Raw genomic sequence first — 72,089 nt, forward strand, 5'->3', positions numbered from 1 at the left:
TAAATCATTAAAATATTTATTTTATATTAATTATTACTAGCTATTAACAAATAAAAAATATATATATTATGAGAAATTTATTAATTTACAAGTATATATAGATGACTCTAATAATTAATTAGTATTTGAAGATTTTGATTCCAATCTTTATTTGCAAATATATATATATACATATATTCTGCAAAATAATAAATCCTTAACTGATTTAAAAAAGTAAAAATAAAAACATAATAACTTATTAATTTATTTTGGTATATCAACTTATTTATTTATATTGATGAGTAACAACTATATATATATATATATCAAGCCTGAAGAATTTAAAATAGATGAAAAAGACAAATAAGTTCATCAAGAATTAATATATCAATATACTGTAAGATCTGGATATATTTAATTATACATGATGATGATGATGATCATGTCTGAAACTAATTAACACAGTAATAACAATTACAGTGCATATTATATAAAGAAAAACATTATATCATTAGAACATATCCTCTCTAGCTAGCTATATATATATATATTCAAACATTAAATCCTCAAGTAAAATATCATATAATATCATGAAATGAAACACGTACCCAGATTGAACTTAAAACACACTAAAAAACGAACAAATTAAGCACAAGACACACAGAATATTACTTGTTAATAACAAAAGTACTAGTAGATATATATATATATATATATGTATAATATCAAACTTACTAAACCATGCATGGCCCTATATATATATATATATATAGTAATTAAGGCATCTTCTTCTTCCCAAGTGCTTTGTCATCTGTAAACAACAGTGCTGATTCATACCAATATGTGTCTTGATCATTCTCCTCATCATCATCATCCTCCTCCTCATCATCATCATCCTCTTGAAAATTACTCCGACTAGTAGAAGCTCCTTGAGACGTAGATGCAACTACCAGCTGCTGATTCTCATGATTGATCTCTTCTTCTTCTTCTTCTTCTTCTTCTTCTTCTTCTTCTTCTTCTTCTATCTGCAGACTTGAAGATCCATTATTATTATTATTAGTAGTTGCAACCACCACAGAATAAGATCCACTTGCAAATCCATCGCTAACAAGTACAATATCATTATCTTGACCATGGAGATTGATCCAGTTGAAGAGCATAGGTCCCCTATCAGTTACAATTACCCTCTCATTATTCATCGCCCTGATGAAGAGGACACCAGGGAATAACTTGAGGATGATACAGAACTCCAAGAAGCTGCCGACGTGAGATCCGCAGTTTGGACAAGTGACTCTCCCATTAGCGAAGTCAAACGAATGAATCAAACACCTAAGGTGGGGGATACGTTTGCAACAAGGCAACAAATTAACCATATCATCAGGAAAGATCAATTCAGTGCACACGAAACAAGTATCCTCAAGTGGTTGTGGGGGTGTAGAAACATTCATAAAAGTTGAACTCCCCTCCTCAATCACCTGAAGAACATAGTTTCTGAAGGAGGGAACTCTCCGGTAAAGCAACCTTCTCACTCTCCCCCTAACAAACTCCAGAAAAAACTTTAGAATAGGCATCGCCAAGCAAATGGCTAACAATAATATGACTAAAGTATACAACATTCTCTTCTGCTTTTCTGCTGCTGCTTTTTTTTAATTAATGGACTATGGATCAGAGACAGAGGCAGAGACACTACTCTCCTCTCGCCACCACTCCTATATATATAGTCCTATATATATGATAATAATAATAATAATAATATTCAAGCACAATTAAGCACCATGATTGAACACAGCGGCCTCGCCTCGCGTACGTACATACCGTTTAGTCCTAGTAATAGGCCTAGCTATAGTCCTACAAACCGTTTACAAATCATATAAATATATATATATATGATTTGAAAATATAAGTTAATCTCTTTTTCGACATTTTTTTTTCTTTTATTTTATTTTATACATTTTGTCAGATGAAATTATGTGTCTCAAAAAGTTAATAAAAGTATTCCACTCAACTTGGCATTTTAAAAATTCAGCTCATATAATCTCGCATTACTAATTCCTTTGAAAAGTTCTACATGTATATGTATATATATAATAAAATAAACCACAAAATTAATAGACATTGCAAGTCTATCAACTAGAATATCTGTGATATATATATATATACAAAATATCTAATTTTATGTACAGTAATTAAGCAATTAATTCGTTTATAGTCTTTATAGTAGTTATTATTTATATGATAAAGGAAGAACGAGAGCATAATATACGAATGTTGTTATTTGACATTTTAAGGTGTCTAATACCATACATGAGGTATCATTTTATGGTTGAATTCTTATTAAATTAAAATATGTAAGACTCAATATTAGATTGTATCAATAGTTGTATGTCACATTCTTGTAATGTTGTGCACCCGAGCAATTCTCTCTCTCTATAAATATATATAGTGAAAAAATACAAAAGAGGAAACGGGAAACTTGTAATAATAATTTAAAACAAAATCAACAAAATTATCCTTTCAAAAAGAAAAAAAGAAAAAAAAACCCTCTCACTCAATTTTGTTTCTCCTAATAATAATTTAAAACATAATCACTCTCTACAAAATTAGTAAATCCAATCACAGACATCGCAGGACATACATAAACAAGAGTGTTTGTGTTCAAATCACACCAATACAAACCAAAAAAATAAGAATAGAGGAGTACATAACCATTGTAGCCGAGAGCAACCGGATGAAAATACTGAATATTAAACCATGAAAAAACTTGCATGAGAAAAGGTGGTCGTCTATTATTACTAGCAGTTTCTATAGAGCATTTAGACAAGTCAAGGTTGACTTGTTTGACCCAAGAATCTTCCACACCATACTCCTTCATTGCCCAAATCTAAATTAATCCTGGTGTCCCATGAGTCATGGATGCAAGGTTTTCACATAATGTACCTATAACTTGCCTAGATTCAAGACTTGTAACACGATCTTCTTGTTGGGGTGATTTTATGAGCTTGAAAGTCTCTTTGTTTAAATCAAATGCAACTACCCCAAACTTGCAATGCTCCATGTCCGGATCTAGATAAGTCAAGCTCCAATGAATGCAACCATTCAAGAGAATGGAACAATCGTAGTTCTTGTAAATTAAAGAAGAGTAAGGAAACAACCTAGGCAATGGAATTAAAGAAGAGTAAGGAAACAACCTAGGCAATTTATTTCCTCTTATATATATATATATATATATAATGGTGTTGAGCATGGTAGTGTTTAAATAATTTGTTGAGAAAAAAAACTATCAAGGAATTAATAATTGAAGACAAATCAATTCTTAATTAGGGATACGATGATGCGCTAGCTAATACAATAATATATATATATAAGAGGAAATAAATTGATTACTGAAATTAAAGACGCAATCAATCTAGAGAATATATTATAGAGATAAGAACCTTCCAGGGTATTTGCAAAAAAAACCTTTTACAAAAATAACGCCCAATCAAAAATTAATTGTAATGGGATAGCTATATTTATATATACATATATATTCTAATTTTTGTTTTTTGTTTTTTGTTTTTAAATGAAAGAATTGGTAAGAAAATATATAAAGGAAACATATTTAAGATTATGACTCGTGCAAACACTAATTTTGCATACTTTATGAAATATTTAACATTAATTATAACATTTTTTTGTGTATATATATAGATTATTATGTGGGGGAATTCATAATTAATACTAAAAGGAAATAATTTAATGATAAATTATTCTACAATAATATATATAACTAATATATTTATGCATATGTATGATCATGTGTATTTATGTGTATGCATACATATATCAATATTTATATATAAAAATAATTAAAGAGAAAATGGGTAACGGACGCCCACCAGCTAAGGACCTAGCCTAGCTAGCTTTATAGGTCCTAGTTTATCTATATAAATAAATATATATTATTTATTAGCAAAATAATTTATTTTTTTCAATGGAAAAATAAAATACATGTAGTTTTCTATAAATTTGTAATTATGTCCACTTTAGATGGACAATACCGGAAATTCATCTCAAAACTTGATTTGTAATGGGAAATTTTATGCATAATAATTTACTGAAATTTTTTAATATATCATTATAACTTACTATCCCAAATATATGACAATTTCAATTTTTTAGACAAAAATACCCCTAACATTCAAATACTCATTTTCTCTCCCAATCTAAACTTTCTCTCTCTAACATCTCTTATTCTCTCACTCTCTCTAACATTCTAATCTTGTAGATCTCGAAAAAATACCAAAATTAAAAAAAAAAATCATCTGAAACCGACATTTGAGTGAAAAAATACGAATCTCCAAAGTTTTTGTCAAATTTCAGTACAGAGCATCGAAATTGCATCGAAAAAGCATCGTTTGAGATAATAATCAAGTTTTCATGATTGCATTGAAATATCATCGATGTACCATCGATTTTGCATCGAAGTACTATCGATTTGGCATCGAAGCACCATCGATTTTCCACATTTCCATATAAGCGACCATCACCCATACGAAAAGACATATCTAAACGTGATACCAACAAGTTTTTTCGGTTTCACAATGTTTACGGTCATGAAACTAATGAGTGTAATCAATTGAAAGATGAAATGGAATTTTTGATACGACAAGGCCACCTAAGGCGGTACGTGTGAGCAAGAGTTGACCCCTAACCAGTGGCAGCTGGAGGCAATGAGCAACCACAGGCACGACAACAATCACCCCCGTTGCAACCTGCCCTAGTCACGAGTATACTACTCACCATATGTGGGAGACCACACTTGTAAAGAGACAGTGGGAAATCCGGAGAGAGATATGTAGGAACGTTACGGCACGAGCTGGGTAGTGACATGTCAACAATCAAAGAGTACAATCCTAAAAGAGCATGAACAGAGAACGACGTAATTACTTTCTCAGATAGTGACTACCAACTTGTCAGGTACCCACATGTCGATTCGTTAGTTGTGGATGTTCAAATAGCAAACATGATGGTCAAAAAGGTACTGATCGACACAGGAAGTTCAGTAAATATCTGGTACAAGTCATTGTTGGACAGAATGAAGTTGTCATAAAGTGACTTGGAGCCGTGCAGCCAAACTATCTATGGCTTTACGAGGGAAGGACTTGCATCAGTAAGATCCATAAGGTTACCGATGACGGCAGGTACAGCACCAATCAATAGAATTATCTTGGCAACCTTCATAGTGGTCGATTGTTCTTCGACTTATGATGCATACATGGGAAGGCCAATCTTGGTAGACTTACGAGCAGTGATATCAACATGGCATAATTAGGTGAATAATTTATATATTACAAGTACTTAATATATATCGATATATATTATGAGTAGTATAATTTATAACTTATTAACATGAAGTAAAAACTTTTTACAATTCATTTTTATCTTCTCATATATAACCATGTGTGAATAATTTGTATTAATTTTGGGTGTATTATTGGAATGTATAGAATTTATAGAAAATAGATCAAACTTAGTACAAACTTCATGGGCTATGATGGCATTGATTCATTCCGGACAAGCAGAAAGAGACCCAACACCTCTTCATTGAGCTGGAAGCTCATTATCAATTCTCAAATGGAAAACGTTGATGATTTTCCAGAACATGTATTTTTTTTTTTCTTTAGCATTACTTTTAATGCAAAAATTAATATCACAATCGAGTTCTATTGCCATGCAAAGAACAAGTAGGAGATCGAGGCACTTGATTAATAATAATGTATGGTTCAAACTAATAAAAAGAGTTGAGGTAATTAATCTCTAGCTTGTAGTACTTTTGGTGTGTAGTTATGATTTATGCTGAAGTATAAGAAATTATTATGAGAACAAATATCCATTGTAAGAAGTCTTTTATTATAATTTAGAATGTCTTTGAAGCTTGATGTTCACTTTCTCTATTTGAATAATTTGAGGAAATGTTAATTATGTCTATTAATTATGAAATAAAGATTGCTCTCATATTATTGGTACACTTTTATTTATTGGTAGATATTATTGGTGGGTTAACATTTTGTTAATATTATAATATTTTAGATATATTACTTTTTATCTATAGAATTGGTAGGCATAGAATACTTTTACTTGCACTTATAATAGATAAAGTAAAGTCTCATTTTCTTATAGGGCCAGGACAGTTTCTAATAGATAAAAACAAAATGAACAAACCAATCTAGCTAGCTACATTTATCATAATATTATTACTTAATAGTATCCTCAAACTTAGGAAAACTAAAGATTCAACCATCAGTTTGGAAAGTAGATTATTAACGAAACCTTCTTCTAGAAATGGCTTTGGAATTAGAGCATGACTTCGTACAATTATTCAAGATAATTAACTTCAAAATTTTTATTTTTAGAACATCACCTCTGTTAGATTATCAATACACTAGAGTACATAAATTAGGGTTGAAATAATTTATCTTCAATCATTTAAAAAGTGCATGATTGAATCCAAGTAAATATGAAACCCAAGCTAATAGCTAGGTTAGCCAACATTGGAATATTCAGTTTCTGTATACAAGTGCAAAATTACAAGATTAGTTCCAATATATACACAAAAGGTAGATGTATTAGTTGTCTATATATCATTAGGGTTTGATGCCCAATCACCATTAAGTTATCATCATATGTATGTAATCGTTGAAAAATATATGGCTAAAAGTATTAATAAAAAAAAATCACAATTAGAAGTGACTTAATGTGTTTTTATTCATAAATAAATTTTATCCTTGTGTATAATAGATTTGACTAAAACTACATTAGTAATACACCTTGTGACAAAATAATTTCATTTTTAGTTAGAAGTAGTTTTTTGTTATGACTAAAAGTGACAGTTAATTGCAAAAAATTGATGTTACGACGTCTAAACATTGTAACTAAAGGTTACCTTTTTTGGTAGTGTCTAGTGATCAAGATATTATCACCATAGACCAAAATATCAATACAAATGATATATATTCTATGGAACAAATATAGTTTAGTCTAACCTGGTGAGCATTCTTGGAAAGAAAAAAAACTCTTCCCAGCTTCTCAAGCCAACATGAGATGCTTGTTTAAGCCAACTAACTAAGGATTGTCGGGATCTTTAAACCCCTAGTAATTGTACCATTGATGAGTGTTCTTCCTTGGATCATCATTAAGAAAATTGTTGTTAACATCCACTCGAAGAGGCCCCAAAAGAGAACTGGAGATTTAGAGCATCATTCATGTATGCACTATCACTCCATGGTACCATTATGCAACAAGCCATTGACAAAACTTAAATTTGGAAAGACAAAAATATATGGTAACATGTTACTAGTAATTGTCAAAGTAACCAGTTACCATTTTAATTAGTTTTAGATAGCATTATTTTATATATGTAGGTAAAAAAAAACAGTAGCTATGCGTTTTTGTTTTTTTTTCTTTAATCAATAAATATTTATATGGTAACATATTTTTATAAATGTAGGCAATTAAAAAAAAATCATTTATTTTGGTTATGTGTCTTTAGCTCCTTAATAAATGGCATATATTTTTGTGCAAGTAAATATCTTTTTTGTAAAAAAAAAAATTTCAAATGGGAACAATTGAATTAATTTTTGAAGATTGATTGAATTAAAATTAATTGTGATTGATTGATTTCATGAAATTGAGATTGATTCATTTTTTTAACTATTCATTTATTTTGGTAATATATGTGTACGCATAAATTAGCAACATGGCATATAAATTGTATGCTAGAACCATCCAATTAATTAACATGTCATGCGTCATTATAATTGTCGTTTTTGTAAATTTGTGCTTAGACGATGGGCTTATAGTGATATCTTATTATTTTAGATAATAGGAAAAAGATAACGTGTCATAATATTGATAGGTTTTATTTGGGCTCAATTAAACATGTAAAGTTTAAATTCCTCTTGTGGATGGTTACACTTGTGAAGACTTATTTACTTTGCATTACTAGATTAGACCTAACAAATTGAATAAGGATCAATAAAACGAAGGTTTAAACATGTCTTTTGCGTTATGTATGGAAGTTAGGGGGCCTTGTAGTGGGAACGACATACTGGACCCAGCTCTTCTCCATGCAAGCCCAAATTATTAAGGCTCATTTACCTAAGTTGGACTTGATTGTATTAGGTTAATTCTAGTTGAACCTAAATTAATTGATTAGTAGCACAGTAATTCAAAAGATTTAAAGTGAATTTAAATGGATATTTTAGAATTAGAAGAAATTTATAGTAAGGTTTATTAATTATTTTAAATAATATAAAAAACCTAGTTTTATAAATTTCACAGGGAAAATACTAAATTAAAATAATGCGCTTAAATTTTTGAAATTCAGTCTCCACCGTTAATTTAACAAGGTTAGAGTTTAGTGGGGCCTTATGGCGCTTTGATTACTTCTCCCTACGGATGGTGTTGACTGGACTTTTAGCAAGGTTACATTTCTTAAGATAGATAGTTATAGATCAAACCCTTATAGACTCATCCCTACGGTGACTATCGTTGGCAATTGTGCCCTGAAAGCATATGTAGTAGACATTGTAATAAGAAATAAATAAATAAATTGAATTTGTTATGCATATATTTTATGGACTATGTTATTCTATGATAATATTAAGTAAATATCAGAAAAAAAATCATAAGTTCATTTATGTGATCTCAATTACGTATTGGTACGGGAGGATTGTGTTTGAGATAAATGAACTTGAAAATTCTACAGTAAAATAAAGTTATTGAATCTTTAGATTAATTACTGCAAGTACGGTCCACTAATATTATGAATACATGTGATCTAGATCCAGATCACTAGTGTAGTAGGACACTTTAGTGGAGATTCTTTATATATTAGAGAATATATAGAATTGGACCATATATGTTTATTAATACTTAATTAAACATCGTTTCGAAGTATTAATTAAATATATCAACTGATGATCATATACAAATATATCTTAATCCTGAAGTTACTATGAACTCCTGTTTATGTTATATGAGTTCTTTGATTCACTCGTTAAGGTTTGCCAGAATGATCATGCTAGAAACTTTTGTTTTGGGAACTCATTAATGTAAATGGCTGAGGACATAGTATACAGATATGGAATCTATACCTTCTAGCAAGAGATTGAATAATGGTTCTCTTAATGGTTGACTTTTGGGACTGAAAATGTTATTGTGCTCAAATTCATAATTTAGTTATGAATTAACATTCACTAGTAAAGTCAATAGTACTTAAGGAAACAATATATAATTAAAAGGGTAAAACGGTAATTTTATTCCCAGTTTATTATGAACCATTATTAGATGGTTAATTTGTATGTAATGATTTTATCAATGGACGCTTTATTTTTATAAAGTACTCAGTAAATGAAATTTCTATAATTACAAGAATGCAGTCTTATATTTATAGTGGAGAATCATGAGAATAATAAATTAAGATTATTTAATTAAAAATTTTAATTAATAATCACAAATTTATTGGAGCTTGGAATTATAGGTCCCCACGGCAGCTCTATCAACATTATTTAAGGCAAGAGTTGATATAAATGTTAAAATGGTGAAAAGACATATTTAAGAATAAATTTGTTTTTCGGGCCAAATATACAATTATGTGATAGTAGTGATTAATTAATTAATCAAAAATTAGTTGTAATTATCAAAATTAATCAAAAATTAATTATTATGTAATTTTTGAAATTATACAAATAATTAATTTATTATAATTTTTGAAATTATAATAAAATTAATATTTAATTTTCGAAATTAGTATTAATTAAAATTAGTTTTAATTAATTGGTAGAATTAATTAAATATCTTTATTTGAGTGGGAGATAATAATCTGATAAGTTCAAATTGGATTTGAATTTAAAAGATTGATATTTATTTAAATAATTAATTATATGTGATAATTAGTCAAAAAGATAATAAATTCAAATTTGAATTAATTATCTGGTTGTTGGATTTTATCTAATAAGGTAATTTGAATATATAATTAAATAATTGTGGAAAAATCTCATATCCTTAATTTATGAGGAGCTACACGACACACACTGTAATGCCCAAAATTCCTAATGATGTTTAATGGTTGGATTAGAATGCTGGGAGGGCCATAATTGATTTATTATGCCATTAAATGATTATGTGCATGTTTATGTGAATTATATTATAATATGATGTTAAATGCATGCATGTAAGTCCACATTTCATTATAGGGGTATTGTTGTAATTTGTCCCGTTGAGGGCGTAATTGTGTATTTTCATGCATGTTGGTGAGCTATTGTTGAAGCCACATTATAATGTGGATTTGTTCGAGCCATTCGGCATGAGACGATCTTTGAGTGCAAGTTAGCGGTTTGGTCATAGCAGGATTAAGTTCGGGGCTCGGGGTGAGTCTTGGGGTAATTTGATGATTAGAACATTAGTGGGAACAAAAGGGTAATGGGTTATGATTAATTGGTGTTTGAGAATATTGGGAAATAATGGGAATTGGAGAGCATTAATTATGATTAACGAAATAGGCGGGAAAGGACGGTTTTACCCTTGGGAGCCTTTGAAAGACCTTAAGTGACCTAGGGGCAAAAAGGTCTTTTCTCCCTAAGACATATATTAGCCATTGAAGGCTGTAGAAACTTAAGTAAACAAAGCAAGTTCTTCTTCTCTTGTGCATCATTTTTCTTCCTTTTTCCTCTGGATTTTTTAGCTTAATTTGGGGAACCAAGCAAGGGAAGTGGACCTTGAGGGCTTAGAGATGTGTTCCACCATTGAAGAGAATCCTATATTGAGCTTGAGGTAAGGTTCTAGCCATTAAAACTCTGGATATGATCTGTTTTTCTATTGGATTTCTAGCTTAGATAATTGGAATTCATGGGAGTTTTTGGCTAGGGTTACTTGGGTTATGATGCCTAGGACATGTGAAGATGGTTTTTGGGTTCATTTGGAAGTTTAGGTGAAGATTGGAAGCTAGTTTTTCAGGTTGGAAATGGTGGTGTCGAAGGAGGGAAAAACCAGGGTTGAAAACCCTGGTTGTAGTGCTACAGCACCCATCATTGGGCGCTACAGCGCTAGCTAGGGGCATTTTGCTCTGCCAATAGTGCTGGGGTGCTAGGGGGGTAGCGCTGTAGCGCTACCCTGCTTTTTCAAATTCCCGTTTTAGGTATTTTTGAGGATTTTTGGCTCGGGGTTTCAATTCCTAAGGCTCGGGATCAAATCTACTCACCGTTTTGGTACAATTTGGGGTCCCGGGAGTGAGGTTTTGGTCAAGACCTATGTATGGTTGATTTTCATTAATGAAGGTTATAATTGGTTATGACTAGTGACCGCTAAGGAATCAAAAGGTCGATTATTCTCAAGGGTCGTTCTTTTACTATTTCTCGCTCGAACCATGTTGCGAAAATTCAACACGCAAGTATACATATCGTTTCCCAAGTTATAACTCACGTGAGTGAGATCGTTCCCACAAGGACTGTAGCTAATTACCAATTAAATTGAATCTATAGTTTTATTTGTCAAATAAATATTTGTTTTGAGACTAATTTAATTAAGCAAGGAAATAAAACTAGACAAATAACAATATTCAATCAAGAGATGAAAATTAGGGGAAAATAATTTCAATTGCTTCAATTATCTATTTCAATAATGCAAAATAATTTTCCTTCTTCTTCTAATGTGATGGCAGATTAGAAAATTACCAATATTCCTATTAAGAGATAAATGTACTAAATTGCAAGGTAAAATACTACATCTCTGAGATAAATTGCACAAGCAATCAGCATTAAGCAATAATCTAAAGCCACACAAGCTACACAAATACTTTTGTTTTGCATCAAAACTTATGTTTATTCAATTAGAGCATTCCTAATATTCACTTTTCAAATTTCATATTAGAATCATAGATCATGTAAAAGATGGCCAATCTAAAACATGTATTGAACATAAATTTGAATAAATCACATATCAATAGAAGAAAGAAAAAAAAAAACAAATATCATTAATCCATAGATAATCTCAGACAATCTCCATTAAAATCCCTAAATTTGAGTTTAGTTCATAATCTCCATTAACATGTTCTTAACTAATTCACATACAAACATAATCAAAAGCAGAAAAATAAAAAGAGAAGAGGAGAAACTAGTTTGGGATTGTCACGATCCGCCCACGCATGCTCAAATCTCCTTTTTCTAGGGTTAGAAAAGTTTGAATAACTCCAAATCGTGACTCTTCTCATTAAAAACGAAAACCTCCTCCTTTTCTCCAAAAAATGACGAAATTAACCTTAAAAATTCTGACACGTATGGACAGCAGCGCTGCAAGGCCAATTCCTGCGTCGTGGCGCTATATCACGATTGAAGAATTTCGAACTTTCTGTAAAGGGGCTCACCGCGGTTGTAATACACCTTAGCGCCGCGACCCTACTTCCTCCTGGGATCTCGACTTACAATTTGGAATTTTGACCTCACCACGGATGTAATGGATACCAGCGCCACGACACCATCAGTAGCGCCGCGACCCTAATTTGAAATTCAGGTTAACATGCTTTCGACTCCGGTTTAGCACTAAATCTCCACTTTTCACTCCAATTGGCCAATTACAATGTATAAACCTGAAATCAAGAAAAACAAGCATAAATCCTCTCCAAAATCATGCAAACCAAAGAAGAAAACAATGATCGAAACACTTAAAAAAGTAGGCTAAAACTTGCATAACAAACCAGAGGTAAGAAAATTGCACCCCTTATGTGACATGCATGGTTATAAATGAGGCATGTTGAATGATGTATATGTGGACATTGATTGTATATTAAATGCTTACACTACAAGAAATCTGACATTTACCTACCAATTTCTTACCTACATATATATATATTGGTAGGTAAAGTTACTTTTACCTACAAAAAATTTAATTGTCCGCACTATTGGTAGGTAAATATTGGTAATTATTAAAATTTTCTAGAATTATATTTTTTGTACCAATAATATTGGTAGGTAACAAGTTTTTCCTACGAATATAATGGAGGGGAAATTTTTAGATTTTGGAGCTTATTTTTCCAACCAATTTTATTTAAAATTTTCTTTTTTTTAATTAAAATTAATGATGATGTGGAGAACATTAACATTATAATACTCAATATCTTTTCATAAAAATATAGTCATATACATTTATATATAAAAAAACATACATTTATATAGTCAAAATTAGAGATATCCTAATCACAAATTTTCCAAATTTACTCCTTCAATTTCTACACAAACATAATATACATAGTTATCAAAAATAATATAAATAAATAATTGACCTATAAATATATATAAATATACATACACGCACCATGACACACATTATATATATATATATTTATAAAATAAATAAATAATAAACTATATAAATGTATATAAATATATAAACATAGACACACATTATATATATTTATAAAATAAACACATAAATAAATTAAAAAACTATAAATATATTATACACACACTGGCACATTATATATATATATATAATACATAAATAAATAAACTAATTTATATATATATACATATATATATATACTTACATAGGTGCACTGTGAGGCGGTGGTGGAGGCGTTGGTGGAGGCGGCTCTGTGTGGCGGTAGTCTCGCAGCAGCTCCGTGAGGCGGTGGTGGAGGCGGCTCTGAGGCGGTTCCGATGGAGTAGAAGATGGAGCCGAGAGAAAGAGAGGGAACAGAGCCGAGAGAGAGAGGGAGATAGAGCCGAGATCGAGGAGACGGAGAGGGAAGAGTGAGGGAGTGAGGGAGAGATCGGGGGAAGAGAGAAGGAGTGAGAGAGAGATCTAGTAACAAGCAGTTACAGGTCAGATTCATATCCTCGATAGTATATGTTCTAGTATCGCTTGATTTGGGAGCAATATACTCGTATATCTCGTTAGGAATGATAGAGAAATTAGACAAACCTTGTAGAACTAGGTTTGTGACATAGTTGCCTTCGGGTGAAGTAGTCCTATCATCACAGATAGTACGAGGCATACCGATCAAAATTGAGGACGTAGAACTAGAAGGAGACCTGATAGAACTGGAGATTAAAGATTTCGACATGATATTAGGAATGGACTGGCTAGCAAGGCATGGCATAACCATCGATAGAAGACATAAGCAAGTGATGTTCGAGACTCCTGACGATCAGAAACGATGCTATATGGGAAAAGTTTTAGGACTACATACGCCGCTTATTTCATCTCTCAAAGCTCAGAGGATGATAGAAAAAGGATGTCACGCATTCTTAGCTAGCGTTACGCATGTGGTAAAGGGAACACCACTAAAGGTCAGAGATGTAGATATTGTAAGGGAATTTCCAGAGGTATTTCCTAACGACTTGCCAAGATTGCTGCCGACGTGGGAAATTGACTTCACAATCAAGTTAGTATCAGGCATCGAGCCTACTTCCAAGGCACCATACCGGATGGCTGCTATCGAACTCAAGGAATTAAAGATGTAGTTAGAAGAACTCTTAGACTTGGGTTTCATTAGAACGAATCATTCGCTATGGGGAGCACCGGTGCTATTTGTGAAGAAGAAGGATGGAAGCACGCAGATGTGTATAGATTATCGCGAGCTAAATAAGGTGACAAATAAGAATAAGTACTATCTACCCCAAATTAACGACTTGTTTGATCAACTCCGAGGGGCAACCATTTTTTTAGATTGATCTACGCTCCGGGAATCACCAGCTCAAGGTACGGGAAGAGGATATTCCCAAGACGTCTTTTAGAACTCGTTATAGACATTACGAGTTTCTAGTTATGTCTTTGGTCTTACCAACACTCCAGCCGCGTTTATGGATTTAATGAATATGGTCTTTATGGATTATTTGGATAAATTCGTCGTAGTATTCATTGACGATATCTTGGTGTACTCAAAAGATAAAGTCGAGCATGAGAAACATTTAAGGTTATTCTTGCTACACTGAAGGAGCATCAGCTTTACGCAAGTTCAAGAAATGCGAATTTTGGCTTTCACAAGTAGCATTTCTCGGCCACATAGTATCCAAGGACGGGATTGCGATAGACCCAACTAAGGTAAAGGCTGTAAAGATTGGCCAAGACCAAAGAACGTGTCTAAGGTAAGAAGTTTTCTGGGACTAGCAGGCTATTGCCGGAGGTTTGTAGAAGGCTTTTCTAAGATAGCCACTCCACTTACCAACCTAACCCAGAAGCAGCAAAGGTTCGACTGGACGGATAAGTGTGAAGAGAGTTTCCAGTTGCTTAAGGATATGCTCAGCACCAGTACTTTGTGTACCGAAACCCAATGATAAGTTTGTAGTCTATTGCAATGCGTCGAAGTAAGGATTGGGTTGTGTGCTGATGCAGAATGATAAGGTGATAGCCTACACCTCAAGGAAAATGTAGTTGTTGATGTGCTAAGTAGGAAGAATTATGGAAGTCTAGCAGCGTTAGCTATAATAGAAAAGCCGCTACAGTAGGAGCTGATCAATGCTGGAATAGAAGTAGTCATTGGTAAACTGGCTAACTTGTACATTTAATCAAGTCTATTAGAAGATATACAGAATGGGCAAGTGCATGATGACACGTTAGTAACACATATAGATGCAGTTAGAGAAGGGAAGGCCATAGATTTCTCAATATCAAGTCAAGGGTTATTAAGATATAATGATGAGATATGCGTGCCAAACGATCAAGGGATTAAGGTGAAGATTCTAGAAGAAGCGCACAGTACCCCGTACTCAGTTCACCCAGGGTCGACTAAGATGGCACACGACATCAAGGCAATGTATCAGTGGCCAAGGATGAAGAAGGAAATAACAAAATTTGTGTCTAAGTGTCTAGTATGCCAGCAAGTGAAAGCAGAACATCAGCGGCTTGCAGGCTTATTGCAACCACTTAGCATTCCAAAATGTAAATGGGATGATATAGCCATAGATTTCGTGACGGGTTTGCCACGAACAAGTGAGCAGCATGATTCAATTTGGATAGTAATAGATAGATGTTATACCCAGATTTCGAGCCGTAGAAAATATGACCTCGAAAGCTGAGTTCGCATTAAATGGTCTCGTGAGGGTTAAGGGTATGTTCTACGATTGTAAATCGGAGCCTGCAAAGTGTGATACAGATCTCGAATGTGGTGACCTCGAAATGATCTCGATCTCGAAGGATAGCTCTGTGAGCCCCTCATCTTCAGAAGCAACTTCGGAGCAGGGATCTCGAGCTCGATATGCCATCTCGAAAGAAATGTAAGCTCGGGAAGTGTCAGCGGCTCGCACAATGACGTGAAGCCTTGGAGATACGCAATGACTACCTTGAATGTCTACAAGTGTTGTAGATATGGGATATGATCCTCATTTATTAATGTAAATCCCCAAGAATCGTGGGATATTATTTGGTCAGTTATGCGTTTCCTGGTCTTCGGGGACGTTTCCTTTTATATCTGATTATAGGCATTTAAAGCCATTTATTTTATTCACAAAAGAGTAACTACCCAAAATATGTGGGATAGTATTCTGCATCCTTCTCTATAAATAGAGAAGGCATGCACCATTGTAAGGGATCGAATTTCTGATTCTTGAGAGAAAACTCTGGAGAATTCATGCTAAAGGATTGTTCAGAGATAATCTTGAGATTAATAACAGAGACTCGTGGACTAGGCAGATTTAACTGCTGAACCACGTAAAAACCGCGTGTCTGATTCGTTTGTTTGTTTTAGCCATTGTCTTTAATTGTTTGCGTGCTCTCTTCTTTTATCTGTTGACGAAAAGCGGCGTCAACAATAGATTAACCAAGTTAGTTCATTTCCTGTCTGTTAAGACTTCGTACACAGCAGATCAAAATGCAGACGTTTAAGTCACCCTACAAGCTACTTTATGGAAGAAGGGTCGATCGCCGTTGCATTAGGGCGAGGTAGGAGAAAGGAAACTACTTGGACCTGAAGCTGTTAGAGGAGCTCAGGATGTAGTAGCATTGATTAGAAAGCGTATGCTCACTGCTCAAAGCCGTTAGAAAAGTTATGCGGATGCCAAGCGGTGTGATGTGGAATTCAAGGTCGGAGATCAAGTTTTCTTAAGAATATCTCCTATGAAAGGTTTGAAGCAGTTTGGGAAGAAAGGAAAACTTAGTCCCTGATTTATAGGTCCTTTTGAGATATTGGACAAAGTGGGAGCAGTTGCATATAGATTATCCCTACCGCCAGCTCTAGCAGATAGCCATAATGTGTTCCACATCTCGATGCTGCATAGATATGTGTCAGACCCATCTCACGTCCTCAAGTATGATACGATAGCACTCCAGAAAGACTTGAGTTACGAGGAACAACCGGTTAGCATCCTAGATAGAGGGATGAAAGAGTTACGGTCTAAGAGTTTTCCGATAGTCAAGGTCCTATGGAGTAATAGTTCTGAACGGGAGGCAACGTGGGAGTTGGAGGAGGACATGTTAGCCTGATATCCGGAATTGTTTGATAAGTAAATTTCGGGGACGAACTGTGGATTTTGGTTTAAGCCGGGAATTAGTTGGAAACTCCTAGCAATAGTAATGGATTTTATAAGTTTAACCTATAGTTTAAGAATATTAATTATAACATAAGGTTTGATTAATATTGCTGGTTATTAATATGATAATTATTATAACCTAAGGTTTAGATAGAGCAAATAAGAATATGACATTTGTCATGAGCATGGATTATTCCTAAGGTTTAGATAGAACCAATAGGAATATGACACTTGTCATGTGTATGATTATTAAGTAATTATTATTTTAATGATAAAATAAGGGAAATATAAGACTTAGTCTTCACCAGAATTTGTTAGGAGCATGACATTTGTCACAATTTTATTTATTTGTGATTTAGATATTTAAATAGATTTTTCGTAACTTTAGGATACTGTAACTTCCAACCTATTTTTGACCTAGTTATGTTATGAATTTATAAAATAGTATTACTAAAAAGTTGTAGATAATTTAATTAGCTTTCTAACGGTATAAAGATATTCTAAATCGGAGTCCTACAGCTTCAGATATGTTGATTTTATTGTAGGTTAGTTTAGAGTTACAAGATTTAGGGAGTTAGAAGTTAGGATTCTATTTGATTATTTTTTTTGTTTTTAAAAATCAAGCTTTGTTGACCAAGTCCTAAGCCTTTGGCTGAAGGATATTCAAATATTTTCAATAAAATTCATTATTTTTATTCAAAGCCAAAAAGAAGATTTTTATTCCTAGAACTCTATAAATAGGACCTAGCACCAAGCATTTTCATTCATTCTTCAAGCCTTGATCAGAGCCTTCTAGGTGCTAGTGAGACTATAGAGTGATAAACACTTGGGTTGGGGTTATAAGCTTTGTCATTCTAAGCTTATTAGACACTTGGGAAGTAAGGTTCATAGAGTGTATTTCGGTTTCGAGGTGTAGTTCGATCATAGTAATTTCAAAGGTATTCCTATATTCTTAGTTCCTTTTCTGTATTGTTAGTTCTTATAGTTTTTCTCCACTCAATTCCTAACCCAATCTTCTCTATTCTTGGTTAGGCATCTAAGTTGTTCGAACTTGAGATTTCTTGTTGGTAAGTATCTTCTCGATGGTTTAGTTCATTCCTCTTCATCTCTTTCTTTTAGAAAACCCACCTCTCTATTAATGGTTTTTAGGAGTGTTCCAAAATCCTGACTCTGTTCTCATCATCCCGGTATTTTGGTAAGGAAAATAGGATAGATCTTGTATGTTTGTATGATATGTTATGTTTATGTTATGATAAGTTTATGTTATGATATGTTTATCGTAACGTCTTACGTTTTCGGGTACCTTTAAACGACTCGGGTCGGGATTTTTCTCCCGGGTTAAGAATATCATTTTAAATAATATTATATTTTGTTTGTAAGTATTCCATGAGTTATTGCTAGCCAAAATATGAATTTTGTAATTTTAAAAGTCAAGATAAGACTTTCGGTCCTGGACTGACACAAAAATCCTGATCGGGTAAAAATCTCAGAAAATAAAATGAAAAATCATGGCAATTATATTTTGGGCATAAAATACATTCATAAAAGTTAAAGTTTGGTCAAAAATAATAAACCTAAAAGAAAATGGAAATTTTAAGGCATTTTGTGTTAAATGTCTAATTTTGCCGAAATGGATAATTTTATTCCATGAATGGACCTTAGGTTAAATTTTATTATGTGATTAATTAAATTAAATGTGAGAGACATTAAATTTAATTAATTAATGTTAAGTTTGGTGGTTAAAACTTAATAAGAGTGAAAAATGTGTCAAAAGTCAATTTGGACTTTTCTTCTTATGAAACATTTATTAACCTTTATAAAAAAATAAAAAAAAATGAAATGATCACATATATATAGCAAAGGGTGGCCGGCCGGCCATGTGGTATTTTAGAGTTGTGTGAACCCAATTTTATATAGATAAAATCCCATTTAATTAAGAAGTCAAGTGGGCAAGTGGGTAGAAAAGCACTCAAGTATTTTGTGATATTTTGAAGAGTTTTGTGAGCAATTCTAACCCTAAGAACCGACCACTCTCCCTCTCTCATTCACTATCATCTTTTTTGAAAACTCTCTCAAAGTTTTCTCTCAATGTTCAACCTCAAGAACACCAAGGAAACTTGGAGGCTAAGTCTTGGTCTAGGAAGTATTTTCCCTAAGGTAAAGTTTCACTAATCTAGGCTTTTGTAAAGTTTTAAGCATAGAGTTTCAAATAGCTAATTAACTATGTTGTTGGGGGAAATTGGTTAGGGTTTTTGAAAGGTTTTGGAGGAGCCAAAGCTAATAGGAAGGTCCAAACCTTAAGCAAGAACACCAAAAAGGTAAAAAGTTTACTTTTGATGATTTTGTTGTAAGGTTTTTAGTTTTAAGCATTATTTTGTATATTTAATGCTTAAAGTTTCTTGTTGGTGATGTAATAAGGTTATGGTAGTTGTTTAATAATTTTTATGATGCATGTGTATTGATTTTTGAAAATGGGAACCAAAACCCCCAAGGGTTTTGTAGGATACCCTAAAACAAAACATATTTTGAGCTGTGACTTCCAAGGGGTCAAGCAGCCACTGTATATTGTTTTTGTAAAATTAAATTGTACTGTGATGTTGTTGAGATTTAGTACATAAAATTGAGCTTTTGAAACACTAAAAAATGTTTAGAAATGAGTAAGTTATGATATTTCAAAGTTTAGGTAAAAACTGTTTTTTCGTATTCTTATTTTCAGAACCAAGTTTGGACAGCCACTGTATAGGGAAAATGAACCCGGTTTTTTCTAAAAAAATTTGGACATATTTCTGGTATAACCTATTATTCCACTGTAAAATTTGGTAAGAAAATATTGAACGGTTTGAAAGTTATTAACTGTCAAAGTTTGGAAAAAATAAGGACTTGAAAATAAGGTCATTTTTACCTCATTGTTGGAAAATGATTTCACCAATCAAAAACGCTCATTTTTACCTAAGATTTTACAAAGACCTAAATGGCATAACAAAAATGGAATTGGGAAATTTTGGTAACAATTGGGTAAGTAAATTTCAAGTTATGAACTAACGAAGTATGTAGTTAAAAATGTAAAAAATAGGTTTTTCACACTTAGTGTAAAAATGAGATTTTGGAACATAAGGTAAAAAGTAAAATTTTGCTTATTTCAAGATATAAATTGGTAAGTCTTGAAATCATATTTTCACTAAAATTACCCCTTTGAGTTTAAATGAATTATTTTTATTAAAGAGTTTTTATTCTTTCTAAAAATAAGAAATTTAATTTATTAATAGTTAATAAATTAAAAGAGGGTTTAAAACCCTATATTTTGAGAAAATAATTAAATGAATTTTTTTTCTAGTAAGTAAAAATTGATTAATTGATTTTGGAAAATTAATTAGTCAAGATGGGAAATTTTTAACGGTTTTCCTAATTAAGACAAATTAGGCAATTTTCTTAAAACGGTTTTTAGATATTAAAACCTTAAGAAAAATAAAAGGAAAATTTAAGAGTTTATTTTCTTTAAAAATAATTAAGGAATTAATTAGTATTTTCTAGATATAATACCGACTAAAATCTTACATATTTTAACCGACTAGTCGAAAGTGCGGGTTAATAGCGATATCTTGAAAGCATAAGATTTTTAGCGAATTGTGGGAAAATACCATTGTGATACCCGAGCCTAGGTATCGAGACCTTAGGATAGGTCTCCCCGAGACTTAGGGTTTAGTCTCGAATATTTTGTATGACTTTCCTTAATAGGTTTAAAACCAAATAAGGATTATAAATCCTTACAAATGACTTTTATTAAAATGACCAAACTGCCCAAAATAATAATAATGAATTATGAGTGCCATAATTAATCCGAGTATACTGTATGGATAACTACAGCATTGGCTAAGCATAACTGGACTGAACGTTTGAAGGTGAAAACCTGCTGAGCGCTAAGGACTCCAAGTAAGTCAACTTATATTGTATGGCTGCAGCATGAAATGATTATTGTCTTGTATGTTAGTATAGGGATACATGCGCATATATAGACTGTCATAGAAAGTTGCTTAGAGACGTTAGTCTAGTGAGTGCTGATTTAGAAAATATGAACGGTAGATGTCCGTCATATCCTAGACGGTTGATCCCCGTCATACTGCTTGATTTTATTTATGTCCGGCTCATTACCGCAACGAGTGGCCATGAGATGAGGATAAGCTGGTTAAACCTAGGGGCGCCAAAATAAATGGGACCTAGGGGCCCTCATGCTTACTTAATCATTGGACGGTTAGAATCCGAGTAAGTGCTTTGATAAGTTATTCCCGGATAGCAACCGTGAATATTGGCCATTCAGTGAGAGTGCCTAGAGATACTAGGGGTTGCCAAGATTGAGTGAGGCTAAACACCCTAGGGGCAACTGCTCACCAGCACCACTGATTAACATAGAAGTCTCCGTAAAACCGTGTAAATTGGATTACACTCTTGGATAAGTAGCGATGCCCTAGGTAACACGATAATTACCCTTGATGAGAATATTTATTGGCTAGATCTTAGTGTGGAGACTCGGTTCTCTTTTACAGATTAGCAATTATGTTGGAGGGCGCATTACGCCTGAATTGTTGGAAATTGTCGAGCGTTGGTCTCGAATTATATGGTGATATAATATATCTGCTTGCTCTGGGATTTTCTGAGTGCAGGGATATAATTGTTGATAAGATATAGTTGTGATATAATATATCTGCTTGCTCTGGGATTTTCTGAGTGCAGGGATATAGTTGTTGATAAGATATAGTTGTGATATAATATATCTGCTTGTTCTAGGATTTTTCTGAGTGCAGGATTTTATCTAGTTATGAATTAATTTATCCTTGGTTATCAGGCATGACCATAAGTTTGCCAGGACGCTTTAGCGTTCTTGAAATTGATTGCGTAGGGTCCGGAACCCTAATTCTCTACATGCTTTGTTTGAAAGTTGATCTTACTAAGCGTTTTCGCTTACCTAGTTGTTTCATGTTGTAGGTAAGAGCAAGGGCAAGGCAGAGCAGTGAGCACTGGAGTCTTCCTTGCAAATGTACATGTGGACCGACCTTTTGGAAAGCCGTTTTATTTTTGGAAATGTTGTGTAATTTTCCTAAACTAGGCTCACTCTACTCTTTATAAAACATGTTTGTAACTAAATGTTAAGTATGGCCATACGACTTTTTAAAAAGTCTTTTTTTTCTATGGGTTTTTGAGACATTTTGTTAAATGAAAACATTTATATTTCCGCATTATCGAGTCTTAAAAATCTGGGTCGTTACATTTATGCTATAATATGTATATGTATAATATGTTTTGGAGTCCTTGGGCATATGGCTTGTTTAGATAACAAGCCCCAAGATTATGTCTTTAGTCGCTTGGGCATATGACTTGCTTAGATAGCAAGCCCCAAGATTAGTTTATCATTTTCATGGTTTAGAGTTATGGTTTACCCTACCTCAGATATTAGACAGGGGACCTAGATGGGTTATCATATACTACCATGTGATCTAACCTACCTCAGATATTAGACAGGGGACCTAGATGGTTTATTGCATGCCATGTTAATGAGTTAATGGCCATTAATATTGTAGTCCTATATGGTATATGTTTTTTATAGTCATATGTTTTATAGTTTATGTTTATGATGTAGTTTTATGCTTATGATATATGATGTATGTTTTTAGTAGGTTTTCCTTGTTGGGCATTAGGCTCATTCCTTTATTTTTAGTGTGATGCAGGAAAATGAATATGGAAGGCGGAATGATTCTTGGTAACTTGGCTTGTGTGTTGAGGATGGATGGAATGTGTGGACTGCGTGTCGATCGAGGATGAAGTTATTTATTTTTAGTCTTTTGAATCATGTTTTTTTCCGCATTTAGTTTTGTAAACAATTTTCTTTAGTTTAAAATTATGTTTTATGTTTTAAACAATGGGTACCCATGCCATATTTTCTATTATTATGTAGTTGATACAATATTTTGAGATTTAACAAAGTTATATTATTTCTTATGTACCTTTCCCAAAATAGTAGCTATGTATAGTAGATCTAATGGTCCAAGGTCTTAGAAATAGTTGGGTCATTACACTTGAAGTGATGAAGGAAGAAAGGCTTGCTTTGGGCCGCTGGAGAGTTGCTGAAGAAGTTAAGGGAGCTTGGCTGCTGGGCAGGTGACAGGTGGCGCAGTAGGGAGCTCGGACATGTGGCGCGGACAACTGGCAGCTGGGAGAAGAGTAATCTGGCGGGCTTGGGCAAGGGCAATTGGTTCTTGGGCCAAATGGGCCTGAGCTTCATTTCTTCAACAAAATATCATTTTCTTCCTTTCTTTTTTTAGTTTTAACTCATTCTTTCTCTTCTCTTTTTGCTAGTGTTCAAATGCAATTTATTTCCTAAAAATTAATAATAAATTAAATCATAATCAAATATTTTCATTTATAAAATAAATCATATTAATTCCATGAAAATATTAATTAAAACTTAATTTATTTTTTACCATTAAAATCAATAAATGTGTATTTTTCACCACTAATCACAACCCCCGGCTAGCTTATTGCTAGTCCCTAGCAATTCAAGCAGATAAAAATTATTACCAAGATGAATTAGTGAACTAAATTATGCAAAATCATTTAACAAAATGTTTAGTGAGAATTTAGAAAATGTTATTTAAAACTATCAAAGTTGTAATTCAAGAGTTTTGTGTGTGTGCACCAAACCATATCGTTCTTTCCAAAACTAACACAAACAATATTGAAAAATCACCAAAGAATAAAGTCTCAACTTCAAATCCTCACAAGGGTATTGAAAGTATTTTTATGGAAAATGGTTGACGCTCTTGGAGTTGGAAATTAATCAATTAACACTAAAAAATGGATGTTATCGTTTTAGGACAAACAATGTTAACGAATATTGATCAAAAGACAGGCTAATCAATTAATTAGAATCTAAATGACATAAGAACCTTCGGGATTTTACAAAATGATATTAAGAGTCAAAATAAAGAACAAAACAAAATAATAAAATACACAAACCTTTTTCTTTTATTTCTGTTTTTGATGACATAAATTGAAAACAAATGTAATAATGTTGAATTTTTATTAATTTTTTTTTATTTGACAATTTTTTTTTTGAATAAAACTACAAAAGATGAAGATGAAAAATGTTGTTCTTGGTCTCCCTTTTTTTTCTTCATTTTTTTTCATTCAATTTTTTTTAATATAATTCTTCTTTTTCTTCTTTTTTTATAATTTTTTTCCTTTTTTTATATTTTTTTTTTTGACAAGGGACAACATAAAAATACAAGAAATTAAAAGGAAAAATAAAATACAACAAAGGATCTTTAAAACAAAATTCTATCCCTATAGTAATTGTCATGTTTTAAATCCCAGAAATTAATTTTACCAACTCAAATGATCAATAGAAGTTTTCAAAGTTGTTTTCTCATTCTCACTTCTCACAAAAATTAAAAGCTTTAAACTTAGGAATTTTCTCAATTGAATGTGTGTATTTTTTTTTCAATGTTTGGTTATGCATGAAATTACTCTAAAAAATTACTTCCTAATAGTAAAAATAGCAAAAACTATCTCACCAAGATTTTGTTGTCATGAATTTTGTAAAAATTTAACTCAAAATTTCAAAATGGTAATCAAAATATATTTCAACACATGAATATGCATACTACCCCCAACTTTAAATGAGACATTGTCCTCGATGTCTAACATTAAGCTCATTGTGCGAGAAAAAAGGAATATTATAACCAACAAAACCCCAAAAAGTAAAATTCGCAACATAAAATAAAGACACAAATTAAAAGAAAGCACACTAAAAAAAAATGATAAAACCTGATCAGTCTTTGGTAGACAAAAGCATCGCTCTCAGGTAAGTCTACCAACTGCATATTTGCGTACTATCCTGTATCGAAAATAAATTTTCTTTTATCCTGCGTCTCAAAAATAGAAACGTTAGTAACATTTTCAAGATAAAGAAAATGTTTGGATTCAAAATCGTGGAGGAAATTGGGTGAATGTTTCATTGTAAATATGTTTATGATTTCCTCAATGATTAAGTCTATCACATCAGTATGATAGCTTCCATTTTTCTTTGGAGTGGTTGGAAGAATTTCGGTATGGGAAAGAGTTTCACTCCAAATGGTAATAGCATCATCCTCATCGGGTTTAGAACTGGGAGTAGGGGATGGTGTTATGGCCTCAGGTTGGGACGGGAATTGACTTAAATTATGTGAAATAATAGCATTGGTCAATTCTAAAAGTTGAGTACTAGTTTCCTTAAAATCTTCCACAAATTGTTTATTGAATTCTCTTTGCTCCTCTATAAATGTGTATAAAGTGTTTTTCTAAAGAAGTCGTATTAGTGCAGACATTATATGGAGGTTCATGTGGGAAGTTAGGAAAATTTTGCTTAAAATTTATGAGAGGTAGTGCATGCTAGTTGTACTCAGGCTTCCAACTAAAATCTACGGGGTTGGTCCAACTAGAATTATGATTCCTATGGTCGACTCTTTCAAAGTCATAATAACGTTCATCATAATCTACCTCGGGAACCTCGTAATTTTCTCTTTCAAACTTAGTTTCTAAGACCTCAAGTTCTCGGTATTCTCTTACACTAAGTTTGCATGCACTCCTAAAACGGCTAGTACCCTCAGTAGCACTAGAATTGAGATTGTTTTTAACTGAAGGATAATACATTGGAAAATACAGCTCGAAACGTTTCTTCTCTTCTTCATTCCTTTTTTTTTTTTTTCCTTTTGTGATTTTTTTTTCAGTTTTGATTTTTTTTTTAATTTTGTTGTTTTACTTGTTTCCAGGTCGATTTGAGGTTTTTAGAACGATCCCACTTAAGACCTACACTTTATATAGAACTCCCCGAGGTTCATAGATAATTGTGGAGGGGTCACAATTCATAAAAACGGTCCTCTTACAACCAATACTTACTAGAAACTAGAACTCCCCGAGGTTACTAAGTAAGCATGGATGAAACTTTACTCAAATTGGCCTTTAAGCAAAAATTGCTTATGTTGACAAAACAAGCTTTGTTATTATTATTATTTTTTTTGTATTTTATGATTTTTTTTAAGATTTAAAACCTAAAAATAAAAAATAAAAACTAATAACAACAAAAAAAAAATAGAAAATAAATAAATAAAATAAAGATACAAATCTAACAATAGAAAATAACAAAAAAAAATTTAAACAAAAGAAATATTTTACTAACAAAACTAAACTAACAAAATATAAGCAACCAATAATTAAAATAAAAAAAAAAGAAATAAATTAGTTAAGCAACCAATTTATATACATTTTTTCAAATTTTTTTTTACTACAAAAAAAAAGATAAAAATAAAATAAATTAAAAAAAAAGAAACTAAATACACACACAAGTTTTTTTTTTTCAAAAATAATAAAGAAAAGAGAGAAAGAACGAAAAAAAAAAAGAAAAATAACAACAAAATAAACTAAAGAATAAAACTAACAAATCCTATAAAAGAAAGGATGGCAATATTTTTTTCTTCTTATAGTACAACATTGTAAAGAAAAATGAAAAACTAACTAAAAAGGAACAATTAAAAAAAAGATATTGATTTTTTTTTCTTTTTTTTTAGAGTAAATAAGAAAAATCTAAAAAATATCCTAGAGAAATATACACAAAAACAAAAAGATAGAATTACTCATCTCTTTTGCAAAATTTATTGAAAAACTATTTTTTTCCATTACCTCCCCGGCAACGGCGCCAAAATTTGTTTAACGCCCAAAACGTGCATCCACTAAGCGATGGTTGTAGTATAGATCAGGCGGTCGATTCCACAAGGAGCTAAAGAAATAAAGTTAATGTAACGCCATGGATAGCCAAGACCGCTGTAGAGTCCATGAACCTTACTTAGCTAGTTAGATAGTAGTAGTAATAGTAATAGCTAGTAGTAGTTGTAGTATGTTTTTGACTGTGGATTTTGGTTCAAGCCGGGACTTAGTTGGAAACTCCTAGCAATAGTTATAGATTTTATAAGTTTAACCTATAATTTAAGAATATTAATTATAACATAAGGTTTGATTAATATTGCTGGTTATTAATATGACAATTATTATAACCTAAGGTTTAGATAGAGCCAATAAGAATATGACACTTGTCATGAGCATGGTTATTACTAAGGTTTAGATAGAGCCAATAAGATTATGACATTTTTCATATGCATGATTATTAAGTAATTATTATTTTAATGATAAAATAAGGGAAATATAAGACTTAGTTTTCACCAGAATCTGTTAGGAGCATGATATTTGTCACAATTTTATTTATTTGAGATTTAGATAATTAAATAGATTTTTCGTAGTTTTAGGGTACTTTAACTTCCGACCTATTTTTGACCCAGTTATGTTATGAATTTTGAAAAATATTATTTCTAGAAATTTTTAGATAATTGAATTATCTTTCTAACGATATAAAGAGAGTTTAAATCAGAGTACTACAGCTCTAGATATGTTGATTTTACTGCATGTAAGTTTAGAGTTACGAGATTTAGGGAGTTAGAAGTTAGGATTCTATTTGTTTTTATTATTTTTGTTTTAAAAATCAAGCTTTGACTCCTTAAATCTCTCTCTGAACAATTTGATCAAGTTCTAGGCCTTTGGCTGAAGGATATTCAAATATTTTCAATTAAATTCATTATTTTTATTCAAAGTCAAAAAGAAGATTTTTATTCCTAGAACTCTATAAATAGGACCTAACACCAAGCATTTTCATTCATTCTTCAAGCATTAATCAGAGCCTTCCAGTCGCTAGTGAGACTATAGAGTGATAAACACTTGAGTTGGGGTTATAAGCTTAATAAACACTTGGGAAGTAAGGTTATAGTGTATTTCGGTTTCGAGGTATAGTTCGGTCATAGAAGCATTCAAGGTATTCCTTATTCTAGTTCCTTTATGTATTGTTCTTATAGTTTTTCTACTCAAATCCTAACTCGTATTCTCTATTCTTCGTTAGGCATCTAAGATCTTGAACGTAAGATTTTTATTGGTAAGTATCTTTTCGATGGTGTAGTTCATTCTTTTCATCCCTTTTCTTTAGTATACTCACCTCTCTATTATGGATTTTAGGAGTGTTCCAAAATCCCAACTTTGTTCTCATCATCCTGGTATATTGGTAAGGAAAATAGGATAGTTTTATATGCTTATATGTTATGTTGATATGTTATGATAAGTTATGCTATAGTATGTTATGTTATGTTTTCTTATGTTTCATGGTTATGATTTACCCTACCTCAGATATTAGACAGGGGACGTAGATGGGTTATCATAAACCTACCATGTGATCTAACCTACCTCAGATATTAGAAAAGGGACGTAGATGGTTTATCACATGTTTTAATGGTCATTAATATTATAGTCTTATATGATGTACGTCTTTATAGATATATGTTATATGTTTATAGCTTATAGTTATGTGTATGATTATGTTTCATGCTTGTAGTAGATTTTCTTTGCTGGGCATTAGGCTCATTCCTTTATGTTGTATATGTGCAGGAAAATAGTTATGGTGGCAGAAAGATTCTTGGCAGCTTGGGGATGCGTATTGAGGCAGGTTGGAATCAATGGACTGAGCGTTCGATTAGAGGATGAAGTTTTTCTTTAGTCTTTTAGTTATAATTTCTATGTATTATTTTTCTGCACTTAATTTTGTAACCAATTTATTTAAGTTATGTTTTGTTTTATTTTCAAAATAATGGGATCCCATATCCTAAATGAATTTTTATGTATTAACATTTACTTTACAATTTTTAAATAAAGTTATGGTTATTTCATTTGTACATTCTCTTAAGATTAGTATAGTAGTTATTAATGGTCCAAGGTCTAGAATAGTTGGGTCGTTACAACCGCTACACTGTGTACCTATAAAGGTGCAGGACTTGCTAATCAAGTCAATAATTTAAAAACGTGTCACTAAACATGTATGAGCTAGGGTTAAAAAGGTTATGGTTTCAAAAGTTACACTTTATATAATTAAACAGTTTTATACATGGGATCCCAAAAAGAAACAGAGTTCAAAAGTTGGTTTACAAAATCTCCAAAATACAGACAACCATCAGCTATACTAAGGCAAAATAGACATTTCTGGTTCTCACGTCCCTGCCTAAACCTCAACCGTGGCGATTGACCAGCTGGTCATGTACATTCAGCTTGCAGAGCTCTCCAAGTCAGGGCTAATCAAGCTTGCCCTTGCCTTTACTTGCACCACGTAGCACCCGTGAGCCGAGGCCCAGCAAGAAAACATAATATGCAGCACAAACATCAATAACAGATAATCAACTCTTTAAGCATGTTCTAACACTTAAAACTCCACATTAACCACTCAGCACTTACACATAACCAATAATGCAACTAGTCACAAATAACAATTAGGTCATATAGTAGTCAGGGCCGACAACTTAGGCCGCACCCTCTGTTTACCCCACTGACTCTGGCCCGCTTAAACCGAGCTCAGTGCATAATAAGCTGTCCTCGGCTACCAGTGGCCAAGCCGCGCCCTGTGCGCTAGGGTAACCCTTGGCACTCTTAGGTCTGAACTGAGCTAAGCCTTCATCAATTCAGCTCAAACACAAAGTTTTCCCCAGCTGATTCCCTTAGATTTTCTGTAGTTTCTTGGGAGAGAAAAGATAAGGGAAGAGGAGAGAGAGCATGGGTCAGTTTATGCTTTATTCCCCAGTTTTTTTTTATTAACTTAATCTAATCCTGGCCAGTTAAGTCAGTCCCCGAGGGCAAAACGGTAATTTTCCCCAATATTCCCGCCTAAGCTTTCTATCCTCAAATATATCTCCATATACTTATTTCCATAACCCGAAAAGTCTAAATAACTACCCGATACCTGAAATACCCCTGACTTATCCAAAGTCAAATACTAAGCCCCGTTGTGACTTTTCCCGCTATCTAGCTCCCTAGGATCGCCTCAAGTCGCTCACTGCAAATCTACCCACATGATAATGTGGTTCTCACAGGTATAATATTTAACCACATTTATATTCATATAATCATACAAGCATGCCCATCATATAATCATACATTAAATCAATAAATTCACTCATAAGTCAATTATGCCCTCCCAGCACACTAATTAGGGCTCTTAAGCCATATTAGTGATTTTGGGTCGTTATAGTTAATCAATAAATAAAGTTTAGAGATAAATAATATGAGGAAAATAGAACAAGTGATATTTTTGTTGTTTTTGAGATTTAAATATTAGAAATAAAGATAAATTAAAGTGTGATGTAACAATAGGTAACAAGTAGGAAGGATCAAGAGTCACTAATATGCATACTTATTTATTTGGTTCTTCGATTCATAAAAATTACACAAACGGGTAGTTCACATCCCAACTATTCATTTGGAAGATTTAACATTGAAGCACAAATATGTTTCACAAAAATGTATTCAAGTGATTACTATTCTTTACCGTGGAAAGATGAGATAAATCTTATGAGAAATCTAAAAATGACATTATACCATTGGCAATAATGCAATAAAATATTGGACATAAAACCTAACACAAATATTACTTTTACTATTTATAACATACATAGAAAGAGCATGATTAATTCTATATAGAATTTAGCAAAAGTAAATATATGTGAATGAGATGGAGAAAATGATAAAGATATTATCTATATTATTTTCACTAATTTGATAGTACATAGAAAGTGCTTGACAAAATCTATATACTATTAGTAAACATAAATACAGATAACAAGATGAAGAAATAGAGATGAAAGAAAATAAATCACTCAAATATATAAACTTTAAGCACATAATGAATAAAAAATACCAAACAAAGTCATAGTGCATATAGGATCATCCTAACCTTCCTAAGAAGGTTAGCCTAGTATGCTAGACATTCTCATGAAATTCGAGAGAGAAAATATGAGAAATGAGACTAAAATTTGGTAGAGTTTTGCTACTTAAAAATTACATTGAAATTGTGATAGAAAAGTCCTTGTTTATAGATGGAGAAAATGACTAAAAAGAAATTAAACAACAATTCGGGGTTTACAAATTAAATCTAAAATATTAATAATAAAATATGATTTTGAAAAATAAAATCTTATTATAATATTAACCTAGTTATTTTGGTGCATAGTCAAAATGCTATTTTTCAAAAACACCAAAAAAGATGAGCTTCAAAGCTCAAAATGACAATGTTGCAAGGTCCAATACCCACAAAACATGGGTTGAAGGTGGCTGGTGACACAAGAGGGTTTTGACCCATTCCCAGCCAATAGGGAAGTGCCACATAGGCGCTGGCTGAAGGGAAGGAAGGAGGCCTTTGGTTTTGGGCTGCTGGAGGTGGAGGAGCTGGGCCTTCGTTGGGCCTGTTGGAGGGAAGCTAGGTTGGGCCTTTGTTGGGCATTGGGGGCTTGGAGTGTTGAAGGAAGCAAGGCTTGCTTTGGGCTGCTGGAGAGTTGCTGAAGAAGTTACGGGAGCTTGGCTGCTGGGCAGCTGACAGGTGGCGCAGCAGGGAGCTCGGACGCGTGGCGCGCTGGGGCGCGGACAGCTGGCAACTGGGAGAAGAGTAAGCTGGCGGGCCTGGGCAAGGGCAATTGGTTCTTGGGTCAAACGGGCCTGAGCTTCATTTCTTCAACAAAATATCATTTTCTTCCTTTCTTTTTTCAGTTTTAACTCATTCTTTCTCTTCTCTTTTTGCTAGTGTTCAAATGCAATTTATTTCCTAAAAATTAACAATAAATTAAATCATAATCAAATATTTTCATTTATAAAAAAATCATATTAATTCAATGAAAATATTAATTACAAATTAATTTATTTTGACTATTAAAATCAATAAATGTGTATTTTTCACCACTAATCAATAATAAAATATGATTTTTAAAAATCAAATCTTATTATAAATATTAACCTAGTTATTTTGGTGCATGGTCAATATGTCATTTTTCTAAAACACCAAAAAAATGTGAGCTTTAAAGCTCAAAATGGGAAGTTCAAGGCCCAACACCCACGAAATATGGGCGGAAGGTGGCTGGTGGCAGAGGTGGGTTTGACCTAATTTGCAGCCAATGGAGAGGCACCACGTGGGCGTTGGCTGGGGGAAGAGAAGGGGCAACCGAACCGAGTCAAGCGCGGGTTGGCTGGAGCTCCAAGCGAGTCGCACGGGTCAGGGAGCTGGGAAGTGGGATGCGTGACAAGCGAGGAGCGCACCAAGTGGCACGCTGAAGAGAAGAGAAAGCTGGCGGGCCTAGGTCTTTGGGCTGAATTCTGGGCCTATTTTTGGGCTTCAAGAATGCTACTTTTCAATTGTTTTTCAGATTTAACTTTTTTTTCTTTTTTTTTCTTTATGCCAAAATGCAATTTTAATTCCTACAAAATAACAATAAATCAAATCATAATCAAATATTTTTATTTATAAAATAAATTATATTAATTCTATGAAAATATTAATTAAACTTAATTTATTAATTTGTAAGATACATTGATTTGTGCATTTGCTATAGTATGCATATATATATATATATATATATATATTAGTCTGACTCCATATATACATGATTAAGGGGCTTACAAAGTCTTGAATATGATGATATATATAAATATTCAATATGCATAGGCATCATGTGTATAAAGAGTAGTGCTTTTTTTTGCAAAAGAGAGAGAGAGAAAATACAATAATTAAGACCAAATTGAGTGATGGGAAGAGCTTGTGACTTTGGTTAGTTCGAAGAAAAGTGAATATAGGTCCATTAGAGTAAGCACAGATTGGAAAATGTATTATAAATATGGGTATAAACATAATTAAATATGCTTTGTAGTTAACTAACACTAAAAATGGGTAGCTATTTTTTCACAAAGTGCCAAATCTTTAGCAGCTGAAGTGTCGAGTGTGTGGGCTGGACTTCCCTCTCATCTCAAGTCTCAATTATGCAAAGAGTCCCACATTGCTCAGATGAAAATTGCTATATATTTTTATATACTCTAATGTCAGGAGATACGCTGGAATGATACAGAGAAGATTAGCATGGCCCCTGCGCAAGGATGACACGCACAAATCGAGAAATGGTCATAATTGTTTTTTACCAAATCTGTCCTGTTTTTCCTTATGATTTCATTCACCCAATCATCTCTGCAAATCTCTCTGATTTCATTAACTTTTTTCCTTCAGTAATGGAAGTGAGATTCTGACTGATTGAGTTTTGGTTATCTGAAAATTTCATCTTCTCAAGCTTCAGTTTTTTTATTCATTTCGGTATCTCTGTGATTTTATTTCTGCCAAGTTTTTCTGAAGATGAAAGTGCATATGAAAATGTTGCATACCAGGCGTTTGATGATAATTCCCAAAGAAACTAAATTATTTTTGGGATTTGGAATTTAATTTTAAATTGTGGGTACATATTATATTTTTGCTGCAGTGGTTATCCTCTTGTGCTGTTGAGCCAATATGATGGCCTCGAAGTCTTTCGCTTAAACTATTGAGGTAAGTTTTTTGAAAGACTCGGAATATTTTCGTCTCCAAAATTATTTGTTGCTTTTATTACAATAAGTTCACTGAGGAGATTCATAGTTTTATGCATCTAGTGTTTATGTGTTTAGACATCTTCAGTGAGAAGAATATTGTCCCCACCTCTGTGAAGCTGGAATTGATTAAAATGCTAGTCTCTAAGTTTTGTCTCACCAAAATGGGTTCCACAGTAAACAATTTGGTAATTATGTGGAAAAATGAATGCATTCAAAGGGGTTATTTTTCTCCTCTGCACCTTTTCATTCTTTGTTTTTATTGTCATTCTTCTTATGAATGTGTCAGTTAATGCCATTACTTTCACATAGGCTTTTTGTGTGAGTTGTAGAGTTGTAGCTGCGTTGGTTGCTAGAAATGTAAAAGGTTATTATTTTTACTTGTTCCTGCTTCTTTTCATGTTGTGGACTTTTTTGTCAATTTTTTTTTACTCATTGAGAATCACTGTGTATCTGCTTTATTTTATCTCATCATTTTTTGTATCATAGTTTCTTTAGTTTGTCAACATTGCTTTTCATGGTTGGAGTTCTAAACCTTTCTCATCTTTAGTTTGATGAACTTATATTTCCGTGGTATCTTGTTTCTCTTTAAGCTATCAGATGCTAAGGATGTAATGGAAGCAATTCAAGATGTTGACAAGCAAGTCTGAGAACAGACTAAAGAATTTACAACCAGAAAAACTCTTAAACAGCTACAAACCAGAAAATTACCATAAAAAAAACCTGCAGTTTCTAACTAAATCAGCAAAAAATAAACCCTTAAACTCCTTTACATTCAATGCTCATGTAGCTGCCCAATATCTGAATTTATTCCACAGATGAGGGGAAGTCTCCTCAGTATCTTAAAAAATTCATCTATTGCGCTCCAAGCAAATTGCCCATCACATGGCCATGGCTGCTACACCCCAAAAATCTCATGACAATGCTGCTGAAATACTCACTGCATATTGAACTCTCTGAACAAAGTTCTCAGAGAGAAGAAAATTCACAATGAACAAAATGGTGGTTCAAACTCTCCCCACTTTTCTTCCACAGAACACATCACCCGGGTGACTTTTTTTTTTTAATAAGAAATAGTTTGTTGCTTCCCATTTGTAAAATTAGCCCAGCTGGGGTTTGAACCACAGAGCTCTTACACACAACACACACCCATGTGTTTAATAATGCATCTTTACCTGGATTCGTTATAGTAATGCAGGGGGCTAAGGATTAGACAGATCAGATAGAGAGGGTTTTCCTTTTCCTGAACAGTGGTGAAAAGCATGTCATCAGAGTAGGCGAATCTGATGCCACACTCTATCTGTGTCGAAACTTATATTAGCTGAGGTTTAGAATCCTTTCCTTTCATTCATTATTATTGGCATGGTATGCTTCATTTTTAAATAACAAACATTTACATGGACTACTAGACGGATACGTTCTGTCCTATATATGAGCACTCACTTTTTGGTTAACACCATTTCTTATTACATGCTCACAATTACGAGACTAGAGATGCTTTTCATTGGATTTCTTCTTCAACTTTTGGTCATACGTTCTCTAAAATGGGTAGCTACTCTATTCTTGGCCATCTGATTATGTCTGTCTAATGATCCTTCTCTACAATACATGTTTACTTGGGCTCATTTTCTGATTGTTTTAGGTGCTGCAATGAAGCATCTGTAGTCTTTAATGAAGCAGCTTCCCAAACTCTGCTTGTGTCGAACGAGGATTGCAAAGCAATAGCATAAGAGATATCCCTTGAATTTTTTCATAATACTACTGTTATAGAAGGAGCTTCTGCAAAGTCTCTAACTGGCACCTCTTCTAATGGCCACACAGGTAATGATGAACCACCATATATTCCAAAGTTACATTCTGTTTCAGGCAGATTAAACTTTTGAACAATCCCTTAGCATTTCGGTATTTAAGATATATCGTACCAACAGAGCTTGGGGGTCTTTGCACTAATTGGCAGTTACACTTACCATTGTTCTTGACTTGGATAAAGTTGTATATGGCCAAGAATTTTTTTATGCCAAGCTGAAAACTTGATAAAAATAATGTAATCTTGCATGTTTCCCTTGTGCTTCCTCAAAGCATGTTGCACATTTTTTATGTAATTTACTTTTGTTTTAAATATATCTGGCATTTGTTTGTCTACTTTCATCCCATGGCTTCAAGTGTATGTTGTTTAAAATTATGCTATAATATTGGTAGCTCGTTGCCTCATGGTCCTAGATATTATCCTAATTTGTTTGTAATGAATGAGCCTATCAAACATGCTACTGTTGAAATCACTCAAAATATATTTTTGTGTACGTGAAACTTTTCAATTGAGATTAATACAAAATATCATGAGCTTTTTGGTTTAGGTACATAAATTTTTAAATGTTTATTTTTTCTCATGTATTTTACTTTTTGTTGATAGCATATAGATTGGTTAGTTACCTTTTTTGTAAAAAAGAATGAAGAAATTGTGCCTCTTTTGGTAATTTACTTACCTGTTGTGTTTACTATTTATGATCTGCAGAATATGGAGAGATCAAACTATTGGGTGCATCAAAACCTGTAATTGCATCCATGTCTGATTTGGCAGCAAGTGGAGGATATTACATGGCAATGGCAGCACAGATAATTGGTATAGAAAATATAACCTTAAGTGGATCAAATTAGAGTTGTGATAGGTGAACTCCATTTCTGTTCCGAGTCTAATAAATAGACAAGAAACTATGCATTTGCTTCTAGCTTTTGTGCTTATGTTCTTTTTCTTCTTCTGCTCGTTGTGGTTGTGCTTCTTTTTATTCTAATTCTTCTTCTGCCTTTTGTTTGATAAAATGGAGAGACAGTTGGATAGAAAAAAAATCCTCCTTTTTGTAAAATAATAATAATAATAAAAAACTTTCATTAAATAGTAGAAACTCAAGTTTATACAAGAATATATGTATATACACATCTATAAACTAAATTTAATTTTGTTTAATAAATACTCTATTTACAATAAATCATATTTATTCATTTTACTAAATTATCATTTTCGCATTCTAATTCATTATCAATGAGAGGTAATGATAATAAAATTATAATAACTAAAAACTTAAAGAGGTAATATTTGTAGAATAATTTTAAAATATGAAATAAAATTAGTTTAACATTTTTTAGAATAGCCATATTGAATGGATTAGAATACTGCATGAAATATTGAATGTAAAATATGCACTCTCGTATTAATAATTTTTTTTAGTTGGTTAGACTTATCAATTTCATTTTAAATTAGTATGAAACTCTTTCTAAACAACAGGCCCAGGCCCTTTATATGGTGGTAGGAAAGGAAAATTATGCATTTCCTCGATGTTGGATTAAGAGTTTAAAATCCCCAAATCTCCAATACAATTTAAATGAATAAACTTTGAATTTCTAATTCTAATGGGTAGTGTTAATGCTTTAGATTTATGACAAATCCCTATTTATAAAATTCATAATACAACACTGTAAACTTGTCCAATTACTACATGTATATAGGGGTGTTTACGGTGCTGTAGGTACAGTAATTGGCCAATTTATTAGATCGTATCGCATATGTGGTGAGCAATTTTGTAAATTGCAACTCGTACCGTATAGACCTCAAACTGCATAAATTACATCACAAAAATGCGGTGCGATGTGGGCAATTTATATTTATGGCCAAATAATATAACAACTAAACATTATAATTAATAAATATTCATAGTAAAACTCATAAATAAAGAGTGTTTAACAAAACAATAAATATACAACAAAATTAATAAATTTTTAGCAAAATAATAAAAATACAATAAACTAATAACAAAGAAAAAATATAATATAAAAGTAAAAATTTTGATTAAGGAATAATGTATTTAGCTTGAAATAGAATATATGTTAGCATCTTATGAAATATAATAACTTTTTTTAAATATTGTGTATATTATACTATATAAATATACATATGCATTAAGTTTAAATTAAAAATAAATTGATTAAAATTAATATTAATAAAAAATTATGAATAAAATTGAGGATCTTATTAGCTTCTTGAAAGAGATGATTTTTGAGAGGTCCAAAAATTAAAAGCCAACCAACCTAAATTTTAGGCTTTTAAGTTTCTCATCCTTAAAATATTTTTCCTTTAGCGAGATAACCTTTAGCCACACTAATCTTCTCTTTTATGAAATTTTTATATTCCCCTCCCCAACGCTTGTAGCCACAGAGGTGGCTTAAGTATATTTGTTAGATAAAATGTCATATTGTCAATGTCAAGTAAGATTTTTATTTATTGTGGCTAGAGAAGTTGCCACTTTCAGGCAACGTTGCTTATTCTTTTTCTAACAAATTAATAATATTTTATACAAATTTATGTACTTTTGGCAACACACAAGGTTGCTTGCACTGCTGATGCTCTAATACCTTTTTGTTATTTTATTTTTGTTTTCAATTAAAATAATAAATATAGATCTAAAAAGAAGAGAAAAAAAAGCACGAACGCAATAGTATTCTTAGTTATTCATCCACAATTTCTTTTTCCAAAAATCTCCAAATCATATCAAATCTCTCTAAATTTATATAACGATGATTTTTTTACACACTTACATACCAATTTGTCAACATTGTTGTTAAAAGAGTGATATACATATAAATAAATAAAAAACCCTATTTTTTTATTTGAATTTGAGAACAAAGAAAATTGTTTTTTTTTTTGGCTTAGAAGTTAGTTTTTTCCTAAATATGTAGTGAAATAACCATAAAAGTATCATGTTAGCTATATTATCACCATTTTGTGGTTTTTTTATTTGAAAATTGTGATTTTGTGAAGTGAATTCCACGAAGAAGATGATACGCATGTCTCAACTGTGTTCAGTTAAGCTAATGTAAATCTCACCCAAATTAGTCGAGATGATAGTTCTAATAGAGCTCGACCAAACATGGTTAAGATACTGATAGAACTCAATTATTGCTCAACTAAATGTGGACTTGGTCGAAATTCTTATTTTTAATCTTAAACTTAATAATTATAATTTTAACATCAAATATATTTTATAATATTTTAAATGTCAATAATCAATTTTTGTTACAACAATCATTCGAGTGGTAATCTATGTTTAATATGACCAAGAGTTATATAAGTGGTCACCAAAGAGTGGAAGTTATGTCTATCATGGTTGAGATTTTCAAAGACTAGTAAAACTTTTCTTGTTATGGTCGATATTTCTAAGATTTTCAAAGATTAAATAAAATTTTAGTATAAAGCTCAATTGGTGTTAGTAGAACTCGACCAAAAACTAGTATTTTCTTAATTATTTATTATAACAAGTTATTTTGCTAAATATTTTGTTTAGCTTAGCTTATTTAAGTTAGTTTTAACTTTTAGGATTGAAAATATTTTTACAAGTGTTTTGGTAAAAAATAATCCATTAATTTAAAATGTTTTTTTTTTTAGAATTCCCAACTTTTTTTTTTTCAATTGAAGCTATTTTTTATATTAGAATAATTTTATTTTAGCTATGAAATTTTTTTAATTAATTAATATCACAATAACTTTTCATTAAAAATAAATAAATAAAATGAGAAGGTTTTGCCAGAGTCTTCCTCCGAGGAGGTCATTTAGCTCAATTTAGACCAAGGTCTGGTTTATGCTGGTGTAACTTAATAGCTTAGCTCCTCCTTTTCGTCCGAGCCAAGGTATTTTTTTTGGGGGGGATATATAAGTAGCTTAGGTTTGAAATTTGTTGCTTAAAATTCCGTGGCTCACCGCCGACTCGTCTTCACATTCTCACTATACGATTTTCTGATTTTCGTTTCTCACTGTCCGATTCTGATTTTTGTTTACGAGTTTTTCTTTTTGGGCAGCAAGGCAACGAAGAGAAACTCCAGCTTATCCGTGCTCACACAATCTTGATTAAGGTTTGGTTTATTTCTCCTTTCTCTTGATGCTTTTGAATTTCTTTTAGCAAAAATTACGATTTTATGCGTTATGGGTAGTGAGGATTTTGGGGTTTCTGATTTGGGGTTATAGCGGTCAAGACGTCTATTGTCATTCCCATAACACACCAAGGTCGACGGTGAGCTTTTTCTAGTTAGTGAGCTAATATATATCGTAATGTGATGGGGTCTGGTATGTTTAATTCAAAAGAATTTCGAGATCTTTTAAGTAAATTGCTTATAAGTTGTTTGTAGAAATGTCTAACTGAATTTCGTTTTCGTGTCCTGTTCTAACTGATTAGAAAGGGTGTTTATGCTTGAAGATTACAAGGGGTGTTTGAATCTAAACGTAAGTTTCCTAAATCTGTAAGTTGTCTTGTATGTCTTTTCAAACCAGAATTTGAGATCAAAATCAAGTTTTTTGAACTGGGTTTTCCTTATTTTCATCATTATTATTTTTAAATTATACGAGACAGGATTGAGTAGGAACTGAGAAATCTAAATAACTGGTAGAAGAAGAAGAAAATGGAAGATGGCGAGGTTGAGGAGGGGATGCTGGTTGAAGAAGATGTGCACACAGAGGCTGAGCGTAAGGTCGAGAAATCACCATATGAATTGCTTCAAGAGAGCAAGGCTTCGGTTGAGGACATCATTACCAAAATGCTTTCCATTAAGAAAGAGGGAAAACCCAAACCCGAGCTCAAAGAACTAGTCACTCAGATGTTCATACACTTTGTCACACTTCGCCAGGCAAATCGTTCTATCTTGCTCCAGGAGGATCGTGTGAAAGCGGAGACAGAAAATGCGAAGGCCCCAGTGGATTTCGCAACCCTGCAGCTTCACAATCTAATGTATGAAAAGGGTCACTATATAAAAGCCATTAAAGCTTGCAAAGATTTCAAATCAAAATACCCTGATATTGAGTTCGTACCCGAGGAAGAGTTTTTTCGTGATGCACCAGAAGAGATACAAAATTCTGTGTTGTCAAATAATCCTGCACACAATCTCATGTTGAAAAGGCTCGATTTTGAACTTTTTCAGCGCAAAGAGCTATGCAAACTTCGCGAAAAACTTGAACAACAGAAGAAAAGTCTTTCAGAGACCATTGTGAATCGCAAAAAGTTCTTGTCTAGTCTCCCATCACACCTCAAATCTCTTAAGAAAGCATCGTTGCCAGTACAAAACCTATTAGGGGTGCTGCATACAAAGAAACAGAAGCAGCACCACTCAGCAGAGTTACTTCCACCTCCTCTCTATGTGCTTTACTCACAGTTATTGGCACAGAAAGAAGCATTCGGTGAACAAGTAGATCTGGAGATACTTGGAAGCGTGAAGGATGCACAAACTTTAGCTCACCAACAAACTAATGTGGACACTGGAATTTCTACTAATCAGGAGTCTTCTAGAATGGAGGATGATGCAGTTGATGAGGAAGAAGATGGCCAAAGAAGGAGAAAACGAACAAGGAGGATTCCAGCCAAGGATAACCTTGAACACGCAGGGTATCAAGTTCACCCTCTAGAAGTGGTGCTTCATGTGTATGATAATGATTGCGAAGCTTCTGATCTCAAGTCTGTAAAACTTATTACCATTAAGTTTGAGTATTTGTTGAAGTTGAATGTTGTATGTGTTGGAATCGAAGGATCCCATGAAGGACCTGAGAATAACATCTTGTGCAACTTATTCCCTGATGATACTGGCCTTGAGCTTCCGCATCAATCATCCAAGCTTCTTGTTGGTGATTCTCTTGTATTTGATGAAAAGAGAACTTCTCGGCCATACAAGTGGGCCCAGCATTTAGCGGGAATTGATTTATTGCCCGAGCTGTCACCTTTGCTGACTCGACATGCAACTCCAAGCAGTGATGTTGCAAAAAGTGATGCAGTCAAATCTGGCCTTTCTTTGTACCGGCAGCAGAATCGTGTGTTGACAGTAGTTCAAAGAATTCGCTCTCGGAAAAAGGGTCAGCTGGCTCTTGTGGAACAGCTTGATTCACTTATGAAGTTTAAATGGCCTGCTTTGTCCTGTGAAAGTGTTCCATGGGCTTTGCATACTCCTTTGTGCAATTTTATTGGTTGTTCACCCGTAGGACTCCCTCCTAATAATCAGGCTTCATCTTCATCTGTAACAGACGTGAACCAGGTTCCACAACCTACAGAGGTAGTTGAACTGTCTGGTACTTCGAAGGAGGAGCTAGAGAGTATCAGGGAAGATGGGGAGCTTCCATCTCTGGCTTCAGTTACATCTAGTGATATTAAATTGCCTCCATCAAAAGGGTCAAATATTGAACATTCGAGGCAGCTGTCTTTAATTTCAAAAAGCATAATATCTCCAATCAGCAAGCCAAAATCACAAAGTTTTAAGAAACATGATGAAGATGCAAATATTTTGCTGGACTTTGAGAGTGATATGGATGAGCCTACATACATTGAGTCAGAAGAAGAGCATGCAGTGCCTATTCACTGCTTTGAAGCGACTAGAAAATGGATTAATTATGGAATCAGGGAATTTTCTCTTGTCTTGATCAGGAATATAGACACCCTAAAGAAGAGTTTCAAGTTAGAATCTAAGATTAACATCTGCGTGGAGTATCCTCTGAGGCCTCCCTTTTTCTCATTGAGAATTTACACTTCATTTGAAGAAAATCCTTATGAAGATGATGGTTCTGAATGGTATAATGAACTTCGTGCAATAGAAGCAGAGGTCAATCTTCACATGCTGAAGTTGTTACCTCCTGATCATGAAAATTATGTATTAGCTCATCAAGTACGTTGTCTGGCTATGTTGTTTGACTATTACATGGATGACATATCCCCATCTGAAAAAAGAAAGACTACTTCTGTTGTTGATGTTGGCTTGTGTAAGCCTGTTAGTGGTCAACTTGTATCCAGATCATATAGAGGAAGAGATCGCAGAAAGATGATATCCTGGAAAGACATGGAATGCACTCCTGGCTACCCTTATTAAGCAGTGTATTTCTTTGGTTTGTGTTGTTTCAGTTCAGACACTGGCCTGAAGATTGAAGCTGTTGAATTCAAGAGTTCGGAATTCTAGTATTGGGATCTTCCCTTAATTGCAATCATGGGTTCCTCCTGGGATTACTTTATGCTCTATTCTCTACAACTTGGTATTTAATCTTTTCTGTATATAAAGTTTAGTAAGTTGTCGTAGCATTATGCATTGCATTGTGAAAACAAGCTTAAAATACGAACGAAGATGTTTTGTTTCAAAAAAATTATAATAATTTTTCTTCTGAGAATGGGTTTGGAGTTGGAGTCTTTTTCTGGGGTTTGTGTTTGGGGTCTTATTCTTCTTCTTTCTTCTTTGACAGAATACATGCCGGGGAGGACTGTCGTTGTGATCTTGTGGGTGACTATGGCCCGGGCAGGTATGAGAGTTTATGGAACACTTTATTCTTCTCTTTGAATAAAGTCAACTTATCATTTGAGGTGGATCAGTTCTATTCTTTGGCAGCATCGCCAGTCTATTATAACTACAATCTTTATCAACAATTAAATGACTTTCAAGCTATTATATTTGGTTTAATTATAATTCTTGTGATTTATTTATGTTTTTCTTGATTCAGTATGATATTGATTGAATTTGTCTTTTGGGATTTTTTGAAGTTTCTCTTTCCTTATTACTTCCCATAAAAGGTGTGCATAAGGGGAGGCGGATTTTTATGTTATTTTGGGTATGCTACTTTTTGGTTGCTTTCCAAATATTGATTGGTTAACTTTTAAAACATGATTTTCAGATTATTACATATTTTTGAAGCAACTAGACAACTAAAAGTTACTAAATAGTGTATTAATTTTTTTTAATTACTCTGACAGATTTTTTAATAACTTTTAAAAATATAAAACTATATTTTTTTAGTACCTCGAAGAATTTACATTTGAATTATAACATGTAAGTGAAGTTTTTTCAAAATCTTTGTTACCTTTAAGATGTACTGAATTGAATTTCATTAAAATTAAAAGTTTTAAGCTTGACTCATTCGGTAACAACCAACACTAAATATCTCAGATATAAGTCACCTTACACTAGTGTTACAGCTATTCACTTATTAATAACTTAATTTTATGCAGTAAATTCTAGACTAGTTATTTACTAATTTTGAGTGGGGTTCATCATTGGTGAATCTAAATTTTATTTCAATCCCTATAGTTGTTAAATTTACCAATTCTCTTGTTAAATGTTTGATGAAGAGATTCATAAAATTCTAATTTAATCTCACATAAGAGATCAAAATGATTTCACATAATTATGTCTTGTATGTGTTCTTTCTATTATATATATATATGATGTTATAGACTCTACCAAGTGTGGCATTACTATCATAATGTATTAATGAGATATCCAACATGAAATCATCAAGTCACTCGACATTTTTTCCGGAAGCCACTAGAGTTATAAACTCAAAATTCATGGTTCAATACTATATGCATGTTTGTTTTTTAGATCCCAGCAAACAACTCCGCCACCAAATGTAAACATCTAATAAGTGGGAAATAGATTATCGATATTCAACTGAATATTCTTAAAAAAAAAATGAAAACTTAGAGGTGGCTTAACTAAAATAATGTTTTTTGTTTTTAAAACCTAAAAAATATTTTTTGAAAACAATTAAAGGCTGTTTGGCATTGTTTTAAAAAAATAATTTTTAAAAACAAAGTTACAAAAAATAAAAAATTTTGAGAACAACAAAAAATTGTTTTTAGTTCTTAATTTGTTTTGTCAATTTTTTTAAAAATATAAATTTTTTTAATTATTATTTCACATCATTTTTTCTTTGGTTAATTTATCTTTCCTTATTTTCTCTAATATCACTTTATCTCTCGTCACTTTTGATTTTTTTTTCTTCCTCTCATCACTTATTATTTTATTATTTTACTCTCATCATTTCTTATATCTATATTTTTTTTCTCCTCATTTTTTCTATCACATCATTTTTTTTTTCATCAATTTTTCTTTCTCAAAATTTCTCTCTTTACTTTCTCTATTTATTTTTTATCACTTTTTTTTTTCTGCACATTACTTTATCTCATTATTTATTATAAACTCTTAAAAGATTTTCTCTTTGTAAATATATTTATTAATTTTTATTTAAGATTTTTTAAAAAAAAATAAAATTAAAAAATTAGTTTTAGAAAATATTAACTAAACACTAATTGTTTTTTTAAAACTAAAAAAACTATTTTCTGTTCTTATTTCTGAAAACACAATTTTAAAAACAGAAAACAATGTCAAACACAACTTTAGTTTCTTCGTTCTCTTTAGATGCCCTAAAACTTTTTCAATAGACTTTTAATGTTAGTTTGCTAAACACAAATAACTAACCGTAGACTAGGCTATTGACTCAAACAAACAGCGTTAAAAACATTTATGCTAGTGCTCATTATTTTATATTTTACTGATTAATCCTCAACCATACCACTTAGGGGCCGTTTGGTATGAGGAGTTCACAGTTTTCATATTACTGGAAAAGTTGAAGAGGGTAATCTGATAGTCTGAAAACTTACATCATTGTGTTTGGTTGTGCACTGTAATTTTATCTATGATTCCTGGGAATATCACTTTTCGTGTTTGGTTGTGCATAAGAATATGTTAAGTTTTCATATTTTCATAAAATTAATATAATAATATATTTCATCAAAATAATTTATAAACAATTTTACTCATGAAATATTTTTTAACAAAATTAAAAAAAATATACCTATTGAATACTAGAATCAAGTATAATTTTTAAAATTATAAAAATACCATTATTTTATTTTTAATATATTTCATTTGTTATTTTAAACTAAATTAATGATATAAAGGTTTTACAAATCAATTTCTTTAAAGAAACAAATATATTTATCATTTTATAGTTTGATATTTGTATATTTGTTTTTATATTATAAGCTTCAAAAATAAAATAAGTTATTAACTAAAAAATTATTGGTTTAAGATTTTTTTTTAAATAATAATAATAATTTTGAAGTTGTTGACGCGGTTCTTCGCCAACAGGTAATTAAGAAAATAAGAGAATGAGATTAGTGCTAAGTAATGAACCGAAACAGATGAATGATCTTAAAATGAACTGGTGATACGAATACTTTTTTAGGTGGTTCAAAGGTTAAAATCCTTCTACTCTACCAGCCAATATTATTGTTATATTTCTGGTATTCTTTACAGGGTATTTCTTTACACAATCGAATCCAACCCTTAGCAACTCCCAGGGTCTCCATATTTATAGGAGAGGACACCTGGGGGTTGGCAAGGGGGGTCATCTCGTAACCTTCTTACCCATCATGTCACTTCTGTGACATTCATGATTAATTCCTAAAACCTGACAAATGAAGTGTGGTCTAATCAATAGGTAAGAGGGATAATGGGCTGCACGACCCAACCCAGTCGTGGGTGCCTGAACACGCACGTTTATGCTGCGTGTCCGAGAATTCAGGGATATATCTGACACGTGATGTCTGATATATGCACGTTTACATTGCGTGGTTGACTTTATAAAGGGCCACAACTTCCAACTCAAGCTCGTACCTCGAGCTAGATGCCTTCTTGACCCGCGGTCTCCATACCTCTGACTCGGCTCCTTAGTAATCTTAATAAACCTCTGGTTACCTCGAGCTAAAGAGGTAAGACCTGATAACAACAGCTCCGGCCATGTGTCATCCACGTGGCTGATATCATTATGTCATATCTCAGCTCGCTAATAGCCCGTGAAAAATTAGGGCGTACATTTGTCCCCCAAGCCTCTGCTCGTGGCACATGACGTCATCTGGGGCCACAGTGGGGGATTTTAGGCTTCCTTATGGACTCTTCACATTCCGCCCATTACGCAGGCGTCGACTACGTGGAGCATCGTGGTTGGTGACGGTACGTCTTCCGAGAACCGCATTAAATGGCCTTAGCCTATACTTGGTCGTTGTTTCGCCTTTTGAGTAGAGAGCCTCGTATCCCACATCAGGGCAATCCAACGGCCCTCCTCACATGGCATTTAACGTATATAAAATGGGTGACCACCTTACGCATGGGCCACCCGTTCGTTTGAAAGTTTTCTAATTTTCTCATCTTCTTCTTCCTTCTCAGCCTAAAAAAAAAACCTTCTTTTTCTTCCAGTTACTGTTCCCAACGTTCCAGAAGTTCAGGCGCAAGAGATCCTTTGAGGTTTTGGCACTAGATATTCCAACGAGGCTCCAACCCAGACAACCCCTTCATCCTCCCCACAGCAAAACACTCTGTAAGTTTTCTGCTTATGCAAGCTTTAAATTTCCTCTTCACTGTAGCTTAGGTAAATTGTTCTTGTAGCTGCATGCAACATTCTGCTGGTTTTTTGTGGGTATGATAGGCGTAGGTTTTTATTTTAGGGCATTGATCGTAGAAAAAACCATTTTGGAGCATGGCTCATAGGGTACGCTTTCTGGGGAAATTTTCTGGGTAGGATTTTTGGTATGTCTATTTGAAATATCCAGCCTTTTGGGTGCAAAACCGGGTAGCTTGGGCGGTTTTTGCACTGTTTTCCTACTGAAACTTTCCTTCCAAGGCAAACTTTTATCCTAACCCACCTGACACATGAATTCCGAGTAATCAGGGATCCGTTGGGAGCACAGGCGCGTGTTCATAGAACCGCGTGGTCTCACTCTCCACGGGCTGAGATTACCTCAGCCCGTGCAAAGGTAACACTTCGCTTCAGATTCTTTCTTATGCTTAGGTCGTCTTTTCTAAAATTTTCTTCTTTTGTTCGCTAGGCGACCCGATGGGACCCAAGAAGAACGCCTCTAAGAAGACCGTTGGCAGCTCGTCTTCTCAACAATCCAAAGGAAAGGAGGTGGTGACGGACTCTCCAATCCCCGTTTTTGGGCCGGCCGTGGAGCGGGAGCTCGAGGTGGCGCCCGACGTTTTCTTCGAGGCTGAGAGGATCGTCTCGAAGATCAACGACCAGGGGAAAGTGAATAAAATATTCCTTTCCCACAATATCAAGATTGGGAGGGGCGCCCTGATCGCCCGACCTTCCCTAGAAGGTGAGCGGAGCTGTGCGCCGCTCGCCGAAGAATACGCGGCCTGGAGCGACGAGCACTTCAAGGCTGGGGCCTTCCTCCCGCTAGACCAATACTTTGCCGACTTCCTCAACTACATGAAGTTGGCTCCTTTCCAGCTCCTCTTTAACTCCTACCGTTTGTTAGCGGGGTTGAGATATTTATTCCTGAAGCAGGAGTGGGAGGTTCCCACCCCGGCGGATATCTTATACTTTTTCTGCCTCAAGGCCAGCCCGGAGCAGCGGGGGCGAGGCGACGGGTTCTGCTACTTGACCCGTTTTCCAAACACGGCTGCGGTCATCGAGCTGCCTAGCCACCCCAACGACTTCAAAGACCAGTTCTTTATGTCCAAGGGGTTTCGCAACTGTGAACTTCATTACTTCAACCGTCCTCGTATGTATCTTTTACTCTTAGCTCGCGATTTGACTATTGAATAGCTCCCTTTACTTGTTCCTGACTTAGAAACAATCGTGCAGCCATTTTCGCGAGGACAGCCAAGTTTGTAACCCTTGGGGGTCAATACGAGACATTGGCGGGGCTGCCCCCCCAGTAAAAAGGGCTATCGCCAGCTCGTGTCAGACGAGACGATGCTGGCTTGCAAGCTGATCTCTCTCGGCCAGACTTTGGCCTTGAGGAGACCTCGGGGCCTCCCTCCAGCCCGTGAGATAGCACCCACCCCGAGGGGGAGGCCGTGGGGGAAGGAGAGGACGAGGTGCCCCTCGTGAGGCGGAAGCGGGAGCTGGAGGTCGCCCAAGAAACAGATAAGGAGAGAGTCCGGTCCGGAGCAGCCGCCGGTCCCTCTGGGCAAGGTAATCCTTATATGTTTAGGGACTTAGATAGGGCCACCGCAGACCCTCGGTTAGCTAGATTCAATCCCAACCAGCCCATTCAATGTCATCGAAGTGACCCAGACCGCAATATGACCTTACTCCAATACGTCGACCAGCTCGTGCTGAATTACGAAAGTAGCCGCCCTAGGGGTACTGTAGTCGTAGATAACACCATAGCTTTTAGGTCGGTCTTTTTTGAGGAGAATGGGACCAATCTTCGGTCGTGGCCCTCTCTTCGGGAGGGTATAGTAGCTCCAGGCCTTAGGCAATATGTAGAAGAGTCTAGTCCCGAGCCAGATTCGGACCCAGAACCTCTTCCAGCTCGCGAAGTCTGTGTCCTAGACTCATCCGCTGCAGCCCCAGGGCCGGTGGTCGTGACCATAGATTCCTCCTATGGCTCGGAGGGTAGGATCCCTTTCAATATACTTGAGATCTGTTTTCCCTAACTTTTGTTGTCTTGCATAAATATTTCTACTTGTATATTAATACTTTGCCTTTGCTTTCTCAGGGGAGATGTCTCAGCCAGGAGGCAACGACCTGTGAGCCATGTTCCCTGGAGGGAACCCTTCTAGGGCCTCTGGGCCCTCGGTGAAAAAGCTCCGGCTGGCAAAGAAGGCCATCGGGAGTACCTCTAAGTCTCCTACAAAGGAGAAAAACCAGGCTCCGGCAGCTCCGGAGAAATTGCCTCCGCCTCTTCCTGTTATGAAGATGCCTCCTCCTCCCCCGCGAGTTGCCGACTCAGCTCGGGATACGGAGGTGCCCCTCGAGACCTTGGTGGCCATAACCCCTGAGGTGCGCGTCCTGGTGAACCCCTGGGCTCTGGAGAAGATCCCCGACGTCTTTCGGGGAACGGTCTACGAGACGGCGAGCTACACCGTGGACCATTACTACAATGCCACCGAGAGGGACCTGAGGGAGATCGAGACAAGGAGCCCGGAGAATGTGATGAAGTCTTCGTTGGGGATGGCTCTCACGGTAAGTTGACTTCGCCTTTGGTATTCCTTGCTCGCTATGCATCATTTTTTTTTTTTTTTCCTCTAAGGCAGTTGCCTTATCATCTTTTTGGCTTCTTGCAGGGTGCCCTGACTCTCCACCGGAGCATATCCCGATCTCGGGCCAGGCTCAATGACATGAGGGGGGAACACCGGACTGTCCTGGCCGCCCTTGAGACTGCCAAGAAACAGGCGTAGGAGGCTAAGGATGCCCTGACAACCGTGCAGGCTGAGCTGGATGCGTCTCGGCCTAAGCTGCAGGAGGCCGAGGCTACCAAGGCTGCGCTAGCTGCTGCGAGGACTGAGCTCGAGGAGACCAGGACCGCACTGGACGCCGCGAAGGCCGAGGCCGAGGAGGCCAAGGCCGCCCTGGCGACGGAGAGGGCAGCCTCCAGCTCCTCCATGGAGGCTATGCTGTACCATTGCTGGGTCTATATCCCAGATGGTGACTTCTCCTTCATGGGGGCAGATGCATGGGAGAGCTTCTTGGAGAAATTCAAAGCTCGCCTTCAGCACGAGGCGCCCTCCGAGACCGGGGAGAACTCCGCCGTCGCCGAGCAGGAGGGCGAGGTGGTGACCTCATCGGAGCAGCCTAGCGGGGCCTAGGACTTCTTTTCTTTTTACCCTTCGTATACATTTTTTTTTTTGTAACTTTGTATGAGGTTTTCTAACCTCGAGACAATTGGTTTTACCAACTTTTTGCTCTTAATTGATTTGCATCATTTTACCTTTATGCATTTTGGCAAGTCTTAGTTTTTGTTGGTGCTGCGATTGACATTCTATGCTTTTCTAGGAAAAAACATAATCAATTTTGAGCCAACTTCTAAGATAAGTCCTGGTTGCATCCCGGACATTGCTTTGAAAACTTACTTCGCGTTAATTCTTTATTAATATCTCGTGCTTTTTAAGAAAAACAACGATCAATCAATTTGAATTAACTTCTAAGTTTTAGGACCTGGTTACATCCATGACGTTAATTTGAAAACTTAGTTCGTGTTAATTCTTGATTAATATCTCGTGCTTTTTAAGAAAAACAACAATCAATCAATTTGAATTAAATTCTAAGTTGTAGGACCTGGTTACATCCAGGGCGTTAATTTGAAAACATAGTTCGTGTTAATTCTTGATTAATATCTTGTGCTTTTTAAGAAAAACACCGATCAACCAATCTGAATCAACTTCTAAGTTTTCAGACGACCTGGTTATATCCAGGATATGACTTAGTTCGCGTTAATCCTTTATCAATATCTCATGTTTTTTAAGAAAAGCATCGATCAATCGATTTGAATCAACTTCTAAGCCTTTAAGGCGACCTAGTTGCATCCAGGCACCATATGCCCCCCAAGTAATTAGGAAAGGGTCTTTCGTGGTTACTTGAGATTACATTCGCAAATATACACAATAATGAAAAAAGATTTAATTCTCATTGCTTAATAAACAAAAAATGGCCTTTCTGAATAAGCCTTACAAGGGTGTTACTGATAATATTTCTTCAAATGGATGGCGTTCCAAGTTCGTGGGACCGCTTCTCCATTAAGCCGAGCTAACTTGTAGGTTCCTTCCTTTATGACCTCGGTTATTTGATATGACCCTTCCCAGTTCGGTCCCAATACTCCATCTTTGGGATCCTTACCGGCTAAGAAGACTCTTCTGAGGACCAGGTCGTCAATGCTAAAGGCACGTTTTTTGACCTTTGAGTTGAAATAACGAGTGATTTTTTGCTGGTAATGTGCGAGCTGGAGCTGCGAATCTTCTCGTCTTTCATCTATCAGGTTAAGGGACGCGCAAAGCAGTTCGTGATTGTGGTCCTGGTCATACGCCTGGACTTTATGCGAAGATACCTTTATCTTGACATGAAGGACTGCCTCACTCTCGAAAGTCAGGGAGAAAGGAGTATGACCCGTAGGAGTCCGATGCGAGGTCCGGTATGCCCACAGTACCTGGGGGAGCTGTTCTGGCCAGACCCCCTTGGCTTCGTCCAGCCTCTTCTTAAGGCTCGCCTTTAGCGTCTTATTGATAGTCTTGACCTGGCCGTTAGCCTGGGGGTAGGCCACGGAGGAGAAACTTTTCTCGATGTCATACCTTTCACAGAATTCTGTAAAGAGGTCGCTGTCGAGCTGAGTCCCGTTGTCGGATACGATTTTCTTTGGCAGCCCGAACCGGCAAATAATGCTTTTGACCATGAAGTCGAGGACTTTCTTGAAAGTGATTGTTGCCAAGGGTTCTGCCTCAGCCCACTTGGTGAAGTAGTCGATAGCCACCACCGCGTAACGAACCCCTCCCTTTCCAGTGGGGAGGGCGCCAACCAAGTCGATTCCCCAGACCGTGAATTGCCACGGGGACGAGATCATCTTCAGCTCGACTGGGGGAGCTCGGGCAATTGTGGCGAATCGCTGGCACTTGTCACATTTCTTGACGTACGAGATTGAGTCCTTTGACAGAGTGGGCCAGTAATACCCTTGCCTTAAGACTTTTAGGGCCAAGCTTTGCCCCCAGTGTGGTCCTCGCAAAAACCCTCGTGCCTTCCTGCAAGATGGCCTTTGCTTCGCCTGGCAGAACACATCGTAGGAGGGGTAGAGAGTGCCCACGCCGGTATAGCACCCCATTTACTATCGTATACCTTGGAGCCTGGTACAGTATCCGCCGTGTGTCATTACGCCTCTTGGGTAACTTTCCTTCGGTGAGATACTCGAGGATGGGGGTCATCCAGGTCGGTCTGGCGTCGATCATCTCGACCTCTGCCTTGACCTCTTCTATACTTGGTTTCTCCAAGAACTCTACCGGTACTAACCCCAAAGCCTCCGTCTCCCCGGAGGTAGCGAGCTTGGCGAGGGCGTCTGCGTTAGCGTTCTGCTCTCGAGGTATCTGCTCGACTAAGCCCCGTTCAAATGCGGACAGCTCGACTTTCACCTTGGCCAGGTAAGCAGCCATCTTGGCTCCCCGTGCTTGATATTCACCTAGCACCTGGTTTACTACGAGTTGGGAATCGCTGAAGCATTGAACGGAGCTGGCCTTCAGCTCCTGGGCTACCCTTAGCCCGGCCAGCAAAGCTTCATATTCGGCCTCGTTGTTGGATGCCTTGAATCCGAATCTCAGCGCCGAGTTGAATTTATGCCCTTCTGGGGATATCAAAATGATTCCAGCCCCGGAGCCGTTCTCATTAGATGAGCCATCCACGAAGATCTTCCATGACGCCTAGGTCGAGGTGACCTGGGGTGACTCTTCCACAGAATCTTCTCTGAATCCTGTGCATTCTGCCACAAAATCGGCCAGGGCCTGACTTTTTATTGCAGTTCGTGGGGTGTACAAAATCTCGAACTGACTGAGCTCAATAACCCACTTCAATAGACGTCCCGATGCTTCAGGTTTTGCAAAACCTGCCTTAAAGGTTGATCGGTCATGACGTGTATTGAGTGAGATTGGAAATACGGCCTGAGCTTTCGGGAGTCCGTGATTAGACAAATGCTATCTTTTCCATCAACGGGTATCGGGACTTGGCCCTGAGAAGTCTCTTGCTGATGTAATAGACTGGTTTTTGAACCCAGTCTTCTTCTCGGACCAATACGGCATTAGCTGCATCTTCTGTGACAACTAGGTAAAGGAAAAGAGGCTCTCCTGCCGTTGGTTTGGACAATATGGGCGGCTCGGCCAGATGTGTGTTCAGGTCGAGGAAGGCACTTTCACACTCCTCTGTCTACTCGAACTTCTTATTTCCCCGGAGCAGGTTGTAGAATGGCAGGCACTTGTCGGTGGATTTAGAAATAAACCAATTAAGGGCTACCACCCTTCCTGTCAGGCCTTGGACGTCCTTTCGCGACCTAGGTGAGGGGAGCTCGAGCAATGACCTGATCTTATCGGGGTTCGCCTCAATTCCTCTAGTGTTGACAATGAAACCCAGGAATTTTCCAGATGCGACCCCGAAAGTGCACTTCTGCGGGTTAAGCCTCATTCCGTATTCTCTTAGTATCTTGAAGCATTCCTCCAGGTCAGAAACATGGTTATTGGCAGTTTTCGACTTGACCAGCATGTCGTCAACATATACTTCCATGTTTTTCCCAATCTGGTTGGCGAACATCCTATTCACCAATTATGGTATGTAGTGCCGGCGTTCTTCAGTTCGAACGACATGACCTTGTAACAATAGACGTTAGTTGGGGTCATGAAGATAGTGTGCTCTTGGTCCGTCGGATTCATGGCGATTTGATTATAGCCTGAGTACGCGTCCATGAAGGACATGAGCTTGTGCCCCGCCGTGGCGTCCACCAATTGGTCGATCCTTGGCAAGGGAAAACAGTCTTTGGGGTAGGCTTTATTCAGATCGGAGAAGTCGATGCAGGTCCGCCATTTCCCGTTGGGCTTCGGGACCAGCACAGGATTGGCAACCCAAATCGGAAACTTGGCTTCACGGATAAAGCCGCATTTCTTGAGCCGGGCTACTTCTTCTTCTAAGGCTTCAGCTCGAGTTGTTCCCAGGCGCCTCTGTTTCTGGGACTTCGCAGGAACGCTCTTATCCAAATAAAGGGTGTGCATGATAACACTTGGACTGATTCCCACCATGTTCTCGTGTGACCATGCGAACACATCTAGGTTCTCCTGCAGGAACTTGATCAGCTCCGCCTTCCTCTCACTACACATGTTTTTCCCGAGCTTAACCATCCGTGAGGGATTCTGTGGATCGATATTTACTTCCTCGAGCTCTTCAATAGCTTGGAGCTCGGACTTATCCTCGCCCATTCGGGGGTCAATATCCTCACTTAGGACGATATTTTCCCCTTCGACGCTGTGAGGTTTTTCAATCTCAGGATTAGGCAAAGGTTCCTGAGATTCCACTTCTCCACCTTGGACTGCCAATGTTAACTGCCCGGGTTTTAATTTTCCCTTCATGGAAATGTTGTAGCATTCCCTGGCAGCAAGCTGATCGCCACTGACTGTGCATATCCCTGTGGAAGAAGGGAATTTCAGCGCGAGGTGGCGGATGGAGGTGATGGCTTCAAAAGCTATAAGTGTAGGTCGACCCAAAATGGCATTGTATGCGGCGGGACAGTCGATGACCACGAACTCAAGGAGTTTTGAAACTGTCCAAGGTCCCTCTCCTAAGGTGATCACCAGCTCGATCGTCCCTATAGCCGCTGATCCTTCTACAGAGAAACCGTAAAGCATCATGGAGGTCGCCTTCAGCTTGGCGACAGATAAACCCATCTTCTCCAACGTGGCTAGAATAGAAGGTTTACCGAGCTCCCATTATCGATCATCACTCTCCTAACCCTCCGATTAGCGAGCTGCACTGCTACGACCAGAGGGTCGTTATGAGGGAACTGAACGTGGCTGGCATCTTCTTTAGTAAAAATGATTGGTTGCCTTTCCAATCACTGCTACTTTGGCAGATGCTGCTCGGGGACGAACTTTACTCCATTATGAGCCTTAAGTTCGTTGACGTACCTCTTTTGGGCACCTCTGCTCGTGCCCTCCAAATGAGGACCTACAGAGATTGTGGAGATCTCTCTTCCTATCACCGGAGGAGGGACGTCCTGATCTACCCGAGACTTGGGCTGACTGACCGGGACTTCTGGAGCTGGTCGGCTTGCAGGAACTCTGTTCCGTGCATACTGAGCCAAGGGTCCGGCTTTGATGAGAGTCTCGATCTCATCCTTCAAGTGTCTGCAGTCATCGGTATTGTGGCTAATGTCGTTGTGGAACCGACAAAACTTGGAGGGGTCTCGCTTTTCCTTCTGGTGCTTTAATGGCTCTAGCTTCTTCCAGGGAAGGCGAGCAAAGTTTGCTAGGAATATGTTCTCCCTAGAGTGGGTGAGCTCCGTATAAGTCACGTAGACCGGCTTAAATTTTTCTACGGACTTATTCTTCTTTGGTTCGTGCTGGTTGCCCTCGCCGTTCCCATTTCTCTTGCCTCCACCAAATTGGTTATTCTGTGTAACGTTCTGGGTCGCTGTCACGATCTCCGTTCCCACTCCAGCAGGCTGCTCAGGGACCTGGCTAGTTCCCGCAGCTGAGGCTTGGGCCACCTCCAAGTTGATCCACCCCTGGGCCCTATTTAGGAATTCGTTTACTGAGCTGACTCCCTTCCTTTGTATCTCATTCCAGAGTCCCCCTCCGACTAGGATTCCAGTTCTCATAGCCATGAGCTTGGAGTTGTCATCTGCGTCTCTGGCCCGAGCAGCGACATTCACGAACCTGCTCAGGTAAACCTTCAGAGGCTCGTCGGGTTGTTGCCTCACGTTGGCCAGGGAGTCGGCCTTGACGCGGGCAGCCTGGGAAGCTCGGAATGCTCTCTTGAAGTCAGCGGAGAAAGTTTTCCATGAGCTGATTGATTGTTTCTTGCTTTGTTTGAACCATTGCCTGGCCGGCCCAGTCAATGTGGAGGGAAATATTAAACACCTCAACTCAGGGCCAATGTTGTGGTCCATTATCAGGGTATTGTACATACCCAAATGATCTGATGGATCTCCGTCTTCGTTGAATTTGGACAGGTGTAGCATACGAAAACCGGGTGGGTATGCCGTTGCTGTTATGCTGGGGGCGAAGAGCTCAAGTTCGTCCCCTGAATCATATTCGTCTTTTTCTTTTTCTGACAGGAGCTTCCTCATTAACTCCTCCATCTGAGCCAGGCGCTCAAGGGTTTTGTCCTGATTTCCTTGGTTGTTCCGGGGCTGTTCAACAGCTCCGGATCCATTGTACACGTTTGGCGGGTTATTGTCTCTCCTATCTTGAGATAGGTTATATGGGACGTTACCCCTGTTGCGTACCTCGGACAGGTCTTCCCTTAGGTGAGCACGACTGCCGTTTCCCACTGGGTCTCCTCTTTGGGAGTTAAGACGATCTCGGAGGTCGCCCCTCGGGGTGGCTTGAGGACTTTGCGCTGAGCTTAGGCGTTGGCGCAGGTCTCCACCAGAAAAGTCACTTCGGCAGCTTCCGGTCCAGTAGCTCCCGTTTGAGAAGCTCGGAGCCCGCCCCTGGGGATGAGGATCCGAGACTTCTCTGGGCACCCTGCTACGATGGGAAGGTCCTGCGGAAGGTGGGTTTCTCCTGCTACTCCCATAAGCTGGAATATCTCGGACAGGTCGAGGAGGAGACGAATATCTTATCGGTGAAGGAGGATGTCTAACCGAGGATGCAATCCTGGTCCCGTCAGGGCGGATCAGGTTAGGTAGGGGCCTCTCGGCTCTGCCAACCTGCGGGTCTTGCGCTTGGCAGTCTGAGCGGGGTGCAGGACGGCTGGCCGGGACGGGCTGTCGCTGTGAGCCCTCCCCAGATCTCCTTCTAGAGTTCCCTCGAGCCCTCCTGGGTGCAGTCGAGGGTGGTAGTGAGCTAGGAGTTGAAGTTCGGACCGATCGACTATACTGTTACTCGGCCCTGGGTAGTTCTTCGAAGGTTGTCTCTCGGCGGTGCGATGAGGGAGTAGAGTTGGATGTCGGGGGTCTGGCTGACCGGCTAGGCCTGGACCTATTACCCCGGCGGGATTTATGAGTCTCGCCTTGCCTCTTTCTGACGTTAGCGTCAGTTGTAAGAGGGGGTAGTCGGGCCAACACCTTATTAATCTGCTGGTTAGCTTTCGCCAGCTGGCTCCTCAGCTCAGCATTCTCCATTTCTACTGCCGTGTAAAAATCCGGGTTCGGATTAGGTGGCCGGGGTGCCGAACTTCCAGTGTCATCTTGGCCTATTGGCTGCTTGCCCGGCCGCTGCTGAACTTCAAGGTTTTGCTCACCGGAGATGGCGGCATGATGGGCCTCATGCCCATCATGTTGGTCCGCCTCGTTACCGTGTCTTGAGCGAGTGATCACCATGGTTGGGTATTTGTGATAGTACCAATCTAACAAGCTCTCAACGAAAGCACCAAACTGTTGACGCGGTTATTCGCCAACAGGTAATTAAGAAAATAAGAGAATGAGATTAGTGCTAAGTAATGAACCGAAACATATGAATGATCTTAAAATGAACTGGTGATACGAATACTTTTTTAGGTGGTTCAAAGGTTAAAATCATTCTACTCCACCAGCCAATATTATTGCTATATTTCTGGTATTCTTTACAGGGTATTTCTTTACACAATCGAATCCAACCCTTTGCAACTCCCAGGGTCTCCATATTTATAGGAGAGGACACCTGGGGGTTGGCAAGGGGCGTCATCCCGTGACCTTCTTACCCATCATGTCACTTCTGTGACATTCATGATTAATTCCTAAAACATGACAAATGAAGTGTGGTCTAATCAATGGGTAAGGAGGATAATGGACCGCACGACCCAACCCAATCGTGGGTGCCTGAACACGCACGTTTATACTGCGTGTCCGATAATTCAGGGATATATCAGACACGTGATGTCTGATATATGCACGTTTACATTGTGTGGTTGACTTTATAAAGGGCCACATCCTCCAACTCAAGCTCGTACCTCGAGCTGGATGCCTTCTTGACCCGCGGTCTCCATACCTCTGACTCGGCTCCTTAGTAATCTTAATAAACCTCTGGTTACCTCGAGTTAAAGAGGTAGGACCTGATAACAACAGCTCCGGCCATGTGTCATCCATGTGACTGATATAATTATGTCATATCTCAGCTTGCTAAGAGCCCGTGGAAAATTAGGACGTACAGAAGTGTTTCACATTTTTTGGTATCTAAAAACCAATTGTCAGATGAGTTTCACTTGAACCTAGAATCATGAAAAGTTAAAACTCCTGGAGTACAGATTCTCAGGTTAGAAAAACTCAAACCCAGTGCTAAACATGGGAAAGTGTTCAGATTCCCATTTTCGTGTCTAAATTTCTACATACCAAACGACCCCTTACTCTCCGTGAGCTCTTTTTAAATTTAAAGAATATGATTTTTAATTATACAACCTTTCCTTTTTAGTTCAGGGCATTGGAGTTTTAAATCTTTTTTTTTACATCCTATAGTAACACGTGTACTTCTTAGAATTAGTGCTTCACCAAGTTGTAGCCACAATTTTTAATAAATGTTTTTTTTCTGAGTCCAACTCCAAGTTCCAACCACCAAACATATTTTGGTGATGAACTACCATTAAAATAGTATAATTTCATTATCATATTATTTTTTACATTTCAACTACAATACTAAAATTTACATTAAAAAATATATTTTATATGAGAAAATTATGTTTTGTTGCAGTGTGATTAATTTTTTTTATGCGAGTGGAAAGTAATATGTTTGAACTTTATTTTCAGCACTATAAATTATTTAGATTTTTTTGAAAATTTGCAGGATACTCTAAATAACTACAATATACATAGTTATAAAAAAAATTTCCCTAAAAATACTTCTCGAGCCAAAAATATCAGGGGGTGCATCGATATGTGCACCCGAGAATTTGCCAAAAATATATTCTATATTATTTTATCTTATATATAAAATAATATGTATATATATATTTATTAGGAAGACTTCTCAATGGTTACTACCCATAGATGGGTACTAACAATTATGATGATGTGGCAACATAGTGACTTGGTATAGCAAGTCACTAACAGGTAAATTTTTTTTTTTGTATATTAATTTTGAATTTAGTTTTTTTTTTTTTTGCCATAATTAATTATGTATTCAACCAATGAGAAACACTAGTTATATTTAGAAATTGACATACATTTAAAAAATGAAAAAGTTTACAATATTATATTTTATTAATAAATACACATTTTTCATCAAGTAACCCTTCCAAAAATTTGAAAAAATCAAAATTTATTTTTAGAAATATTCATTAACAACTATAAATATGAACAATTGATCTTAATCCAATGATTAATATTAAAGTAACCATCTATGGGTAGTAACCATTAAGAGTGCACCCATATTTATTATTAAGGGGCTTCCATTCAAAATATATATCTCTTCTATATAAAAAGTGTGTAGTTAACGGAAATTCTTGGTTTTAATGGTTTTTTATTTTTTTAATGTTAACTTTGACGGAATATTCTTATATTTAATAGAATATTTTTATATTCAACAGTAGTTTGTAAAGACTTAAACTTAAATAAAATAAAATAAAATAAATAATTAAAAAAATTAAAATATGATATTTTTGAGATATTTTACAATGATAATTACTTAAAAATAATAAATAATTAAACACATTAAAATAAGATATTTTTCAAATATTTTACAATGATAATTATTTTAAAATAATAAATTATTAAACAAATTAAAATATGATATATTTAACATATTTTACAATAATAATTATTTAAAAATAATAAAATCATATGTTTTATAACTTAAATAAAATTTAATTAAACTTAAACTTAAACTTACTTATTAGAATAATATCATATTAAACATATAATATAATCTAATATGAATTAATAACAAATTTTTTTTTTTTAAAACAAAACTAGCAAGAAACTTAAATTTAAAATCAACGTATAATATATAATATTACGTTAAATATATAATATATAATCTCTTGCTGTCACTCCCAAATTAAAAAACGAGAACAAATATAAACTTAAACAAAAATAAATAAATTATTTAATTAAAATAAGATATTTATTTCAAAATTTATATGACATTAATATAAATTTAATAAATTCTATAAATAAAATTAAGCAAACGTGCATATTGCACGTTTTTTATATCTAGTATATATATATCTTCTATATAATAAGTGTGTAGATAACGGAAAATCTTAGTTTTAAGAATTTTTTATTTTTTTAATGTTAACTTTAACAGAATATTCTTATATTTAACAGAATATTCTTATATTTAACGGTAGTTTGTAAACACTTATTTAAATAAAATAAAATAAATAACTAAAATAGGATATTTTTGAGATATTTTACAATGATAATTATTTAAAAATAATAAATAATTAAATAAATTAAAATATGATATTTTTCACATATTTTACAATGATAATTATTTTAAAATGATAAATAATTAAACAAATTAAAATATAATATTTTTGAGATATTTTACAATAACAATTATTTAAAAATAATAAAATTATATTTTTTATAACTTAAATAAAATTTAATTAAACTTAAACTCACTTATTAGAATAATATCATATTAAATATATAATATAATTTACTGTGAATTAGCAACAAATTACATTTTATTTTTTAAATCTAGCAAGAAACTTAAATTTAAAATCTACGTATAATATTTAATATTATATTAAACATATAATATATAATTTCTTATTGTCACTCCAAAATTCAAAAAATAGAACAAACATAAATTTAAACAAAAATAAAAAATTATTTAATTAAAATAGAATATCTATTTCAAAATTTATATGACATTAATATAAATTTAATAAAAATAATTAATAATTCTATAAATAAAGTTAAGTAAAATGCATATAACACTTAGATTTGTTGTGACCGGCATGATAAATCTTTTCTAAGAACCATATACAGCCCAGGGAGACCCTTAAGGGCCAAACGCACCTTTACTTTGGAGATTGCTTCAGGCTCACTCTATTTACTTTGGAGAAGGCAGCCAAATATATCTATATTAGGGCACGTGACCCATCTCGTCCTCAATTAGCTCCGCCACTAATTAAAGGTAAATCACATTATTAATTATTATAAATGAAAATAAATTTGATATGTTAACTACATTAAAACCTCCATGAATTGTTACTCTATATTGGAATAATTCTGTCATAAAATTTTTGTCATTTCTCAAGACCAGTTATAAATAAGAATAAACTTCGTATTGTAATAGGTTATAATATTTGGAAAATTTGAGTTTTTATGCTTCATGGGTGGTGTAATTCAAAATAATACTAAGCCTTTTTATCATTTTAAAATGATGCAAATTCTTTTTCGCATACCAAAAATACCTCTATCACAACTCTTTCCTCTTTTCCCTCCTCTTTTCCCTCTTCTCTTCCTTCTTCTTGTTTCTTCCTCACTCTCTTTCACTCACCTCACCTCACACCGCCACTAAGAGCACCATGGTAGAAGGAAGTTAAGCAACCCCCACGAAGGAAGCCATATGTAGAGATCAAGACCAAAGTAAAGGTTGAATCTTGGAAAAAAATCTTATGGGTAAGCAATTTTTTCTTAAATACTTGGATTAGTGATGTTTCTTTTAAACTTTTTGGGCATTTTGAATAGATCTGAGCAATATTTGCACATATTTTTTGTTTTTTTTTTTGTTTGTTTTCGATCTGTGTTTTCTGGAATTTTTCTGGGTTTGAGTTGTGCTCAATTCCTACTAAATGCAGGCTCGATGGCACATTAATTTTTACGGTTGCATGTTGCGCTCGATGGTTACTCGATACCTACTCGATGGGTGCTCGATGTTAATGTGCATTCTCACTTTTTCACACATGCTCGATGGATGCTCGATGCAGGCTCGATGGCACATCCTTTTTTACGGTTGCATGTTGTGCTCGATGGTTACTCGATACCTACTCGATGCAAGCCCGATGGTAATGTGCATTATCGCTATTTCGTGCATTCTCGATGCCTGCTCGATTCAGGCTCGTTGGCTCATCATTTTTTACTGTTGCATGCTTGCTCGATTGTTACTCGATACTTGCTCGATGCAAGCTCGATGGCAATGTGCATTCTCACTATTTCGTAGATGCTCGATGGAGGCTCGATGCCTGCTCGGTGGCACATCACTTTTTACGGTTGCATGCTTGCTCGATTGTTACTCGATACTTGCTAGATGGTAATGTGCATTCTCACTATTTCGTGCATGCTCAATGGAGGCTCGATGCCTGCTCGATGCAAGTGTTTCTTCAAATCAGTCTCAGATGGCCCGGAACTGAAGTTCAACCCCGTAACCAAAGACTCGCATCTACCAAATCTACAGGGTCTAGATTCCAAATGAAAATGCAACTCATCCTATTTGTTGTACTGGATCTTGCGCAACATTAATTGATGTATGAGAGATGCAGAAAAGTCTAACTTCTCAGCCACAAAAAATTGTTTGAAAAGAGGATTCATTCATCCTTTCTATCAACCCGAGCTCCTCAAACTTGTCCTTGATTGTTTTAAAGTAACAATTACCCCTATATGTGACTCGATCAGGAAAGTGATATGTCAAGGGAAAAATAAACTTCGACATCTGTAAAAAATAAAAATAATACAGTTAAAATCGCGTGAAAAATCCATAAATAAACATACATGCAAGCATCGAACCACTATCGAGTACCCATCGAACACCAATCGAACCCCTATCGAACTGGACATTTCCATAAAAAAAAAAACTACCCCATCGAACATCCCTCGAGCATGCATCGAATCACCATCAAACCCGCTCTTGGAACCCCTAAGACCCATGTTTAACGCCCAAAATGTGACAACCACTAAGCGGTGATTGTAGTATAATCGGGCGGTTGATCCACAAGGAGGTAACCTAAAATCAAAAGATTAGTAGAAAATAATCCAAAAAGTTAGTAACAAGAAATAAATAAAATTGTAAATGGAAAGAGGTTTGAGATTTTGGTATTGTATTTTTTTGATGAAATGATAAAGTGAAATAGGTGAGATAGATGTAAGATGTAATCAAGAGTTTGAGAAATGGAAAGGTTTCAAGAATCATCCATATGCTTGCTTAGTTACTTGGTTACTTGATTTACAAAAATACACAAGTAAATAGTTCACATCCCAACATTTACTTGGAAAATCTAACATTAAAGTCCATAATTTTTCTAACAAAAATTCATTTGAGTTATAAAGTTCTTTACTTTAAAAGCGCAATGTTAATCTTATGAAAAATCTAAAAATGACAAAATACCCAAGGGCAATAATGCAATAGAAGATTAGATATAAAATTAATGTATCAATATTACTTTTACTAATTAGAAGCACATAGAAAGAGCATGACTAATCCTATATACTATTAGCATAAGTAAATAAAGATAACAAGATAAAGATAGAGATGAAATAACATAAATAACTCAAATATATTACATTAAGAACATAGTAAATCAAAGTAGAAAAATAACATCACTTGCATATGGAATCATCCCTAATCTTCCTAGGAAGATTAGGCCATTATGCTCATGATTCTCACAAAATTCTAAGAAGAAAATATGAGAAGAAAGTGAGTGGAAATTTTGCTATAGTTTCTCTACTCTAAAAATTACATACATAATGTGAAGAGAGTGCCCCTATTTATAGATGGAGAAAATGACTAAAAAGAAATTAAACAACAAAATGAGGTTTACAAAATAAATCTGAAATATTAATAATAAGATATGATTTTGAAAAATCAAATCTTATTATTAATATTACCCTAGCTATTTTTGTGTATAGTCAAAATGCTCATTTTCTAAAATACCACAAAAACATGAGCTTTAAAGCTCAAAATGACAATTTTACAAACCCAATACCCACAAAATATGGCTAATGACACAAGAAGGTTTTGACCCACTTTCAGCCAATGAGGGGGTGCCACATAAGCAGGCTGTTGGAAGATGTCGGATTGGGCTTGCTGGGCCTTTGGGTCACGTTGGGAGCTAGATGCTTAATGTTTGATGTGTTGGAGGCTGAAGGGAGTTGGGTCGTTGATGTTGGAGTGAAGGCTGGGCCTGGAGTGCTTAAGATATATGTTGGGGTCTTTGGCACGGATTAATTGGTGAGGCAAGTTGCTGAAGTCACGTTAACATGCTGAAGGAAATATGCATATATGTTCATATGGGTCAATGCAGGTGGAGACAGGTGGCGCAAGGAAGGATGATCACATTGGGTGCTAGATGAAGCTGAAGAAGGCGTTGGGCTGGAGTCTTGGGCCGAATGGGCCTGATTTCTTCAACAAAATATCATTTTCTTCCTTTCTTTTTTCAGTTTTAACTCCTTTCTCTTCTCTTTTTGCTTGTGTTCAAATGCAATTTATTTTCTAAAAATTAACAATAAATTAAATCATAATCAAATATTTTCATTTATTAAATAAATTATATTAATTCAATGAAAATATTAATTAGACTTAATTTATTTTGACCATTAAAGTCAATAAATATGCATTTTTCACCACTAATCACAACCCTCAACTAGCTTATTGCTAGTCCCTAGCAATTCAAGCGAAAAATAAAATTATCAAGTTGAATAATCAAGTCAAACCAGACAAAACCATCTAAGCATTTTCAAAGTATCACCAAGAAGTCAGCAATTACTATCTAAGCTACTATAGTTGCGATTTCAGAGTTGTGTGTGTGTGCACCAAACAATATTCTTTTTATCACAAGTTATAACACAAATAGTATCGAAGATTTTCACAAGTATAAAGATCTCAACTCCAAATTCCTCACGGGCATTGAAAGTATTTGTATGGGAAGGATTACACTCTTGGAGTTGGAAATGTAACAGTTTACACTCAAATGAGAAAAGATAAACTTTTTAGGACAAGCAATCTGAACAAATATTGATTACAAGATAGGCAAATCAACTTATTGGAATTCAAATGACAAACAACCTTTGGGATTTACATGAGAAGGCTCTAAGAACAAAATGACAACTAATTTTTTTCTCTATTTTTTTTTTTTGTTTTGTTTTTCAACAATTACAAAATAATAGAAGAAAGTGTTGCTCTTGTTCTCTTTTTTTTTTTCATTTTTTTCTTTTTCTATTATTATTTTTTTCTTTTGTTTTCTTCTTTTTTTTTCTTTTTTTTTTCATTATATATATATTTTTTTTTTTTTACAAGAGACAACACAAAAATAAAAAGGAAATTACAAATACAATACAATAAATAGAACACAAATTTATTACAAAGACTTTTCTTAAATGAAAAATATCCCTCTAGTAAATGTCATGTTTTAAATTCCAAATATGTGACTTTACCAACTCAAATGATCAATAAAAGTTCAAAAAGTTGTTTTCTCAACTCTCACAACTCACCAAGAAATGAAAAACTTTAAACTAGAAATTTCTCTCAACTATTTGTGTTAACAACCAATTTATTTATCATGTGTTTGGAAAGTGCACAAAAGAACTCTGAAAATCACTTCTTAATAGCTAAACATAGTAAGAGCTAACTCAAACCAACAAATTATACTCATGCTTGGATAATTTTGAGAAAATTTGACTTAAAAATTCAACAAAACAATAATGTTTTCCAAATGAATGCCAATGACATAACAATAAGATTTTCCAAATGAAAGCCAATGCATGCTCACCACCCCCAACCAAAAATCAGACAGTGTCCTCAATGTCAAAATGAATAAGCAATGAAATAAGTAAGGAAAGAGAACACCTGGATGATGACCATGTCCATGAGGCGAGAGCGAAAATAGCCTGGTAACAATACCCCAAAACAAAATACAAAAACGAAAAGCATACAAAAATAAAAGAAAGATAGAAAAATAAAGATAATGAAAAATGAAAATAATAAAAAAAAACAACAACAAACCATTGAGAACTTCAGAGTGTATAAATTGGGTCCTTAAGAAGGACCTCCTCAACACGACTCACACTCTCAATGTAATGCTTCAATCTTTGGCCATTGACTCGAAAAATTCTCCCATCGGTTGGGTCCTCGACCTCTACCGAACCGTTGGGAAATACTTGCTTAACTACAAATGGACCAGTCCATCGCGATCGCAGTTTTCCGGGATGCAAGTGCAAACGAGAGTCGTACAGATGCACTTTTTGATTTGGCTCAAAGTGTTTTCGCAGGATTTGTTTGTCATGAGCGATTTTCAATTTTTCCTTATAAATCCTGGAATTGTCATATGCATTGTTTCTCAACTCCTCAATTTCGGACAACTGGAGTTTGCGATTGATACCTGCGGCATTCAGGTCAAAGTTTAGGGCTTTGATAGCCCAATATGCTTTATGCTCGAGCTCGACAAGTAAATGACAGGCTTTTCCAAAGACAAGCCGATAGGGAGACATCCCAAGAGGGGACTTGAAAGCAGTGCGGTATGCCCAAAGAGCGTCTAGAAGTCGTGTAGACCAATCTTTGCGGTCGGGATTTACCGTCTTTTCCAGAATGTGTTTTATCTCCCTATTGGCTAACTCGGCCTGACCATTGGTCTGTGGATGATAGGCATTTGCAACTTTATGAAGTACACCGTACTTGCGCATAAGAGCCTCAAAGGATCGGTTGCAAAAATGAGTGCCTTGATCACTGATGATAGTGCGAGGGGTACCGAACCGGGATAACACATTTTCTTTCAAGAATTTGACAACTGTAGCGTTATCATTGGTTCGACATGGTATAGCCTCGACCCATTTGGAAACATAATCCACAGCGAGGAGAATGTAAAGGTAGCCAAAATAAGGTGGAAATGGTCCCATAAAGTCTATCCCCCAACAATCAAATATTTCGATAACAAGAATTGGGTTCAAGGGCATCATGTGTCGACGGGATAAGGATCCTAACTTTTGGCACCTTACACAAGATCGATAGAAATCATTGGTGTCTTTGAACAAGGTGGGCAAGTAAAGGCCGCATTGTAAGATTTTTGCAGCGGTTTTCTTCACAGAGAAGTGACCACCAAAAGCATCATTGTGGCAAAAATTCAGCACACTAGACACCTCATCGTCGTGGATGCATCTTCACAAGATTTGGTCGGGGCAATACTTGAATAAGTATGGGTCATCCCAAAAGAAATTGCGCACCTCGACCAGAAATTTGCGTTTGTCTTGTGAACTCCATTAAGATGGGAGTTCACATGTTGCTAAGTAGTTTACAATGTGAACGTACCACGACAACTTAGCAACAGAAAGCAATTGTTCATCGGGGAAATCATCATGAATAGGTGGACCGTCAGCGGGATCGCTGAATTCAAGTCGGGACAAATGGTCCGCGACGACATTTTCAACACCTTTCTTGTCTTTGATCGTTATGTCAAGGATCCACCGTACTAATCGCGCCTTAGCATCCTTTTTGGAAAGGAGATACTTAAGGGCGGAGTGATCTGTGAAGATCGTAATAGGCGATCCAATCAAATAAGATCGGAATTTGTCAAGGGCAAAGACAACGGCAAGCAACTCTTTTTTCAGTAGTGGAATAGTTCATTTGAGCACTATTGAGAGTTTGACTTGCATAATAGACAACAAAGGGTTTCCCCTCCCTTCGTTGTCCTAGCACAGCTCCCACAACAAAGTTGCTGGCGTCACACATGATCTCGAAACGAAGACTCCAATCGGGTGACTGAATGATGGGAACGGAAGTGAGCGAATTGACAAGCGCTCGGAATGATTCCTCACACTTAGGTGTCCACTCAAAGGTAACATCTTTGGCTAGGAGGTTGCTCAGCGGACGAGCAATCATTGAAAAATTTTGTATGAACCTCCTATAGAAACCAGCATGACCAAGAAATGATCTAACGTCTTTGACAGTCTTAGGAGTCGGCAGGTTGGAGATAAGGTCGACTTTGGATTGATCAACCTCAATTCCTTTTTCAGAAACAATGTGACCTAAGACTATGCCAGAAGATACCATGAAGTGGCATTTCTCCCAATTGAGGACAAGTCCCTTCTTGATGCATCATTTTAAAACAGCTTCAAGATGAAGAAGACATGTCTCGAAGGAGTTTCCAAAAACGGTTAGGTCATCCATTAAGACTTCCATTGATTTTTCGATCATGTCACTAAAGATGCTCATCATGCATCTTTGGAAAGTAGCTGGTGCATTACACAAGCCAAATGGCATACGCCGGAAAGCAAACGTGCCAAAGGGACAAGTGAAAGTGGTCTTATCTTGATCCTCCAATGCAATCTCAATTTGATAATAGCCAGAATAGCCATCAAGAAAGCAATAGAAAGGATGACCAGCTACACATTCAAGGATTTGATCAATGAATGGGAGTGAAAAATGATCTTTGCGAGAGGCGGCATTCAATTTTCTATAATCAATGCACATGCGCCACCCCGTCACTGTTCTTGTGGGGACAAGGACCCCTTTTTCGTTTTGGATAACGGTGACACCAGATTTCTTGGGCACGACTTGAGTTGGACTGACCCATTTGCTATCTGCTACCTGGTAAATAATACCAGCATCTAGCAATTTCAAAACTTCATTTTTTACAACCTCTTTCATCATGGGGTTCAGTCGCCTTTGAGGGTCTCTTCGAGGGATAGCCTCGTCCTCCAGATTGATTCGATGGGAGCAAATTAACGGGCTAATACCTTTGATATCAGCAAGCGTCCAACCTATCGCAGATTTATGCGTTCGCAGTAGCTTGAGTAACTGCAATTCTTGAGAATTTTGAAGGTTGGATGAGATGATAACTGGAAAGGTTTCACCGTCTCCCAAGAAGGCATGTTTCAAACCCTCGGGAAGTTTGGTCAATTGAACAATTGGAACCTCTTCGGCTGAAGTTTTCGGCTGTGCCCTCTCGCGAGGTAGCTCTTCAAAGCGAGGTTGCCAAAACTGAGTCCTTCTATTGCGTGAGTCTATGCGATCTGATATTGCAAGAGTAGACTCAATAGAGTTCGGACTTTCGTTTTCGGACAGAAGGAAGAGTTCATCAAGATTATTAAAGTTGTTGCGCAATTGAACCTCCTCGGGAATTAAAGAGTCAATCATGAATGTTTGATAGCATTCATCATCTTCTCGGGGTTGTTTCCCGATGTGGAAGATATTGACTTCTAGAGTCATGTTTCCAAACGATATCTTCATTAGACCATTCTGACAATTGATCAAAGCATTTGCAGTAGCAAGGAATGGTCTTCCGAGGATAATAGGAATTTTAGACTCCATGTTCACCACAGATTGGGTATCAAGAATAAGAAAATCCACGGGGTAATAGAATTTTTCAATTTGAACTAATACATCCTCAACGATACCCCTAGGCTTTTTGGTGGAACGATCAGCAAGCTGTAGTACAACAGATGTTGGCTTCATTTCTCCAAGACCGAGTTGCGAGTATATAAAATAAGGCATGAGATTGACACTCCCGCCAAGATCAAGTAAGGCTTGGCTGACTTCATGGGTCCCAATTTGGCAAGAAATGGTGGGACAACCAGGATCTTTGTATTTTGGTAGTTTCTTTTGTTCAATTACCACACTCACTTGCTCGGTCAAGAAAGCAGTCTTCTTGACATGGTGCTTCCTTTTTGCAGTGCAAAGATCCTTGATGATTTTGGCATAAGCGGGCACTTGTTTTATGATGTGAAGCAAATGAAGATTAATCTTCACTTGTGTCAAGTGCTCAAGGAGTTCAGCTCGGTTATCAGGAAGTTTCCCAACAGGTTTCAAAGCCTGGGGAAATGGTACCTTTAGAGTGGCATTGAGTGGTGGATTTTCATAAATGACTTTTGGAATACTGGGAGAGTTGGATTTTATGGGTGGGTCTGGCAAAGTTTACCGCTTCTCGTCGTGATGGCATTTACTTCCTTGACATTTTGATCATTGGAATTTGAAGATTGGGCCATGTGTTGGCCTTGAACATTGAATGTCGGTTGGGAAGGAAGTTTGCCTTTTTCCGGAATGGCCAAGGATTCAGTCAATTTTGAGAATTGACATTTCATTTCCTTGATTTCTTCCATCATTTGGCGATTCAGTTTGGATTGTTCCTCCATGAATGCATGAAGAGTATTCTCGAGAGAATTTCGTTGTGGATGAGCATTGTAATGAGGTGCAGAATACGCCTTTGATGGTTGAACTTGTTGCTCACTTCTCCATTGGCCTCCAGACGATTGAGCTTGGTTGGAATCTCTCCAACTGAAATTTGGGTGGTTTCTCCAACCAGGGTTGTACGTATGGGAGAATGGCTTGTTATATGCCCCTAAGGCATTGCATTGCTCCTAATAAACCCCCCTCATTTCATTCAAAGTTAAGCAGTCCTTAGCTAAGTGCTCCGTCCCTCCACAAACAAAGCAAGGTTCTTGCGGTTCCACTTGAGCGATCATGTGCGACTTTTGCCCATTTTTCATCATTAAGACCTCAAACTGTTTTTTCAAAGCTTCGAGTTAGGCCTTAATTGTAGCACCCACATTATTTTGATATATATAGCCAATAATCACATGATTGCATTGCATTACATATCATACAATATGTATAATTTGAGCATATGCATATTCTTATAAGTGTTTTCATGTATAAGTATAAAAGTTGTGTATGTGATGTCTATATGTATGCTCAATATTATTAACCTTGTGGCATTTGAGTTGTCTTTTATGGGTGTTTGATGTGCTCAAGATATAAGAAAGTATGAAAAATATGGACAAGGCATGGAATTAAGTGTTGAAAGTGAGATATAGAAGGCAAAATAGGTTAAGTAGTGGAAAATAGTACAATGTCGATTACTAGTATTTCGGTGTAAAATTGAGTATTTATGGATTTACCAAATGTAATCGAGGTATGATTAAGGTCTCATTGATGATGTAAAAATGGTTTTAGAACCATTAGATCAATTCTTGATGGGAGGTATACATAATCAGTGGTATTGATGCAAAGTCAAAACGAGCTTAGCATAAGTGCGCTACGCTCGATCGGGTAAGCATAACTATTGGGTATGAAGTCATATGGACCTAAGGTTTGGTGTGAGTGTTTTACACATAAGGATAATAGGCCTAGCAGATGATTAAGTCGAAATTATTGAAGTGATAAGGTTTTCATAAGTCAAAAGGTGAAATGATGAGATGAAAGGTGTCAACTTTTGACAATAAGGCTAAATCATTGAAAATAAGGAATTTTCATCAAACCTTATCACTTTGCACGACCATTATTCTGAAAAACAGAGAGAAAAGAAAACCAAAAACCATTTCTTGGCTGGTTTGAAGAAATTCTAAGGAGATCCAAGTGAAAGCAAAGCCAAAGAAGTAGATTAAGCTTAGTTCTAGCCTTTTTATGGTAAGTTCTTGTACGTGGAAGTTAAACTATGTTTTTGAATTTTTCTGAGAACTTATATATGGTGTTTTATCCTTTTTAAGATATTTCTTGGGGTTTCCAAGTGGTTTGAGGTTTAGAAAAGCTTGAAGAGATTGTTTTCGCCGAAAAGTTGCTCGGTAAGTGAAATTTTGTGTTTTATGAGGTTTTTGGGGTTCTTGGAGTACAAGATGATTTTTGGTTATTTGATTGAGTTTATAAGAGAGTATATATGTTTATAAATGTTTGAATATATGTGGAGACTCATTTAATTTGGGTGATGATCTAGGAGATAAGAATTTTATCAAAATCGGTATATGATAACTTTATGATGAATCATGTTGGTATTTGGGATATATGGTTATGGCAGGTTAATTGATGTTGATTATTGGTGTATTTTGATATTTGAGGATAGCTAAAATTAAGGGGAAACTCTGTCAAAATTTCCCCAAATGTCTAAGATAAATCTAATGCTCGATCTAGGTGGTTTAATGCATTTTAGGCATGTTTTGGGTATGAAATTTGATATGAAGTTTTATGGGTATTTTAAATGAGAGTTCAATGTATTACTGCCATCATTAT

General features: G+C 35.6%; 1 protein-coding gene, 2 long non-coding RNA genes and 1 pseudogene across 11 annotated transcripts; all 4 read left to right on the plus strand.

Annotated features, from left to right (window-relative positions):
• Nucleotides 1–19,503: 19,503 nt before the first annotated feature.
• LOC133783866 (uncharacterized) lies at nt 19,504–21,418 on the plus strand. Its single transcript, XR_009870997.1, has 3 exons — nt 19,504–19,640; nt 19,731–19,801; nt 21,348–21,418. It is a non-coding gene; the product is annotated as an uncharacterized LOC133783866 (long non-coding RNA).
• Nucleotides 21,419–33,160: 11,742 nt separating this feature from the next.
• On the plus strand, nt 33,161–36,744 carry LOC133781807 (uncharacterized). 5 transcript variants are annotated; one of them, XR_009870283.1, is made up of 4 exons: nt 33,161–33,641; nt 33,881–35,531; nt 35,626–35,804; nt 36,496–36,744. It is a non-coding gene; the product is annotated as an uncharacterized LOC133781807 (long non-coding RNA). The 5 variants fall into 5 exon arrangements; XR_009870284.1 differs by having other exon boundaries at nt 33,161–33,530; XR_009870285.1 differs by having other exon boundaries at nt 33,167–33,945; nt 34,584–35,531.
• On the plus strand, nt 33,432–33,542 carry LOC133787224 (U6 spliceosomal RNA; annotated as a pseudogene).
• A 2,820-nt stretch (nt 36,745–39,564) lies between the features above and the next one.
• Nucleotides 39,565–43,329, plus strand: LOC133781810 (THO complex subunit 5B). Of its 5 annotated transcripts, XM_062220887.1 has the most exons (5): nt 39,565–39,601; nt 39,828–39,881; nt 40,202–40,248; nt 40,376–43,026; nt 43,231–43,329. In XM_062220887.1, exon 4 carries the CDS (start codon nt 40,425–40,427, stop codon nt 42,864–42,866), a length of 2,442 nt encoding a protein of 813 aa, XP_062076871.1. In that variant the 5' UTR covers nt 39,565–39,601; nt 39,828–39,881; nt 40,202–40,248; nt 40,376–40,424; the 3' UTR covers nt 42,867–43,026; nt 43,231–43,329. The 5 variants fall into 5 exon arrangements, with proteins under 5 accessions (XP_062076871.1, XP_062076876.1, XP_062076875.1 ...); XM_062220892.1 differs by lacking the exon at nt 40,202–40,248 and having other exon boundaries at nt 39,583–39,601; XM_062220891.1 differs by lacking the exons at nt 39,565–39,601; nt 40,202–40,248 and adding an exon at nt 39,628–39,658 and having other exon boundaries at nt 39,823–39,881.
• The last annotated feature ends 28,760 nt before the right edge of the window (nt 43,330–72,089 follow it).

Source organism: Humulus lupulus, chromosome 6, assembly GCF_963169125.1.
Source record: "Humulus lupulus chromosome 6, drHumLupu1.1, whole genome shotgun sequence".
NCBI classification, from domain to species: Eukaryota; Viridiplantae; Streptophyta; class Magnoliopsida; order Rosales; family Cannabaceae; genus Humulus; species Humulus lupulus.

Bases quoted from the DNA above. Each gene is read 5' to 3' on its own strand.
- LOC133781810 (XM_062220887.1), top strand. From the start codon at position 40,425: ATGGAAGATGGCGAGGTTGAGGAGGGGATGCTGGTTGAAGAAGATGTG.